A 72089-nucleotide genomic window follows, 5' to 3' on the forward strand; every position below is an offset into this window, starting at 1 on the left:
GGTATCCTGTGCTGGAAGAATGCTAATGGTATTGGGTTTAAAAAATTTTGTCGAAATACTAAATTGCACGCACTCACCAAAGTGATAGCCTCCATGAAAGGATTGACCTGCGTTTCTTGTTCAAAAGTAATCATGAAAGATTTACAAGCCATTCGACGTGCGTTGACGTCCTGGACACACTACATAACCAATTCTTCTTGGAAAATAAACGTATCGTTCTGGTGTTCGTTCTATCACGTCATGAATTTCTCTTCGTTTATCCATATGCATTTCATCTCAACCATAATAATGTATGTCCGGTAATTTTCCGACATACGCTTGATTTGCAGCAGTATTAAAAAACTGTGGAAAATATCATTTGGTCGCTGGTGAATGAAATGCCTTGGATAATTCACTTAAAGCCATTGGCATGAAATTTTAGGAGTCAATAAACGATAATTATTCAGTTTCATGCTTCAAATTTTTACTCCGATCAAGATCAAAGTAGGTTCAATTCATGTTCTTCTACTAAAGATTTAACAATAAAATTAGCATCATACCCCTTAGAGTTATGTGCCGAAGATACAATAAGTTTGATGTTGGGTCTTGGTTGACCTAAATGCGCATGAAAGGCATTGATCTGAAAATCTTGAAAAATATGTTCCCGCTGTCCACAAACTTCACAAGCATGATGTATATCTTCGTTTTGAGCACAGTTGTAACATACTTGTTGCGCTACCAGAAAATTAGGCTTATGAATGAACATGTCTTCCTCAAAAAAAGTACCCTGTGGGACTTCAATATTATAGGAGACAATCATAGCCTTCTTTTCATGTAACACTGATGGAACTCCAGGTTTCAATTGAGTTGTATCGGGCTCTATGTAACATTCGTGAGGAGACGAAACGTGTTTATGACACACATTACAAAAATAATCTGTGCAAGGGTGTTCTCTTTCCCCCGTACGGACAAACGAATAAATTCCTTAGGCATTTGGCACACTTTTTCACCGTCTTGCATACTGGTTGGCCCTTATGATATGGTACAGTCAGGTGATTTGTATAACATATTTCACCATAAAATTCACGATTACATTCTAGTCATTGTTTCTCCGTATTTGTGTTACTGCATGGCGGTTCCTGCAAATATTTCTCACACGTGTCCGAGTCATTCTTGACGTATGCAGTACGATGTTCATATTTTTATGGCATGCAACACAATAGTACTTAGTAGAAAAAAACGGACGTTAATGACCTGATGATGTCATAATGAAAATTGATGAACATTAAATTGATAGGAATTTTGTCTTCGTCATTAGGTCCTTCACACAAAATATCTTCTCCGGAAAAGCTGGTGTATACTGTAAGTTTATAATTGGTCAAGTAGCGTTGCAATTGTCACAATTCTTCCAAAGATTTCCCATGATCTAAAGTCACTGAGGATCGAGACAAAAGTTATGTACGTCTGGGATGACAACATACTTGAACTGTTTGCGATATTGATCGTAAACAATTTTATTTGTATCCTTATGTTTTTTCTGTCCAATAGCAATCACAATTGCATAATCCAAGCCATTTTTGTAGGTGTTTTTCACTCGTTGAATGCCTTTCTTGCACATTAATAACTCGTCGTTTGATAAAAAAACCTTAACGCATTAATCCAACTCCACGGGCACATCCATATGATGAAAATGTACAATGACGGTTCGTTGATGAGAAAACTATCGAAGGAAGCCCATAAAGTTTCAAATGTCAGATTAGTTGTACGCCGAAAAGATAAATAAAACGCCTTGTTCTTCTCATCATGAGATAAAATACATAATTCAACCATTGATGATTCGTCGACATTTTCCAATAAGTAATCCAACATATGTTGAAAGGAGGTCTGATCCTACTCAACAAAATCGATGTCACTGGTCGGTGTATTGATTTGAATTTCCAGCATTCGTCCTTCGAGATTAAAACGCCGATAACGTCTATTGATTTATCGCAAAACAGTAAAGCCAAAGGTAGCCGTATTCAAACAGGAAAAGGTAAAGTAAAACAAAAAGGAATAGGCAAAGAAAACAAATATCTAAAACGAGAGAGAAAAAGGCAAGAATTAAAATTCAATTCCCAAATCAGAGAAAGCTTACATGTTTAACGGTATCAAAATGACTACACGATCAATACTAAAAGAATTATCATATATTACATAGTTCTGCTCTTAAAGAATTGTATTGTAGCCATACTGGAAATAATACCCGGGATCAACATCAACATGTAACTGACCTAAGTTTCTGTAGTCATTAAAGGAATGAATGAAATTGTTTTCTAACTGTACTGAGAGAATTTTTGTAGTAAGCATTTTTGTCCTCACACTGAACTTTGCAACGTGTAACAACATGAAACGGAGACAAAATCTCATGCTCTTGCTTAAGCGGTTAGACAAGGAATACTCGAATTCGATTCACGGCTAGAGATCAGAACCCAGTTTAAGCTGTAGGTCCACGTCTCGCTGTTAAAAGGCACGCTGTAGGGAAACAAATTCGTGCGTGTTTTTTGAAAAGCTAAAATTTTGTAATTTTAAAATTACGTTAATGGTAACTTTCAGAAACTGAGCTTCCTCATAGCTAAGTGGTGAGCTTTACGCACCTCTGGCTCGGGTTCAACAACCAGTATGCGATCAGATTCAACATTAAGCTGTGTTCCTAGCCTCACAGCTGAAGGGACGCTAAACCAAAATCAACAAATCATATCATTTGTCCTGCTTACTTCTAATGTGTGGGATTCCTGATTCGATACCTGGTCAAATAAGTGAAAGGTATCCCACTAATTCTTCTATTTGCTCTCCCATAGACTAAATATCTCATGCTAAAATAAAACAGTGCGTTAGTGAAAACAATGTTATCCTCGTGCGTAGTACATTTCAAAAGTACTCCATTGATATTAAATAACGCGGTTGTTAAAATTGTCTCAGAATAAAATCTTAATGAACGTACCTCAAATTCAAGGAACGCAGTTAAGTCACGCTAACACAAGAGGTACACCTGCTCAATTTCAAGATCTTCGTAAAAGTAGGACTTGAAAAATGAAAAATGGATTTTTTTTTAGGTCAGAATCGTGTCCAACTATAAAGTGACGTCACTCTCAGCCTACCAAAAACAAGGAAATTAATAAATGACATCACAGAGAGCCAATGATAACACAGCATTCATCATGTATCATGAGCCGAAACGTGGTGTAAGAAACTGATTGGTTGTAACATTATTCACGTTTCTCCTGACACATAAATAGTTACGATATATTTTATTTAATCATCTAGTATCGCATTCTGATCATGACATCATACCGTTGACAAAAAATATGCCCTGGATGATTTATTACGAAATTGAAATTAACACATCTAAGTGATTCATTTTCCTTTAACTTCATTGTAAAATGTAACAGTCATCGATATGTTACCAAACTGTCTTTGACGTAAATGTAAAGTTGAGATTTAAAAGCTCTTCGTCGCACTAACAGCTGAGCAAAAATGCTGATGTAGTACTCTTCGTAAAAGCAGATTCTGCAATTTCACAATAACAAACTTCTGTGCGTAACAACAAGCAGAAATGTGTAATGTAACATAACTTGTTTAAGTCTGCTCAACTTCTTTTCATACACGAAACTGCTCGCACCAAAAATTAAAACTTCTCAATGGGGCACGGCGGCTCAGTAATAGAGTTCTTATCTCTAATGTGTGAGGTCTCTGCTTCAATCCACAACCAAGTAAGTTTATGTGGTTTTCTCATTTCACCATTTCTTATTATTTTCGCTTAGTTTCGATGGGACGTTAAATTCAAAATTTCCTAATCTAGCACCAAGAATCGAACTCGGGACGATTTCAATGTCTATAACGTAGTAATCAACACATGTAAGGTATCCATGTTCACCCCTGAAGCGGAACAAAATGGATCACAAAGTACTTTTAAAATTTAAGGGAATAATTTTACGTATGCCTCCATATAATTATATAACGTAATAATTCCCCAAAATCAATCATTAATACTCATCAAAGGGAACGGACTATCCATACAACCTGTAAGGTAAAAATAAATATAACAATCTTCAAAATTTTATACCCATGAAAGGAAGCAAAATAAACCCCTCAGTGGACTACCCCAGAAAGGTGGGGCATATGAACACAAAAAGGCATTGGCTAACATCACGTGACAACATGAAGTGATCCTAAAGGCAATGCTAAGGTGGGCGCAGGGACGTATCAAAGGGAACAAAAATAAAATAGGCTATATACACACTGTATAAGGTAAGAAAGGAATAACATTCTTCAAAAATGTACCCATAAAAAGAGAAAATAAACCCATAGGTGGGACTACCCCATAAAGACGGAGCGTAGAACTATGTAAACTAGAGGGGCCGGGAGCGCAGAATTTCAGCGGGCGTCACACTATAAGGAGCGCAAAAGTTAAAGTCAAACACTGCAAGGTGGTCTATATATACACCGGTATTCCATCAAAACGTAACAATCTACAAAATGTTATGCCGTAAAAGGGACCAAATCAACCTCTCGCTGGAACTACTTCATAAAGGCCTGGCCTAACACCACGTAACCCAAAAAGGCGTGGCCTAAGAGCACGTAACCAAAAGAGGCGTGGCCTAATATCACGTGACTCTACGACGGCATACCATATAATCCCGAGGTGGGCGCCGGGTGACTGGGGCACAAAATTTTGGCGGGCGCAGGACGCCACGCTCCAGGGGGCGCGAAAAATTGTTCTCATGTTTACTACTAAATACTACTAACATAAAAGAGAATAATGGGGAATTGTTCTCGTTCCCTTTTTATCAACCCCTATATAGCATAGCATAGAATACATAACACTGTAAATACAGAGACCGCGAACGCATATTTTAGCAGCAATCCTAGTTAGCATAGCAAAGACTATAAACACATCTATGGCGTACCGCAAGCCATATATAACATAGTAGATATTACACAAGAAAGAAAACATAACATTAGACTATGAACACATTTTCCAACCCTATTTAACCTAGCAGAGATTTGACGAGGTATAGTAAATACTTTTTATGACACATTTTTAGGAGTGTACTAGTTCTTTTTTATGACCACTTTTTAACCCCTTTTTTAACATAGCAGAAATTACACAGACTACAGACACCTATTTTCGCAATCCATTATGCAAAACAGTATTGCTTACTTTTGACCACTATTTAACATAGCACAGATTACAACCTCTTCTTAATATAGCAGAAAGTATGAACCAATAGCAGAAGCGCACTACTTCCCTTTTATCAACTCCTATGTCAAGTACTACAAGACATAAAAGTACTGAACATCCATGCCAAAGGTAAAATATTTAAACCCGAATAACTCATAAAGGGAGCTACATATTAAGGTGGGGTTTCCACAGTTAACAATAGGTCTTCATCTGCTACATGTTCCGAAAGTATTGACCATCGAGGTCAAAGATCAGCTATTTAAACTCGAATAACTCGCAAACGGAGTGACATATTGAGTGTCGTTTCTAAATTTAGTAACACGTCATCAACTACTACATGTTTCAAAAGTACTGAACATCGACGACAAAGGTTAAATATTTAAACCCGTATTACTCGTAAGCAGAGCCACACATTGAGGTGTCGTTTCCACATTTAGTAATGGATCATCAACTACTACATATCCCAAAAGTACTGACCATCGAGATGAAAAATCAAATATTTAAGCCCGAATAACTCGTAAACGGAGCAGCGTATTGATTTCCCGTTTCATCATTTAGTAACACGTCATCAACTCTTACATGTCTCAAAAGTACTGACCATCGAGGTCGAATGCCAAATATTTAAACCCAATTACTCGTAAGCGGAGCGACATATTTAGGTCATGTTTCCAAATTTAGTAATGGGTCATCTACTACTACATGTCCCAAAAGTACTGAACATCCAGGTCCAATGCGAAATATTTAAACACGAAGAACTTGCAAACGGATATACATATTGAGATGGTGTTTCCACATTTGGTAACAGATCATCAAGTCCAGCTTTATCAAACGTACTGCCCATCGAGGTCAAAGGTCAAATATTTAAACCCTAATACCTTGTAAACGGAGTAACTGTGTATTTTATACCATTTTGTACTATTAAAAACTGAAGGGACAAATTTGACTGACTTATTTAATATTTTTGCCAATGAAAAATGCCATTTCAATTTGCTGAGTATTTTATACCATTTTGTAATATTTAAACAAACAAAGGAATATATTTGTAGTAAACAGAAAAGGCGGAAAAGTGCAATTTTAAGAAGCTCACAACGCAAGTGAATTTTGTAGCATTCCAATAAACGAAAGAATAAATTTTGGTATTCTACATTTTATACCCATTAAAAAGTTCATTTTAAATAGCTGAGTGTTTCATACGATTTTGTACTACTTAAATAAACAAAATAAATTTGTACTAACCAGGAAAAGCGGAAAAGAACTCTTTTAACTTTTTCAGAAGTTCTATACCACTTTGTACTATTTAAACAAGCGAAGGTGATAACTTTTCAGTGACTTATTCAATTTTGCAGAAGAAAAGCAAAGAAGGTTCATTTTGAAAAATCTATTTCCTTTTGTACTAACGAGAAAAAAGCGAAGAAGGACCAGTTAAATTGGTTTGGAATTTTATACCTTTTGTAATATTTAAACAAACAGAGGAATAAATTTCTGTGACCTATTTAATTTTGTACCAAACAGAAAAAGAAAAGAAATACCATTTATCTAATTAATAATTTTTGTACTACACAAATAAACAAAGGAATAAATCTCTAGTAACCAGGAAAAGCGAAGAAAGATCATTTTAAGTAGCTCAGCATGTTATACCTTTTTCTGTTATTAAAAAACCGAAGCAAAAAAAATTGAGTGGCTTATTTACTTTCGTATCAACGAGGAAAAAACGAAGGATCATTTTAACTAGCTCAGTATTTTATAGCTTTTAGACTACTTAAACAAACGAAGGGATAAATTTGAAACAACCAGGAGAAAAAGCAAAGAAATGTAATTTTACTAACTGAGAATTTTATATTTTTTGTACTACGCAAATAAAGGAAGGAATAAAATTGAGTGGTCTATTCTGTGTACCAATCATAAGAAAAAACAAAGAAGGTCCATTTTAAATATATCAGTATCTTCGTTCCTTTTGTACTACTAAAATAAAACGAGTGAATAAATTTGGATGTTCCACTTTTTGTACCAACCAGAAAAAACGAATGCCCATTTTAACTTGCTGTGCATTTTCTACCATTTTGTACTATTCAAATAAATAAAGGAATAGCTTTGAGTGACCTATTCATTTTTGTACCAATCAGAAATATAATTTTAACTAGCTGAGTATGTTATATCATTTTGTACTACTCAAATAAACGGAAACATAAATTTGAATGACCTATTCAAATTTGTACCAACAAGAAAGGCCATTTTTACTACCTCAGAATTTCTATACCTTTTGTTCTATTCAAATAAACGAAGGTGTAAGTTTGTACTACTCAGAAAAAGCGAAGAAGTTTCATTTTAACAAACTCCGAATTTTATATCATTCTGTAGTACTCAAATAAACGAAGGAATAAATTTTTGTGACGTATTCAGTTTTGTAGAAACCAGAAAAGGAAAGAATTAATATTATGTACTACTCAAAGAAACGAAGGAATAAATTTGGTAGGCCCATTTAGTTCAGTACCAACCATTAAAAAGCAAAGAAGGATCTTTTTAACTAACACAGCATTTTATACCTTTTTGTGCCATTCAAATAATCGAGGGAATAAAATTGAGAGGTCTATTTTATTTTTGTACCAACCAGAAGGAAATAGATTCTTCCAAAAGGAAATAGTACAAAAGGAAATAGATTTTTGAGGTCCATTTTAGCTAGCTCAACATTTTACACCTTTCTGGGGGATTCAAATAAACAAGGAACATATTTGAGTGGTCTATTTTTGTGGTGATACATATTGTAATATTTTGTATATTGTTTTGTCACCCAGAAAAGGGCTACTATAAACTAGCATTGCCATAAAATTTCAGTTGCGCTCCCTTCACGTACAAAACTGCACAATATAAGAAGTTTTGCCTAATGAAATTACACTAAAAGATAATGTTAATAGCCGTTTGCCTTCCACACTAGTAAGGAGCCATGTGTTATATTTTAAAAAAACTTGCGCTCAATAAACTCTACCATATAACCATTACTATACTATCAATATAAATAATAGGTAATTCATCCGTAAGGTCCCTTTTGTATTTAAGGTCCATTAATATTAAGAAGCGTAAATATCTGCAGCAACAGAAAGAATAATAATTTTGAGTGTTGAATAAACTGTTAGCAGCTAATAATTCAGCACGTTTTATGGATGGTGTGCAACATGGAACTTTGAAAACTATTCTTTTCCTTTGTTAGCTGATTTTTACTTTGATATGATCTTTTCTTCGTCTCGTTTTGCTTCTGCCTTTTCCTCTACATCACTGTGATCCAAAATGGCCAAGCATGCTGTTTCTTCTTTTTCTTTGTACGTCTTCATCTCTTAACAACGGTAATTACTATGGTGTCTCTTGTACAAAATTAAGTTAAAATTGAATCTATGACTCTACTCTATTCTAATTGAATATTTTTCGTTTGTATCCAACAACGTTGGATAAATCTCACGTTAAAATATTTAGCTGGTGACAAGGAAACTATAGACTTTAGCGTCTCCCTTAGTAGTTTTTCAATCTATACTAAATTTAAGACGTAATTCGCTAAACTCACATCCATTAAGTACATAACTATGAGCCTTACTTAGTGATGGGAGAGGAAATTAAAATTTATTTAGCAATGCTACTATAAAATAGCCCTTTTTCTGGGTGACACAACAATATACAAAATAGTAAAAAATCTTGCAGCACAAAAAATAGTCCACTCAAATCTGTTCCTTCGTTTAGTTGAATCTCCATTAAATGATATAATTTGAAATGATAATTTGAAATTTTCCTATCTCTCTTAGCTGAGGGAAAGATATTATTTATTATTATAGTACACAATATAAAAGATATAAATATGTCCGTAAATAACCGCAATGAAATGTATTCGTTTCTTCTATTTTTTACCTATTCTAAATTTTGACTTCGTTTTACGCCGCTCTGAGAAATTAAAGTGGAAGTTTTTCACTTCAAATCACATTACCAGTACTCGAAAAGTGAAATAAATAGCTTTATTCTTACATTCCAAAAAAGTGCAAGAATTCCCTAGGCATGATATCCAATCCTAGTATTTGTAAGATATTTTGAATTTGGGTCTATTCCTCGCAAACGTTCTGCGTCTAACCATAAGTTGTTCAATTTTAAATCACGACATTTTTAAAGTCAAGTAAAATGACTTAATATTTTATCGAATCTTACAGCAAGAATTGACGTAGATATGGGTCAGAAACTATTTCTTACATTTTATTGTTTGAGACGTGTTCGCAAACTGTGGGGATTGCTAATACCACTATCAATTTTAATGGGGTGAATGTTTCTAAGATTATTATATATTTCTTATACACGAGTTGAAGAAATTACACTCTGTATTGACTTCGATTCCTCAAAAGAGTATGATTATCAATAACTCTTAAAAGCTATGTTCAAAGGTTATTTGCAATAAGAACGACTTGAAACACGTTCTAGTAAAAATCGTTATTGTAAGACCACACACAAACTTGTATTTTATCGTCTGTCAGCCGAAATAGCAATTGTTTCCGGAAAAAATGCGTACAAAATATTCTGAGTCTACAAAACCTGATGAGAATAAATAAGGAAGAAGAATAAAATCGTTTGGAACCCATTCCTAGCATTAAAAGTTTTGTTGGTAAACAGGATTATAGCTATTATTGTTTGGATGCGTATAATGGTTTGTCATATAAACACAACGGTGAAATAAACTACACATGTTTTGTACGAAGACAAAACCCCACTACAAATTAATAGGTTTATGCACATCGCCTATGACGTAGAAACTATGCTAAAGGCACCGAATGTGCGCGGTGAGAGGGAACACGAAGTAGTTTTGGTCTCTTGCAAGCATATCTGTCACGCATGTATAAGTGAAGGTATCGATGAGCGCTGTAAAACGTGGTGACAGCAATGAAAATCTTTTAACCCTTTATGACGGATTTTATTAATCATGTTTTAGTAGAGCGTCCCGTTTCTAGGCTTATAGTATGCATAGCTCACAACTCTAGTCACTACGATGGTCTCTTCGACCTTAGAAATGTAATAGAAGAGCAGCATATTATTCCTAATGTCCTTATTCAGGGTCAGAAAATTTTTAATATTAATCTTGGAAATCGTGTATTTTAGAGATTCTTTCCTTTTCCCCGGTTGCAAACTATCCAATCTACCCAAGAATTTAGGCCTTAGTGAAAATTTAAAGAAGGGAGATTTTCCATATTTATTTAACACAGAAGGAAATCAAAATTATGTTGGTCCTTATCACCCACTTGAATTCTATGACCGCAAGGGCGAAGCACTGAAAGAAGGCGAGAGTTAGAAGCCTGGCACAAACAACGTGCGCTAAGTGGCGAGGAGTTTAACCTTGAAAAGGAAATTCTCTCTTATCGTAAGAATGACGTTAGAAATCTAGCAGAAGCGATCAGCAAATTTAGCGATATTATTGAGGAGAAAACGAATGGCTTGCAATGTTTTATTATGTCCTCCACCATTGCAAATCTTGCGATGTGCACATATCCTAATTTGTACTTACGTTAAAATACTATGAATGTAGACGTAATTCCAGCATTTGGTTTCCATCATACGACCTAGTACTAAAGCTATGCAATGGCTTATGCATATGGAAGAACCATTAGGGATAGAAATCCAACATGCTAGGAGAGGTGGGGAAAAGTGTATTGGTAGGTAAACTGTTGATGGATGGCACGAAAGACTCAAGGCTGCCTTTGACTTCATCGGATCTTATTGGCACAGTTGCCGGCGCTGTTACCATTTTAACTTACGTGAATTGCTTGTTTCAAATGAAGCAGGAAACCACTAGTTTTCCTACTTATTGCAAAAGCGAATAAGGCAAGCAAAAACTATATTGAAGAATACTATGCCCGTGAAGGCATACAGATGAATTATGATAATATTAGGATGAAACTGGGATTGAGGCAATGTGCAAAAGTTTGCCTCAACTTATTGTATGGTAAATGGAAGCAGCGCACTCATATGTCACATAGTGTAATCGTTAGTGATAAAGTCACGTTTCTTAGGCTTTAACAACGGCACGGTATGAAATTCAAAGTGTGGTCCCAATTAATGATGATCATTTTATTGTCACTTACAGAAACATTGAAACTGAAAACGCGCCTTTAGATTTTCCCAATGTAATTCTGTCTGTGTTACTTCATGCGCTAGACTAGAAATGTATAAACTGCTGACGGCTGTAGGGCCAGACAGACCAATTTTCTGTGACACCCACAGTATCATGTATATGCAGAAAAAAGATGAGGAACCTTTGTTACCGCTTGCAAACTGTTTGGGTGATCTAACAGATTAAATTCCAGAAGTTTGGGAGTTTACAGCTTTTTTGGGTTTAGGCGCCAAAAATTACAGTTATAGGCTAATTAATGCCCAAAGGACTGTTCGGCAAATACTCAAAATTAGAGGGCTAACACTAAAGGATAGGGCCTCTCAGAAAATTAATTTTGAGAGTTTCTATAAATTAGTGTTTGGACAATTAGAGTCCACAGTAATAGAAAACCCAAATAGTATCGCGCGTAGACCAGGGTTCGGTATTTTTAGCTGTACACATACAAAGACACACCGTGAGATCAAAAAAGACGTAAACGTATTGACGAACATGACGTGACTGATGATGAACTCATACGGAAACGTGCTAGTGTGCCTTACTTACATAGGACAACGAACAAGTGAATGTGAGCTGTATGACTGTCTCTTGTCTAAGAATTTTTTTCTTGTGGATTCTTATAAGAACACTTATGGTGTGAAAATATTAAAATTTAATTTATTTTTAATTTATATCTCTTATTAACTAGTTTGTTTCTTATAGAAACTGTGTAATTTTCGATTGTGAAAATATTAAAATTCTTGTAGAAGCTTATTTTATTTATTGAATCGGTTTCTCAGAAACATCGAAAGTTTTAATATTCTTATATTTCCAGTGAATTTTAATCGTTATCTTTCTTACAGAAGCTCTGAACAATCTTTGATTGTGAAAATATTTAAAATTATTATAGAAACTCTTTGTGTGAACGTACTAAAATTCCTATGGAAGCTCGGTGTTAATTATTTATTGGATCATTTTCTTGGAATTTTCTGTTAGACTTTATTCATAACAAGCTCGGTGTTAAATGTATGAGTGTGTGTATATAAAGCAAAAGCTCTATTGTATGCATTCACCTGAGTCCAAGATGTTAAAGTTTCAACATCCCTCTACCATTTTTTAATCGCAGGTCCCTCAAGAGCAGGGAAGACATGTTTTGTAAATCGATTACTTAATGAACGTGATCAAACGTTTAGTATAAAATGTAATGATAAGGTATTTTTTATGGTGCACTAATACGAAACGTAGGTGTATATGGAAAAATACGTTCTGTGAAGGGAATGCCCGACATGGATAATTTTGAAATTAAAGAAAATTCATTATTAATGCACGATGATTTAATGTCAGAAACTAAGGTGATGTTGCTTATATATTTACAAAGTATGAATATCATAAAAAGTATGAATATCATAAAAAATTTACTGTAATATTTATTATTCAAAATTTATTTCCAAAAGAAAAACACGCACGTGATATTAGTTTAAATTCACATTATAATATAGTATTTAAAATCCTCGTGATAAATTACAAGTACAATATTTAGCTAGTCAAATAGTGCCCCGATATAGTAAGGGAATCGTGAATGTGTTCGAAGGAGTAACACGTGAGCCTCACGTTTATTTATTATTTGACTTAACACAAAAGCAAACGATGCATTGCGAATACGTACAAATATTTTTCCTAATGAAATCATGCATGTGTACGCTATCGTAAAAGACATGCATACATAAATTTTTGTTTAGTTTGAGTGAATAAGATGTTGCAGGTGAAAAAAATGCAAGAGTACAAAACGAAACCAAACTTTAACAAAATGCTTCAGAGAAAATGCAAGAGTACAAAACGAAACCAAACTTTAACAAAATGCTTCAGAGGATTTAATAAGAAAAATTTCTCAAGTAGCTGAAGACACAATAAAAGGAAACATGAATTTAAATTCTCGTCAGAATGAACGTTTACATAGACAAAGAAGATCTTACATGCTTTAGACTTAAGATCTTACGGTATTAGAAAAGAAAAAGAAGTTGTTAGTACAAAAAGATGGCTCGCTTCTTCCATTAATCTTGGGACAACTTCTTGCAGCAGTAGGAGGTAGTGTTTTTAGTCGATAACAATATCAGAAATACGTAAAATGATTTTAGTTCCTGAAAATGCTATACATGAGATTTGATCCAATCTTAAATCTATGGATTCACATCAATCACGTTTAGATGATGAAATGAATAATTTTAAACATCATGGTCTTAGTGTACAACAAGAGTGGAAATTATATCAACAAGCTTTGCATCGTTATTTGCAGCATACTTCAATTTCACATAAACCTATTTCATTACCAGTTGTTCAGAAGGAAAAAGAAGAAGAAGAAAAAGAAAAAATCAACTTTTCAACATAATAACTATACTTCTATACTACCATTTTTATCAAACATTTTAAAACCAGTACCGAAAACATTACGTAGGAAAACAGATCTATTATTAAAATAGTTGACAAGTTCAGATAAACCAAGTGAACTTTGTGGTGGACAAACACCGTGTGCGTTGGTTTCCTCGGGATTATCCCGTTTCCTCCCACTTTCTTCATTCCACCATTTTTATTACTCATCATCACCGTTGCTTTAGCCTCACCGGCATTACCATGGGACGTAAAAACTCAGAGATTTCATTTCATTTTTTTGATTTCAAGTTAAGAAAAAATTCAGTCTGAGAAATCTGATATAGTACGTATCCAAGGGAAAATACTACCCGGTTTAAATATTATAGACTTAGAAATGATGTTGCTCGTACAAGAAAATATTCAAGAAATCCTATAGGTATTCGCGAATTTAAAAATTTATTAGATCATCTTAATTTTCCTAACGAATTTATTGGCACACCCATTAGCACACCAGCATCAAAAGTGGATATTAGTAGTAGTGGTAGTATTAATAGACAACGCAATCGTAAAGTAAGAAAATCGTCTAGTCCTGCAGCAGTAGCTAATTTATTAAAACATTGAAAAAATATTGTTTGTAAAAATAACAAAATTATCAAAAATATATTATGGTTATTCAAATCCTGATACTTTATCAAGTATACAGATATTACAACGCAAAAGAAAATTGTCTAAAAAGAAAATTAAGAAATGGTTAGCTACTCAGCATTCTTATACATTAAATGCCCCAGCTCGTAAAGTTTTTGAACCTAAAAGTATTACATTAGTGCATCAAATGAAACATTACAAATGAAACCAGACATACAAAACATTGCAAATTATAATAATAATTATAAATATATATGTTATGTTGTATTCATATTTTTTCATATTGTGTTCCCTTTAAAACAACGAATGGTCCTGAAGTGGCAAAAACGATAACAAAAAATGTTTAAAACTTCAAGTTTCCCGTGTTTAAGGTACACACAGATTTCGGTGGTGAATTTTATAATGGCCATGTAAAATAATTGTTTAAAAATATGAAATTAATCATTATAGTGTTCATTCCGTAGTTAAATGTGCTTTAGCAGAGCGATTTATTAGAACATTAAAAGAAAAATTATCGTTACTTTACTGCAAAGAATACTTATAGATATATTAACGTATTAGATCAAATTGTAAATAATTGTAATAATTTATATCATACATATATTAAAATGGTACCTGCACAAGTAAGTGATCCTAACGTTAATCAGACATGGGAGACATTATACGGAAATACAGTAAATAAAAAGAATATAACTTGTAAATTTAGACCGGGTGATTATGTCTGTGTTACTAACTATAGACATGTATTAGAAAAAATATATTTACCTAAATGATCACAAGAAATATATATTGTTGATAAATGTATTAAATCATATCCAGTCACTTATAAATTAAAAGATTGTAATGGCCAAGAAATTATAGCAATTTACGCACAAGAATTTAAAAAAAAGTAATTATAAATTCCGAGAAAACTTATCTAATTGAAAAAGTAATAAAACAAAAATGCTTGGATCTGCGTAGAATGGTTGGGATATCCATCAAATATGAATTCGTGGATTATATCACATTCTATTCATTCTGCAAGATGAATTCAAATTTATACACGACTTTTACGTTACTCTTCCTTCAAATGCAAGTAGTAAACTTTTCCATAATAATACTACACCTTCATTTTGAGTTAGATTAGCATAACCTATTGATTTTAGTGATGAGGAACTGGGTGTTGCATTAACAGAAATTAATATTCTGTGGATTTTTTATGTTGGTGAAAATGAAGAAATTAGTTGAACGTCAGTATGTTCGAATAACACCAGAATGTTCTTCTTCTATTGAATCTATTCTTCAGTTGATTCCTGAAAATGTTCGTGTACTACAATATTTAAAAAATTAAAAATAAATTGTTATTAAACAGTCTTTAAAATTAGAGGATCAATGTATTTTGTATTACACCGGGATTACAGCATGTTTTGGGATTTATTAACGAAAATACACTTGATATTAAAAATGTTGTATTCACAAAAGTTAGAAATGTTGATTTAATATTAACACGAGTAGCATGTTGTCCTAACTACGAGCGCAATTTACCTTCCCCCAATATTTTTAACCAGCGCAGAAGGAACCAATTAATTATATAAAGTTACACGGTGCAAAGTATTCCAATAACTACAATGCTAAAGTGAGATTGAATAGGCTTTTATGACATTTAAAATCATAAAAACTTACATCTAAAAATTTACATCTAAAACTACAACTAAATTATTCTACGCATTTACAAATATAATCATATCCATAATTTTCACATCTACTACATCTTCCAAAGCTACAGAAGTCACTTGTACATTCTTTTTTAGTTCGCGTTGCAATTGATTTACATGTTGTGCAATAATATCGAAAATAGTCTAATTTTATTATGTTTTGTTTAGGCATTTATTATATAAATGAATTGTTTATATATATTTCATTTTTCTTCTAACTTATAATGTCCCCATGGTAGGGTATTGATCCCATCCTTTAAAACACATCTCTTATCATCCACACAACTTAAAGCTAACTTATTCACTTCTATACTGTACAAATCATGTTTATAACTTCTAATTAAATTCATCTTTTTATAATATTCTCTTTGGCTAATCAAACAGTCTTTATATTCGTTAAATGTAAGTTCTTTATACACAACACTCTTCGTAACACCTTTAGCTTTTTTACAACACTTTTCTGTATCGAACTTACCTTTAAAGTCTTTATCTGTTAAAGCTATTTGAGGTGCTTTTATACTGTACATCTTACTTCTGAAACCCACATACTCTTCTATGATTGTACCTTTAATCTCATCCTTCATCTTACCAAGTATTTTCTTATTAACCTGTGGTATGTTATATCTGTTATCTTTAGGGTAATCACTCGTGTCGAAGTAGTCAATGTAATTTTTCATGTCCTCGTACACATCTTCTGTTTGGATATGGTATATATAACTATCGGTATCTGTATAACATACTTCTATTTTGTCTTGATACTTAGGTTTCATCACATTATAATGGAAATCGTACATTAAATATTTTGACAAATCTAGAATTGACATACCAACATAAATCGGTTTGTTAAATTGCACTTTAATCTTGTTCATGTGAACTGCTACTAAATTTTCCGTAAAAACTGTAGTACTTTTATAATTTGGTTTTGCTACTAGCTTCTCGTATTTTTTCTCATCACTTAGAAGTTTATAATTAACTCTCTTTCTAATATTCTCCATAGTCTTCCCAAATACTGAATTATTCATGAGCTTATAAAAGTCATTTTTCAAAATCATTTGTTGCTTTCGTTCTCATTTGTGTGTTTAAATCAATATATTTATTTAACCAATCTGATTGTTTGAACTCTATTACTCGACGTATCTTGTTAAGTTTTAATCCAAGTGAAAGACATTGTTTTAGGTTTCGATAGTGAATTACATATTTTTCTTTGTCATATAGGGTTGTTAATAGCTTCGATTGTTTTGAACCAGGCGGGCATATATTTTGAGGAGCTAATGGGTAGTCTTTGTGATAGTCATGTAATTCTTTAGGATATTCAAGATCAACTTCTAATATATAACCAGTATCAGAATCATCAGGTATATTGGTGAAATCTATTTCTTCAGTCTCATCTTCACTTAACCATCTAAATCCCTTATACGGTAGATATTGACTCATCGCCCACCCATACAAGTTATTGGCATTTAGATACATTAAGTAAGAATCTTCTTTATTCTTATCATAATCTTCCATATACTTATTGTTTGCTTTTACATATTCTTTTGAGCATTGACTAATCCCACCTCTTATACCTTTCTCTACCATTAATACCATATCATAATCCCACAACAATTCTAATTTTATATTTGTCATCTTTAACATTGCATCCCAAGCTAAACCTGGTGCCGTCATATACCAAGCAGGATCCAGATCATAAGCTTCAAGACATGTTTCTCTAAAGTTCTCAAACATATCTGCTTCAATAATACATCTGTTTTCAAATATAAGTCATGGTATTGTCCGAGATTCTTAATGTCAAATGTTTTCCATACTTTCTTTGCATGTTCATAATCTTCATCACTTATATGTGTGTTCATAAGCTTGTTGAAGAATGCTTCCTTTAGCGGTAATTTTCTTTCTCTAAACCTATCCCAATTGTTAATATAATCATATGGGTAAACACCTTTTCTTATTACAAGTCGAAACTGTTCTTGATTAGGATAAAAGTGTTGGGTATGTATCATTTGTTCGCGTTTCAAGTTCTATGACAATTTGTCTAAACTAGAAGCCATAAATCTAAATGAATCTACAAATTTCAATTTAATAGTTCCAACCTTTTTACTGAATGATATGTATCTTTCCTCGTTATTGGATATTAGATCTATTTCTTCTTTATTACATCCAAGCTCTTTTATAAACAAGTGTGAGTCATATCCTGTCAAGTTATGTATGATCACTGGTACAAATTTTGGACTTTAACTTTTAAATTGCAGTTATTACATAGAGGTCCTACAAATTTTCCTGTTATATGATCGTGGTGCTTAACTTTATAATTTTCTTTAGTATACTCCTGCTTACAGTAATAACAACATTTAGATTCATTGAACTCTTTTCTCTGACTTTTTGTTAATGGTAATTCGTTATTTTGTTTGTATATGTTCGATATGTGTTTAGCTTCTTTTGTTAACAGTCTTATAAATTTCTTAGCAGCGTTCTTACCTCTATACAAAACAGGATTAGTTTTACTTCCATCGCTCTTTACTACATAATAACAAAATCCAGATGGCTTATGTTGTTGATATTTTTTCGTATATGGCTCGTTATCTGGATAACATTCTTTACAACCCATAACTTTTTGTAACAAACATTCAAAATCAGCATAAATCACAAATGGCATTTTCATTGTGTATTGGTAGTTTTTAAATTCAACACATTTACCTTCTTCAGGCATTATTATTTTTACTGGCTCATTTAACGAACAATCTTGCTCATGTTTATTTAAAGCGTTTTGGGAGTAAAAGTATAACAAGCATCTATCACATAAATATTTTCGAGCTCTCCATTTAGTTAACTGTGCACATACTAGTCTGCTTAAATCCTTAATCCAACAATAGTGTGTTTTAACTTGATCTTCATTTTGTTCTTTTATATATAATAAATTGATATGATTTTCTTTCTTGTTTTGTGTATGATATAGTATAAAAATTGAATAGTCTTTATCATATGCATAGACATTTATAGAAATATTAAGTAATTTTTCAGCTTTTGAGATGTCACTCAGTTTTACAGGGTAATTGATGCCTTTTTATTTTTTTCTAAGTCTATAACAACATGCTTATACTTCGGTGGTCGTTGTGGATCTTTTTCAACAGGATATAATGCAGAAGCGATTGAATATAAGAAACATTTTTCATCTTCGTTCTTTACATTTATGACTGCTTGTTTATTTTTAATTTTATCAGGCAGATCTAAGTATGTTGGTCCTCTATGTGATGTATATTTGGCGATTGCTAGTTGTAAAAAGTTAATGTTTATAAGAGCCCAACCGGAACCTCTAGCTTGGAACTCATCCATTCTTGTTCTTAATCTTTGTTTCATCTTAGTTATTTCTTCTTTTAAATTACTTGATTGATATATTTCTTGGTTTTCAGTGTTAAAATAGAAGTTTTGAGTTTCTTCAACTTTTTTATATGTGCAACTTATATAAAGATTAGCTTTTAATGAACTATGTTTACTTAAGCTAATTTGTAATCTGTTTAATATAGCTTTAGATGTTGCAGTAATATATTGTTCAAGTGGATCTTGTGGTTTGTAATCTGTTGTAAATTCCCATGTTTCTAATCTTGATTTCATTGTCGTTTCTTTGAGTTTTACATCAAATGGTACTGATTCAACTTTGATTTTCGGTTCTTCAATTACTTCTTCTTTAAATGGGAATATATCTCTAATCGGTCTTCTGCTTTGTTCATCATCATATTGTTTAAGAAGGTTTATTAGTTCTGCTTTTCTTAATCGGGAATATCTTTTGATCCCCTTCTCCTTACATTGCCGTCTTAACTCTATTACGGTAAATCTATTGTAATTATTCATCTTATTTATTATATAGAAAAATCTTACTATGCTCAATTTTTATCTTCGCCGGATTATTTCAGTTCATTTTCATACTATTTTTACTCTCATATATCCTAATACAACACTTAACATTGTACACTCCTGCCATTGTCTACATATTACGCGTTGTATTAGAACAGGACTTTCATGGGAATAACCCATCAAAGTCACATATACATATATTAAAATTAAATCATTTTTGTAAACTTACTCATCATCATCATCATCATCATAATCATCACTACCATATTTATATTCATCATCACTACTCAAATCAGATGTTTTTTGCTGTTATTAATAATTCTTTTTCCTTTAACAGTATTTGCTTCTCTAGTAGTGCTGCTAAGAGTTTAAGATTTTCATGAATTAATTTAAGTTCATCATGTAATAAATCAAATTCTTTCTCCATATTTATTATATACAAACCAACAAAAATGATATAAATTTAAAAATCTAAGAATAAAAACAAACATGACTAGTGCTAAGGAAATATTATCTTACAAACCTATATTTGATTGTGTATGTAAATATTTAGATATTGGTGGTTATAATGATGAAGACAAAATAAACTTTAGCATCTCAATAGGTATGTTAGATCATATGTTCAAGAAAGCCACTAAAGAAAACAACTCATTTCTTATACAAAACATTCTCTATGCAAACGTTATGAATTTGTCTGATGAAATATTAGATTCACTGACTGATGAACAATGGTTATCTATAGGTTATGATGATTATGAGGGGGAATATAACTATGATCACATTACAGAAGATTTCATACGCAAATATCTGCAGAAAGTTAATTTCAGCGAAATATGTTTATGGAAAAAGTTATCACAAGAGTTTATAAGAGAATTTGCATATAGAGTTGATTGGAGAGAAGTATCGTATAATCAAAACCTATCTGAAGAATTTATTAATGAGTTTATAGACAAAGTTGATTTTGATGCTATATCTTATGGAAGCAAACTCTCTGAAGCCTTTATACGAGAACATGCAGATAAAGTTTCTTGGGGGCGCTTATCTGGAACTCAACAATTATCAGAAAACCTTATAAGAGATTACGCTGTCAAAGTAGATTGGGAAATAATTTCAATATTTCAAAATTTAAAAGAAGGATTTATTGCAGAGTTCAAAGACAGAGTTCATTGGCATAACATTTCAATTTATCAACACCTCTCTGTAGAGTTTATATATTTATTTAGACGTTACGTAGATTGGAGAATTATAATAAGAAAATACCGTAATAATCGTGATTTAGGTGGTATATTGAATTTAGCATTCGATGTTACAGCAGATGGTTTGTTTAATGTTTAACTAATTACCTTTTATGACTATTATATCATAAAAGTCGTAACCTTAATTTTTAGATATTAACCTTAATTATGTTTTATGATTATTATATCATAAAAGTTGTAACTTTAATTATTTAATATAAACCTTAATTATCAGATAATAACCTATAATATAAACAATCAATTTCTTTAATCAATTCTTCTTCTGATAGTGGAGTCCAAAACTCATTACCCTTACCTTTACGAATATCTAGTTCTTGCTGCATTAGATTGAATAGCTTAATACTGTTAGGATCTCTAAACTTTTCATATATTATTACATGATTCGGATATTTTTCTTCTGCTTCATTAAGAGGCTTATATAGGCTTCTCTTCTGACAACGAATAGCATAATAAGGGAAAGGATCATTAGGTTTGTTCTTCTTGTATATGATTAGACAATTATCTTTTGAATTATCGTTTGTATATGGTGCTGCGATTTCTTTTAAGCCCTTGTTTTGAATCTTTAATCTCTCCATTGTTTGTTCTATCTCTTCTACTCTTGATTGCAACTCTTCTTGGTTTTCCTGAATCTGCTTGAAATTAGAAACTAAATAGTCTTCGACAATATCGTAACATTTATCATAGAAGTCCTGTGAAATCCAAAAAGCAATAGCAAGAAATACTTTTTTATAGACATATGTTCCAGTTATCAATAGATCTTTCTTGTTTGTGCCTCTTGGTTCTATATAATACGTTGAGTTTTGCTGGCCTATATTAAGACTAGCTATTTTTTTGGAATAATACTCTATTATGTTTTTCGATCCTTTATTTTGATACCAATGTTTAAACTCTTTACCACCACTCTGACACAGCTTAGTAGCATTAACGTATCCTGTACTCTTATCTATAATCAACTTGAAATCACCAAAAATACCATACCAGTAATCATCTTTAATTTGTTCGTAGAAAATATCATTTAAACTAAGTGAACTATCCATAGTACTCATATTTATTATATAGAAAATGTTGATTTTTAACTTCATTTTCATTACCACCTAGTTTTAACTGTGTAAGATGAGTTTGTGAAGTGGCCGGAATCCTGGGAACTTTGAATTTTGTCAAACCAGCCTTTTATGGTTATTATTCCATAAAAGACAATTATATATTTACATTACAACATTACTCTTATCTATCCAACTATTATGCGAATCATCAAACCCTAGCCATTTAACGTATACTTTATCACCTTTCTTTCTCAACACTTTCTCCACCAAGTATTCATCTTTATGTTTCGTCTTTAATAGTTCTGGTTCGTAAAATCTACCCTGCACATCCTCTTCTTCTAAATCTTTAATTCTATATGTAGGCGGATTAGATGGAATAACTTCGCTAGTAACAAATACTTCTGTTGACCAATTAGGTGTATATCCTTTCTCAAATAACCCTTTCGATTTACTTATACGAACATGATCACCTAATTTGTATTTGATTATATTCTTTTTTATACACTTTCTCCAATATTGTTCGCTCATTCTTCTTATAAACTTCTATAGGCTTTAAACCAATTGTTCTATGAATTTCATGGTTATACTCTTTAACTAGTGTAGGTAATATCTCTATCCATTTATAATTCCCTTGTGTTGTGAACCTTTTCCACATGTTTTGTTTAAGTGTTCTATTGAATCTTTCAACAACAGAAGCTTTCTTACCACTATAGGTTGAGTAATGATTAATCTTATTTTCATCCATCAACTTCTTAAACTCTTTATTGTAAAACTCTTTACCTTGATCAGTTTGTAAATTACTAGGTTTTCTCGTTCTTAATGTGGATTCGAATGCTTCTGTAACATACTTCCCACTTTTATCTTTAACAGGAACAGCAAACTCATATTTCGAGAACACATCTATAATCGTTAGCAAATACTTATAACCTTTATTTAATTTGGAAACACCTTTTAATACTCCACTATCCATTTCAACAAGATCAGCTTGCCAAAGATCATCGATACCTTTTATAACTACACTTAATCTGTCAAAGTTTTTTCTAGATGGTTTGTGAATTTCTTCTATAATGTCTTCTCTAACACCTTTACCTTCTTCCAGTCAATCGAGCTTTTTAACGAATTGAGTTTTAGTAACACCACATACAGAACAAATACCTTTCTTTAGATATATTCCATTCTTTGTTTGTTCTATTCTAATGGTATCTTTCTCCGTATCTGTCAATTTCTTACACTTAACACAATACATCATCATTATTTATTGTATCGAAAATCAACGAAAATTATACGTCTTTAGGAAAGTTCTCTTTCTATGTACATTACAACGAACAATAATTGCCCTTCTTCCATAGCAGAATTTTTAGTTGGCTTAATCGTAATTATATCGTTCTTCTTAAAACCAAAAGGTATATTTTCAATCAAAGTATCGTCTGAATATATGTCTAAAAAGTATTTATCCAAACTTAATTCCATGTGCATTATTTTCCCACTATAGAGAAATGTGTAACCATTAGAAAGATTCAATATTTTAAAGATTGGCTCCTTAACATTCTTAGTTCTCAATCGACATAAAAAGGGTATAGTTTCTTTCTGCATAATCAATTTAGTAGTATCCATCCTAACCTTTTGAAAATCTTCTTTCTTGACGTATGTGTCTTGTAACGTTTCTAATGCATCTTCAAATCGTTTTCTATCGTTCTCTAATTGAGCTTCTATTGTCCTAAGTTGACTTACGCTTACAACATCATTTAAATTCTCCAACAATTTTAACTTTTCTTCACTAATATCAACATTATCTTTTCTATCTTTAACATTACCAAATATATCCATACTCGTTTATTATACAGAAAATGTCCATCCTAATTTTTCAAAACATTTCTTTAACATCTCTATTTGTTTAGATGAGTGTTTAAAATCAATATCAACATGACCATTGTGCTTTTTCAACAGATGGTACAAAACACATTTCAAGTTAATAAACAATACTCTTTTTGGATACAATTCTTTAAAGGTTTTGTATAAGTTTTCGAAGTCGTCTATAAGCGTTTCTTCCATATGTCGTAAGTTTAATGGTTTTTGATCGGTAAGGTGATGGTGTATTAAATAGACATCATCATAATATTATGTGTATTTGTTTTTCTTTAGTACTTCTAGAACATCTTTTGTTGATATTAAATGTTTTGATATATCTCTAAATTCATCATTTAACACCTTGATCACATCTTCAGGAATAATTCTATCCTGTAAAGTTTGCAAACGAGATAACTGTAACTTAAATCTTTTTACAGTATCATACCATGGTTTTCTGATACAAGCAGCTTTCGTTTCTTCACAAGTACTGTAAACCCAACCACTCTACAGAAAAATCATCACAAATGTACCTACTCATACTTTTTGTTAATGACGTACTACCACAATTACTGCATTTTAATGGTCTAGAGCTATAATTTGACAACAACTCCTTTAAGGTAATTATTGGACGTAACTTTTCCAACTCTTCTTCCGTGTACAAAAATTTAGGTATTAACATTCTCCAAGAATCAATAACATCATATACGTTGTTTTTATATTTTAAGTCTATCTCACTAACTTGTTCAAAATACTGATAAAAATTATAACTAACTAGTGGATCTAGTTCATCCTCATGCTTCTCAAAATAATCTAAAAATCTATTGTGTATAGCTTCCATATTTATCTTAAACAAAACTTTTATGGATACAAACCATAAAAGCACTTAATCATTTTTAATCATATACATAACATCACTAAAAGAATACCTTTGATTTAGAAGATTTAAAACCTTAACACAAAGATGACCACATATAACTGAATTAAAGTCTTGTATTCGTTCGTCATTGTAGAATAAGTTTTCGGTACCAAGATATTGTACTAGTTGTTTAGGAGTAACTCCACCATAAGAATCGAACACGTACTTTATGTTGTTATCTTTCCAATAGCATATCCAATGAGTACCAATGTTTTCTGATTTATCAAGGTTAACTACACCACACTCATGTACATAAGGTTTTTGTGGAAGTTCATCACTCATAAATACACCTCTAAATCGTTTTATCTTTAATTCTTTAACCAACCTCTCTATATCGAAGTTGGTCAATGGTTTTAGTTTTTTGACTTCTTTGGTTTACCTGCTCCCTGCTTTTCTTCCATAGCCATATTGTGTCTCTTTTGTTCTTCAAGTTCTTGCTTATTCTTCTTAGCATCCAGTACAGTTTTAGTAATCGCTGCCGCACCACCTGCTAATGAGCCAACTGCTCCTAAAGCTGCTAAAATGGCTGGAATTGTAAAGATAAAACCACCCATATGCTCTTTCTTAATCTTTTTCATTTGTGCAGTAGTTAAAGTTAAATTCATTCCTTTACCTTCTTTAATTTTCTTAGATTTATCGTTAAGTTGTTTCTTTGTTAATACATGATCGATATTTAAATCCTTTAGTTCGTTATAAGGAACACTAAACATACAACCTTTAATAGAACACATCTTCCTATTTATTTAAGAGAAAATCTTAGTTTGTAAAAGTACATATGTTGTAGCTCCACCAAAATCAATTAAGAAATCATTCTCATCTGTTATCCTTATCTCAAAATTATCAATCTTGTCTTTGGATATAGGAAAAAATAATGGATAAGTAGGTTCATAAATGATGCTATGTTTAAACTCGGCATCTGTTTTAAATGATGCTATAATTCCTGTTTCTCTATGTGTGTATTCTGTATCTTTAACAAACATGCCATCTGCTATATTACAGTGAACATTTATAGTATCAAACGGATGAAACTTTGGCAACTTACTTCCAATATGTGTTTTGTTCTTTTCTAAAACTTCAAAAACATCTAACCCGAGGACAGTGCCTATACTCCCAATTGTAACATCATTACTATCAGTTTCAATTTTAACTCTATTTCTTAAATGATCTTCTGATAATGTTATGTTGATGGATTGAAATTTTAAATATTCATTAAGACTGTTTAAGCTGTATTGCCCTTCTGGTATAAAAACTTGTCTATCACCATATGAGAAACTGTTTTTTTCTGTTGTTATGTTTGGAGTTAGATATGTACTGTAAAACCCAACTAGTCCTATACTTAAATAGTTGCTCCTGTTGTTTAATTCGTAATGGAGTTTCTTCTTTAAAACAGAAGTATCACTCGTTAACTTAAATACCTTAGCCATTTATTATATAATAAATGAATGAGTTTGACTTACCTAGAGATATTCCAAGAGAGAAAGTAATCAAGTTAATAGAAGATGTCATTCAAAAGTTAGAATACAGTTTAAAGAAGAAAAAGAGAAAACTACGAATTGTTAAATATGCATACTACACTTTGATCACGTTATCAGTTATACTTTCTGCAACAACTGGGTTTATTAATTTGTTTATACCTGTAACAATTTACTCGATATTAACAACGTCTCTTGCAACTGAAAGTGCTATAATAACAGGTTTGTCTTCTAAGTTAAGCATAAGCAAAAGAAAAGACGAATATAAAACCATTGTCACGTGTATTAACTCATTTAAAGAACAGCTAGAGATGATAATAACACTAAATGGTGAAATGGATAGCGAATATATAAAAGATACGTTGCTTAAGATCAGAGAACAACTTAAAGATATAAGATCATAAGAGACGTTTTCTCTATAATAAATGAGTAAGAAAACTATTAATTGGGATGTACAAGAGATGATAAAAGAAACAACAGTTAAGAAAATAAATGGAGAGCTCATACCTGATGATATTCGATGCCTTATCGTGGGTCCGTCTGGGTGTGGTAAGACGTTTTTGCTATTTAACTTCTTATTACAGCCAGGTTGGTTAAACAATAATTACTTCTACATATATTCTAAAAGCGTGAATCTGCCAAGGTTTGAGCAGTTAAAAGATCGATTTGAAAAAGCAGAACTAAAGTTCAATAAACAAATAGCAACGTTCTTAAGCGGTAATGATTCTATTCTACCTATTGATGAATGTGAAAAATACTCTGTCGTTGTGTTTGACGATTACATTTTAGAGAATCAAGATACTGTTAGAAATTACTTTACAAGACATTTAGACATTTAGACTGTTTCTATCTTGCACAAAGATATTCAAAAGTACCTAAACAGCTTATAAGAGATAACGTTAACTTCCTGTGCATATTCAGACAAGATGATACTAATCTTAAACATGTGTATAATGAGTTTGTTGGGGGAGATATGTCTTATGATAAATTTAAAGAGATATGTTCAAAATGTTGGCAAGAAGATTACGGTTTTATAGTAATTGATATGACAAGGAAGGTAAACAATGGTAAGTATAGGAACAAGATAAAACACTTCTTAAACGTTTGATGTTTATTCACGTTTTACGTTTTTAACGTTTGACGTTTATTGACGTTTATTAACGTTTGTTCGTTTTCTATATAATAAATGGATGAGAAAGAAATTAATAAGAATATTAAGTTGAAGGAGTTCTTGATAAAGGGCTTAAAATCTTGGAAGAAAGAAAGAGCAGGTATATACGATAAATTTAAAACACAAGAGCAACCTGTAATTGATGCTATTCAAAACTTGGGGAGTGAGATCAAAGAAGTAGCAGAACAAAATAAAAATCTAATAACTGAACTTGTTCCAGTTGTACATAAGACGGCTTCAATAGATCCTAGTCTACTAGAAACACCTAAAAAGATAACTTATGATAGTTCTCCAAGTAGCAGTGATACACCTATAACGGGAGAAATAAAACAAATGAGAAAACAAACTAAAGACAAAGTGGAAGGAGTAGAACCTTTAACAACAGCACAATCATTTGGTAAGATTGCAACGAAATATTATAGTAAAAGAAATGATATTGTGTTTGGAATAAGAACTGTAGAAGAAGATGGAAAAATAATAAATAAGATAGGAAATTTGGAAGTTAAAGTGAATGGTGATGATTTGATAATTAATGGTAAAACTTATAAAGAACAGAAGGTCTATGGGAATTGTTAACGACGAATACTAATAAAACCATTGAAGATTGTGATGATGATGATTTTGAACAGTACAAGGGAATAATAATAGAATCAGATGCTGCCTTCCAAAAATATAATCGAGATAAAAAGTAGCATCTAGTAGAGGTTCAAAGTACATTAATATTATCAAGCCTATTTGGGATAATTATATTAAACCATCTTTACCTCCAACTCCTAAAAGGACTGGTGAAGGAATTAAACAATATACAGAGATACCTAAAGAATATATATGGATGGATGATGTACGAAAGTTAATTGATCGGTTAATAGTTATAGATGGTGAAGAAAAGGCTGGTATAATAACTTATAATGAGAAAGTAGGTATAGTGAGTATGATTAATAATAAGCATTCACAGTTTATTCCTAATGATCCAAAAGGTATAGGTTATTTGATTAAGATCTTAAATACATTACCACCACGATTCTGGAATGATGAGAAGCTTGGAAAAGGATTAGTAAATGATTTGATTAATAAACTACCATTTGAATTACATATCCCAGGATTTTCGTATTGTGGTCCGGGAACTAAGCTACAAGAAAGATTAGAAAGAGGTGATAAAGGTATTAACCTATTAGATGAGGCTTGTAAAGAACACGATATATACTACAGAGACAATAAAGATACAGAGTAAAGACATATTGCAGATAAGGAACTAGAAACTAAAGAGTGGAAAAGAGCATTTAGTAGTGATGCGTCAATTGATGAACGATTAGCTGCTTTTGGGGTTGGTACTGCTATGAATGCTAAGGTTAATTTGGGATGGGGATTATAAGTTTTTAATTGTTATTATGCATGAATCTTTTATGGGTATATCCCATAAAAACGTTGTTCTAAGATTTTCTTTATAATAAATGGATAGTGTTGAGAGTTACGAGTTACGGAGCTTTAAAGCTAACACAAGAACATTTAATAATTTAAATGAAGTTAACAAAGATATTGAGTTCGAGTTCGATGTGGGGGATGGGTTCGTACATCCACACAAAGCAGATTGTCATATGACTTTTGAAGTTGTTGGTGCATCAGTTGGAGGAACATTTGGTGCAAATGATACTATAAAACTTGTAGATAACATCTTACCATTCTCCTTTTCTCAAATTGAGGTTAGAAAGCATGGTGTTGTTATAGATAAGATTGAGCTACCAGGAATAACATCTACAGCTATTGGAACATTAAAGATTTCCAAGGCAGAAGTTGAATGTCTAAAACAAGCAGGATTTGAAACAGATGATAAACTTGGTCTAAGAAAGGACTTTAGTGTTTTGTACCCATTAAGATTAATTCCAGGCTTCTTAAGTGATTATAAAGAGGTTATGTGGAAAGGTGGATTGAGAATAACATTTACAAAAGCTAACTACAATAACGATGTCTTCTACAAATGGACTGGATCAGGAGCAGGTGCAGCAGCTCCTCATGATGGAAGAATAACAATAAAAAGCATGGAGATAAGAATGCCTATTGTTGAATACGAATCTAATTATGAAAACAAGTTAAAGTTGAATATTCTTAAAGAACCTAAAATCATGTTTTCATTCCATACTTATCAATGTGTTCAGAAGACTGTTGTAGGTTCTTTCTTAGAGTTTGATGTTACTACTCAATTTAATTCAAGACAATTTGGTATGCCTGATTTCGTAGTTGTAATGTTCCAAACTGATAGAAGTGGTAAACAAACAGAAGATGCAAGTAAGTTTGATCATTGTAAGTTAAAGAATATCTATCTTAAGAATGGGAGGAATGAGGTATTTCCAAAAGAATCAAGAAACTTAGATATCGCTAACAAGGATTATTTTAAGATGTACGAAGACTATACTGCATTTAAGAGAATAACATGTGGTAACACCGAAATGTACTACGACCCTAAAGAGTTTATAGATAACAGACCAATGTATGTGATTAATTGTAGTAAGAGGAAGAATGTATCGGTAAATGAGGGAACAAACATAAAGATTGTAGTAGACTTTGCAGAAGCTGTGGCTGCTAATACTATATGTTATGCGATTTTAATTGGACAAAAGAACTTCACATATGACCCTAAGAATGAGAAAGTAGTAGAAGAGTTTTAGATAGTTAAATGTATTTTTGTGTTATTTATGAGAATTTTCCATAAACGAAATTGACAAAAATGATTAAAATAATTTGGTGAAGATAAAAATTGAAGAGTGTTCATTGATTTTCTATATAATAAATACGATGTCGAGTCATATTAAGCTTTTAAATAAACTTGGAACTCTTGAACAAAAACAAGTTATTTTATTAAGAGAATTAGAAGTAAATACAGAATATATGATTGTGAAAATGGAAAAGATTAAAACTAAGTTTGGAAAGAGCATTTTAGTTGAGTGTGAGGAGTTTAAGGTCTTCCTTCCACCTAGATTTACAAAACACTTAACAGATAAAATGATTGATGAGATCGTTAAAGATGGAATAAAAATCAAATACACTGGTTTAAAAGATAATTATCCAACTATTGAGTTCTGTATGTAAATTTTATGTAAATTTTCTGTATGTAAATGAGAATCGGTTTTATGAATTTCTCATAAAACGAGCATTTTCCTTATAATAAATAAGCATGGCTAGTTATTTGAATAAAAAATGACGTTAAAGCATTGAGATTCCTTCGCATAGATGAGTTAGAAAAAGGTAAAGCGTACGAGATAACATTATGGAAATTGATTCAAACACAGCGTTTTGGTCAAAGAGTTTTAGTACATTTAGATGAAAAATATAAAACGTTATTACCACAAAGATATAATGACGAAACTGAGCAAGTATTGAAAGATCTGGAAAAGTATAAGCTGTTTGTTAAGTATGAGGGTTTGAAAGATTTAGATAATGGTTATAAAATACATCAGTTTTGCTTTAGAAATGAATCCAAAAAATAACAAAATAAAACTTGTAATTTTAAGTATGTTTTAAGTGTATATGTGTTATTATGGTTTCATTATCAATATCCGAACTTGTAATTTTAAGTATGTTTTAAGTGTATAAGTGTTTTATAGTATCAAGACTATAAAAAGCTAAGACCTTTGGATATACAGAACATAATATCATTTAAATTTTAAAAGTATATGTATAAATAAGGGATTTTTTTGAGTATTTTGTAATTATATCCTTAGAGTTATGCAATTTATAAGACATTCAATACATAGCCAATTTAATTCTCTATTGAATGTTGTTAGAATTTTGAAAATCGGTTAATATTTGATGGTTATAGCAAATTCGAAATTTCGGAAATTTTTTACAGGTTTATTTTTGAGTTTTCGGGAAAATATTATTCTTTAAAAAAGTCTTAGAATTTTATTGTGATTATGGTAGTATTTTTTATTTTTTCGATTTGATGAAAATTAGTAGATATTGAAAAAGGGAAACATATCCTGAGGGTTATGCAACCTTTATGCATTTTATAAAATTGGCTATGTCATTAGTATTCATTTGCCGTTTGAATTTTTGAAATCGGTTAATTAGGAGCTGAGCTATTGAATTTTAACGTTATTTGGGGGTGTAACTATCAGTGTTGCCATCTCATTTTTAACAATTATCATATTTATTAGTAATGGGGTGATTTCATCCCGATATGTTTTAAAGCGATATCTTGAAAAATTAAAATCCTGGAACATTCCGAAAAAAAATATTGAGTTGGCAACACTGACTTTTTTCCTTTTTGAACATTGAAGTTTTAGCTAAATTTGCTAGCTAGGTGAGCATATTCAAACAGGTACTCACTTATTCAATAGATGGTGTTGCATGCGGTATGTTTCAGTTATAAAAGCTAGAGATTTGCGGACAGATTTTATATCAAGGATTTTCTTCAAAGTGATGACCTTGAATCGAAAAAAGCGGCCTGACAAGAAGCCGTGACAGTCAGGACAGACAGCCTGGACGGACAGTTTTGGTGTTGTTATTATTATATACTCAGTTTTAAGAGAGAAGAAAACGATATATATGTATCTGCAAGTTGTATTTCTAAAAAGAAAACATGTTAACTGGTATTATGCAAGTCACGTATGCAGTAAAAAAGCAATTCAACTCACACATATATGTAAGTGGGAGCTGGTTGCTTTGTATGTGTATGTGTATGTCTTCATTCGTAGCATATGGAGAGAGAAAAGAAATCGTCTTTATGTTTCAGTTCATAACTTCAAAAGTATTTAACGTAGAAAGATGGGGTAAAAACATTTTAAAGAGCAAAGAATAAGCTTTCTAATGCACTATGTACTGAATAATAGTTTATAGTGATTAGTTTTAGATGTAATTTTTTATGATTTTAAATGTCATAAAAGCATATTCAATCTCACTTTAGCATTGTAGTTATGGGAATACTTTGCGCCATGTAACTTTGTATAATTAGTTGGTTCCTTCTGCGTTGGTTAAAAAATATTGGGGGAAGGTAACTTGCGCTCGTAGTTAGGTCAACATGCTACTAACACGTGGAAAATTTCCATATAATCTAGATTACAATATTCCCAATACAATTAATGTATGCTTTGATATTGTAAAACAATAAAAGTATAGGCCCGATAGTTCGAAAATTTATTGTATGTAATATACAACACGATCATGTAGTTTTTTTTGTTTCACACACCGCATTATGTTAAAGTTGAAAAGAAATATTTCGGTACAATAGAAGTAAATTTAAAAGATGAATATAATTTAAAATTACCATTTCCTTTTGGGACTTCAAATTTGACGCTTCACTTTAAACTAAAATGATTTGTGAAAGTATTTATAATAGTTTTTACATTACATTAGTTTCAAACGGTAGTAAAAATGTGTATCAAGAAATAGTCCAACACATTTTACTAATCAATTAAATATTATATACGATTATCAGAATCCGATTTATATGTGAGGTAGAATCAGTTACATTGTCAGCTCTATTAGCTTTACAATTAGGTTTTTCTGAAAATTCAGACCTTGTAAAGAAACGTCGTGGATTCAAAAAAGCACACGTAGATATCGGATATCTCTATAAATTTTTTATACAGATGTTATACAATATCAATTTTTAGGTGATACAAAAACACATTTATTACGTATAGCAACAATCTCTGATAATAAATACGAAAAAGTACGATCACCTTTGAAGATATTCACTATATGCCAATTGTAAAATTTCGTTTTAACACAATTGGAATACTATAAAAATATCACGCAGGGCGAAATTTGCAATTTCCATCTGGAGCACTGACAGTAACATTACATTTTAAACGCTTTCCTGCATCTGCTAAATAATAATAATAAAGATGTGATGAATACATGATTCTTATTACCGAGGTCATGGAATACCATGGACATGGTATAGGAAATTTCTTTAAAGGATTATTTCGTTTTGTTTTACCATCTCTTATACAATGAGCAAAGCTGTAGTACGTCAGGCATTACAAACTGGTATACGTGTTGCGGGTGATGTATTGGAAAATAGTCCGTTTAAAGAATCTGTTCGTACACGTGTAAAATAAGCTCTCGACAGTATAAAGACAAAAGCCATTACGGTAATAAAGTTGCACAGTTGTTAGCTGGTAGCCGTAAGAGACGGTCACGCAAAAGGAAGGCTTCGGCAATTGTAAAGTTTGGACCACCAACAAAACATAAACGTATAAACGATATCTTCTTATAGTTTCGCTCCTAAATTCAGATAGTTCTGAATGTTGCACCAATGAATTTGATTTATTTTCTATACCTTTGACACAACCAGCTATTGTAGCAACAGCCAATGCAGAATATCGCCCTATCTTTGCATTATACTCAGAAGGCCCTATTTGATTTATTATTCCTGAAGAAACAGGGGATTTTATTCATCTTGCATATCTATCTTTATGTACGTTCTAAAATTACAAAAGCTGATGGAACAAAATTAACTTAAGATTATAGTGTTGCACCAGTAAATAATTTCCTATATTGATTTTCTTCTCAAATTGACATTTCGTTAAATGATAGATTAATAAGTTCTTCATCAGGGTCTTATCCTTATTGTGTATAGATTGAAACATTATTAAATTATTTTTATGATGGTTCTCAAACACATTTAGAATGTGCCATGTGGCATAAAGACACTGCAGAATAATTTAACAAATTAGATAATACAAATGCTGGTTATGAAAAACTTGATAATAACATGGAAATAGTAAATCTTTAGAAATGTATGGCCGTCTTCATACTGACATTGTAAGTTTAGATCGTATGCTTCCCAATAAAGTAAGTTTACCTGTAAAATTATATCACTGTAAAGATAACTTTTGCTTAATATCTCCTGAAAATACAAATTATAAAGTTGCAATTGATTAAGTTATTCTTCATGTACTTTGCTTTGATGTAGCTGCAGATTTAACTATTCAATTAAATTCGCGAATTGTTTCAGAAACGGCCAAGTTACCTCTCACAACCGTATAGACAAGAACGTATACTATTCCTACACGCGTTAAGTCTACAACCTTGCTAGTCTCTTCCTGGGTTATGTTCCTAAAGGCCTGGTAATTGGTTTTGATCTCCAACACAGCCTTTAATGGGAAATCACATCTCAATCCCTATTAGTTTCGAAACTTAAACGTTAACAAACTGCAATGTCGGCTCAAAAACATTTCCTCCCAATCCCCTCACTCCTGATATTAATAATGATTTATACTTTCTAAGTTACTATACTCTGATATCTGATACTGGTATATATTACCAAAATTCTTCACATACTGTTACTCTTGATAAATATACAAATGCATAAAATCTGTATGCTTTTATTTTGTCTCCAACAGGACGTTTAGATGATAATACATGGGATGTAGTTCGTGATTCCTCTATAACTTCAAAAGTGTCTTTTTCAAAAACTTTAACTGAACCTGTTACAGGTATCGTGTATGCAAAATTTGATTCCTTATCAGAAATAGACAAAGATAGAAATATTTATTCTGATAACACCTTCTAATTTATTCACTTGAGTATAATGAGGGTTGTTGTGCACTTCTCTGCTTTCCACGATAATGAATAAGATTTTATTGTGTAGAAGCTAGCAATTGTATATTCTGACGTTCCCTTTCATCAAAATTGGATATTTAAACCAACATATCCATTAAATAAGCTATCTGAGCCAATCATAAGTAGAAACACGTATCTAAGTGAGAATGTTTATGGCATTACCAGGCATGAAGGCGATGTAGGGTATTCTCATCATAAGGAAACACTTCAATCATATTGTTCAAATACTACAGGTATTTACACTTAAGGAACAACCAGAAAGTTTTTTCTTCAAGAAATTATTTAAAGAAATGTTACAAATTAAGAAGAAATAGACTGTCCAAAATATACTGCATTAAGTTTTTCCGTTCACAAGTGTGCATATAATAAACATTGTTTTGGACAATATAGGTGCAGTGTTCATGACGCATTACTGTATAGTGAATAAGGAAAAGTGTATGATTACGTTTTACATGCGAATAACAGTGATAATTACATACCTATTAGTGCAATTAGGAAAAATAATCATCATGTAGAGTAGGGCAACCCAAAATATTGATTGATGCAAATTTAATGAAGATCGCTGCTCTTGCATGTCCTAAGCACACTTTCAGTACGATTTCTAAAAAAATCACACTTCTACTGGTCGCAACTGGAATTTGATTCAGTAATTTTATTATTTTGTAATTTTCCAATTTCTCGCTATATGGCACCACAAAGGTCAGTGTATTTTTGTAAAACAAAAAGTTTTGCGTGTAGTTGCAGAATTTCCTTCTTACATATTTTAATTATAGTTTATACATATTTTCATTTTTCTCTTGTTTTGCTTAAAATAAATGTTTGTTCGATGCAATTAACGCAGTTTTATCCTAAAACTTGCAACAAGTTTTTACCAAAAAAGAAGAGAGGAAGGACCAGGAAGAGCGGTTTAGGAAAAAGCATTTGCAAAGCCTAACTACGACTAAAACTGCTGCCTGTCAGATAAACTTTATGGAAGAAAATGAAGCAAGTGGTGTGGGTTTGGAAGATGAATCACCTTATGAAGCAAACACATCCTACACTGAAGACACAGATTCCGAAAAACGGTCAGCACAAAATAGGCATCAGTACCCAAACTTAAGCCAAATGATGGAAAGAACTGGCGTTAGTAACCGAGATGCTTGCAAATTAATTAATGCATGCCTGAAAGACCTGAAACTGGATAAACCGGAAAATATACTATAACCAATAAAATTGCGGACACAGCGAATTTATTGGAGAGACAAGCGAGCAGAATCTCGTTCGTTTGACGGGCGCAGGCTAATTTGTGTTTGTTTTGATGGGCGCATAGATGAAACCAGATTATTTGGACTAGGTGGAGGAAAGTAAAAAAACAGGGATCACTGCGTTATTACTGCATATCCTAGTGAGCAATACGTGGATCATATTGCTCCACAATGTGGCAAAGCAGAAGATATTTCAAATGAAATATTCTCTGTTATACGTGACACGGATTCGACAGCTACTTTGCGTGCTGTGGTATGTGATGGAACAAATACAAACACCGGCGAACATTCTGGAATTATACGTCGACTGGAAACAGCTTTAAATCCAATTTTACAGTGGCTCATTTGTATATTGCATCTAAATGAACTTGCACTAAGAAAACTTTTTAAAAATATTTATGGCAAAAGAACTGGTCCAAAAGAATTTTGGGGGATATAGGAAAGATGCTAAGTTTTGATCCACGGGATGTTCCAATAGTTGATTTCCAGCCCGTCACTGGAAATGTCAAGTAATGTTGTGTGAATATCACAAAAGATTTTAGCGCTGATCAAAAGTATTTGCTGAAAGCTTGCATCGCAGTACAAAAGGGAAAACACAACGCTGATGCTGCTGTTATAAAATTTTTACAAACTCGTTCTCCAGGTGCCTTTAATCACGACAGGTGGTTGACGCTCGCCAATCGAACCCTTCGTTTTTTCATGAGCACAAGAAATCCATCCAAAAACCTATTGCAGCTTGTAACCTACATCGTTAGAGTGTATGCTCCAAGTTTGTTCGAGATAAAAACCCGCTCCAACTGCACTGATGGATTACGTAACATCTATTTTATTTTGGAGGAAGTTAGAAATTTACCCGATAGTGAGATGAAGGAAGCTGCAATGAGATCTCTAAAATTAAATTGTTATTTTGCCCACACTGAAAATATTCTTCTTGCAGCTCTTGCAGATCCAGACATTGAAGTAAGAAAAGATGCAGTAAACAAGATTGTTGGTGCAAGAACGACCAATCAAGCTGGAGTGAGAAAATGTTGTAAATCAAATATTATGATTCATCTCGAAGCAGAAAACTACTACTATAAGATGATTGATTGGGATGCTTCCGTCACGACGCCATCTCCCCTTGTTTTAAACTCAATGTCAGATGAAGAATTGCTAACAAAGATTGAAATAGAGCCACTGGAATTTAAAGGAATTCAATGGGATTCACAAGCAGTTGATCGAGTCGTAAAAGAGTTTTCCAGGGTTTCCACAAAAGTTTTTGGTCATAAAGCCACACATAGAATGATTGCTTCATCCGAGGAATCAAGAAGGAAATTTGGAAATTTGGATACTAAGCATGCGTTTCTGAAAGCAGATAATTAAGTAATAATTCTTTAAAAAATTAATGCATGTTTAAGAACAATAAACCTACTGAACAGAAAAAAAACTACTTTTTATCATATGCCAATAACGGCTTCATTGTTAACTCAAAGTTGGGACCCTTAAATCAAAAGATAAAAATCTGAAATTTTACATACGAAATTATATTTACCTGTATTAACTTTAGAACTAGAGACAAAAGCTTCTGTTTACATTTCTTGAAGTTCGTCCGGCACTAATATATAGTGACGAATTGTTAACAGTGTTACTAGCTGATAAAGTGACTGGTGCAAGTCACACTTGAAACATTACCACTTTTCGAATACATTTTTCAATCCGGAATGTCCGATTTCCATCTGTGTTTCTTAATAAGACGTCCCGTAATTCCAGGTAATAGCCTATATCGTTAATAATCCCAAATATGTTTCGTAAGAATTTTCTCTTTTTAATATTCCTATAATGTGTGTATTTGCATACAAGTAAAGCACATCTTCTTCAACATTACAGCTTGATATAATACTCCAAGCTCGGCTTCCCAATGATTTTGTGGGTACACTCATACAACCGTGAGCATAATCGTGGTAGTATCCTTCTCTACATCTACATCTATTAACGTATTGTTGAAATCCCTTTTTCAATAGCCTTCTTTATACATTCTCGGTCCACTTTTTGACTATTACAACAACAATCTAAACTCCAAAATCTGTATGCTCCTGATAATATAGGAGAGAATAACGGTGGGGTTTGGGAAATTGATAACACTTGTAGTTCTATTGAGTCAATATCAAATTCTTCATCTGAAGATGTTTCGAATATTTCTGATTCAACATCAGATGATGATAATGCTTGAATATTAGTGTTAGAATGATCCTTTTTCTCATTTGTTGCATGACGTATCTTTATATTTTTTCTTATAACCTGTATTTAAAGTATTTTCATACCCACAAGATAATCACGTGTTCACCTTACGCGGCGACCAAACTTGTTTTCTATTAGTTGTCCGCTTTCTCTGATGTCTACCCACCGCGAAGCCAACTTGATTGCTAATGCGTCTGCAACATTCTGTGATGTCACGTAACAGTAAGGTCAACACCATGGGTCAGCAGCTTTCACTTCCGCATATCCCTCCCGGTTCCAAAAGTGCACGATAAACTCAGTCTGTAGACTTCACCCAGGAAGGACATGCAAAAACCATGCTCTATATATTCACACAGTTTTCGACTAATAATTACAAGGAATAAAAAATACGATGCGTCAAAATAAAACCAAGTCCCGCATGAATAAATAACATTCCCTCCCATTCGTAAGAACGAGTGTTATTATAAATAATACGAAAGAACAAATAACATTGGGTCACAGCATATGTGTTCTACGTTATGTCGGTGACTTTCGCATCACAGTAAAAGACAAATCATTTAAAAAACGAGTTTCTAAGGGAATTTTATTTTTAACAAGTTCACGATAAAAGTGTTCGGGGAAATCAAAATAATTAATATAATTACAATCAAATTGAACAGCATATAATTATGAGAGAATAAAGTTTCCTCTACATGATCAGGGGTTTTCAGGGACCACTGTTTATAATGGTTATGGGCTTTAGGGAACATAGGAATCATATTTTAACAATTTAATTTTATTACATAACAATCAAATTTTTAACGAGTTTCCAAAGCAAACTATCTAACTAAAAAGCTGGGTTCGAGATTAATTTTATTTTAATATAGCTGTTCTAATGGACTTGTTATCAAATTTTTAATGCAATCACAACATATAATTTTATTGGATCACAATCGAAGATTGTTTAGAGCTTCATATCGAAGCGAAATAAAAAAAAATATTAGGTAAGCAGAGTATGCAATGCATAGTTTAAGAACAAGCATTTTTAGTACGCTCACTCAGTTTTCGAATATGGGTTCAAATTGCGAAATTATTAAAAATCATGCGATACAGGTCATTAAACCTTTCCACAAAAATACTCAGGCCTACTTTACAAATGTACTACTTACTCAAGCCGCTGTAGCGGACAACCACTTAACCGCTTAACTTACAACCACGAATTATTACGTTATTTTTGTTTTGCCCTAAAATTATGAACACGAATATATTCGTGCAAAGAAAAAAGATCTAAATATTAATTTAAACAACGAATCCTTACGTTCGCCATACGCAGCTGAGTGTATGGGTGTTCGCTAGATGTCGGTAAGATTCATTTAACTATTTTTGGCTAATATTTTGCATTGAAGGCTAATGCTTATTGACGAAATGACTAAATTGAAATAGCATATTAACATTGTACCGAGAATTCATTTGTTTGTTATTTCTCTTTGAAATAATGGTATTTTTTGCAAAACAGAATACAATAATTCGTGCTAGATTGATTGGAATATTGACTTATATTGAGCTCATTTTTCCCCACTGAAGTTTTGTCAAGATGGACAGTGAAAGTGACTTCGATTTAGAAGTTAGCGGTTCCGACTAACTCAAATGTATAGAGATTTTCTAATATCTGTTATTTTATTGTTATTAGCCTGCGACATTCTATTCAAAAATATTCTAAATAAATAAAAACGTATTAGAATATATATTTGTTTCCCTTTTGCTGAATATGGTAGTGTAATTTTGTAATGTTTATTGTGGAACGTACATATTCGGGATTTTAATATTTTTTGCAAGAAAATTTAAATCTCAATTTTGATCAGCTTGAAGTTCAAGTAAATTCAACAAACTGCATAAAATATTTTAAAAGATTCGTTGCAGCTTCTTGTACACAAAAAAATTTTCAAAAATTAAGACTAACAACAAGATCCATTTGCTTTTACTACGAACGAATATATTCATGGTTTTAAAATAGGTGATTTTCAAGTGCCTAATTCGGGCCTAAATTTTGGACAGTTTTAGTAATGTTTGCTTCCACATAGCTCTACCTTCAACGTAAAATAGAAATAACAAATAAAAAAAATATATAAAATTTGGAACGACTTTTGCGAAAAAAATTATAAGTTAAGCGGTTAACCTAACACATTTTCTATACATTAGCAAACTAATTAAAAGTATAGTTAACGCTGACTGTGGGCATCATTTGACGACCCTCCGAAATCGTAACTACTTAAGCACCAACGTAGCACAAACGTTTGGTATTAGAAAAATCAATCTTATCTCAATTAGAGAAAAAGTGGAGGCAACTTCCCGCTATTGAATTTCATTATAACGGCGTTATTTGAACAGTACTAAGACCCAAATTTGGACAGTAACCAGCACTGATGTAGCACAAACGTTTGGCGTTAGAAAATCTATTCTATCTCAATTATGGAAAGAAGCGTTGCCAACTTCACGCTAATTAATTTCGTTATAACTACGTTATTTGAAGAGGATTAACGCTCAAATGTGTGTGCTAACCAGCATTAACGTAGCACAAAACTTTGGCGTTAGAAAATCCATTCTATCTCAATTAAGGAAAAAGGGGGTCCAATTACGCTAATTAATTTCGTTATAACTGCGTTATTTGATTAGAATTAACGCTCAAATTTGGGCACTAATCAGTACTAACGTAGCAAAAACGTTAAGCATTAGAAAATCAATTTCATCTTATTTAGGGAAACAAACGGGGCCAACTTGGTCAAGTTGCCCCAAAGTTTAAATTGTTCATAACTTTCTTATTTTGATTGCACAAAGTCTGAAATTTGGGTATTAACCAGCATTAACGTAGCACTCGAATATCATTATTTATTTTTCTTCGTCCAATAGTGGTGGGGCCAACTTGGTACTAATCATAATTAGTGATTATGTTGCTGGGAAACTAGACTACATAGTTTTATGAGGAACTACCCCTATCACAACATACGAATAAAGGAGGGATACGCGCATTAAGTTTAATACTACAAGATATAGTAACGTCAGACACTAAAGAAATGTTTCTTGAAAATTTTGTATGTATCCCAGTGTTCTTTTGGTGTAACGTGCCTCTTTAGTGAGGTCGTAACATTTCTTGCACGAGGCCACTTCGTGTTTAAAATTGATGGATCCTTGGTGCTTGTTTAACACTAACACATCGGTATTATGGCGATTTATTTTGTATTTATAAATTCAACCAACCAGCACGTCATACAAATTCCCGGGAAGAAATTTATTTCCATTTCTTTACTTTATCCTCCATATTATAAGAACCATGTGTCTAATTATTTATTTTCATTATTTATATTCTACTTCTGGGTTTTACATAAATTGTAGATAAAAATGATAAAATTCTTTGACAGTACTTTATGTAACTAATAATATGATATTTCAAGTTATATTTATTTCCATTTCTTTACTTTATCCTCCATATTATAAGAACCATGTGTCTAATTACTTTATTTTCATTATTTATATTTTACTTCTGGGTTTTACATAAATTGTAGATTAAAATGATAAAATTCTTTGACAGTACTTTATGTAACTAATAATATGATATTTCAAGTTATATTTATTTCCATTTCTTTACTTTATCCTCCATATTATAAGAACCATGTGTCTAATTACTTTATTTTCATTATTTATATTTTACTTCTGGGTTTTACATAAATTGTAGATTAAAATGATAAAATTCTTTGACAGTACTTTATGTAACTAATAATATGATATTTCAAGTTATATTTCCATTTGCACTAGAAAGTAGCAAAGTACAAATTTACAAATGATGAGAAGGAGCCAGTTTGTAAAGTAATGTTGAAATTAGGTATAAATAGAGAGGAAGTGCTTTCAATTCACCCCGAACCACCGTTAGTAATAGACGTCGGTCTGTGTCCTGTCTCTGAATCGAATTTCTGAAAATGTCCTCGGACTTCTCTTACGTGTGAATTAAGGCATGCAATTTCGAGAAACAGATAGGAAGAAAGGTCGTGTGTGGCAAAGTTACGTGCTCAGTTATAAAACTAGATCAGTGTCTTGCAAATATAGTGAACATAAATATATACGCGCACATGTGTCTTCTAAGACATGGTGGGATATGTGTCTTCTAACCGTTACCCAACCTAGTTTGTTTATAACGTTTAAATTTTAGTATGTTTATAACATCAATTGTTGAGTCAAGTTTAGAAAATCCACTTTAGCAATATTTAGCACACCATAAAAGATGAAAAGTGGCCAACGTCTTGTTTTCCTGCTGCCATTCATGTCTCCACAGATGTGGTCAAAAGTGTCTACTGCCTCTTTTGTTTGGTTACATGTCACTAGTATTTCAGGTTTGTGTGATGTCTTATCTACGGATGGTCCGTCGTGCATGGTTGACAAGAGCAAGACTAAGTTATTTGACTTAGGTTTAAAGGATACTGCTGTGAATCCTTGCGTGAATAAGAACATAGAACTATTCACTTCTCTGTTACGGAAATGCACATCAACAAACACCGGTGGCAATTCGCGCTTATTGCTTCTTATGGTTCCGACAGCAATTATGCCATACTCAGTAAGAAACTCTTGGAAAAGAGGCACGCTCGTAAACCAATTATCTATTCTTATGTTTCGGTTGATATTTTTGACTCATTCGACAAGAGATTTTACAAAATATCTGGCAGCTTCTTCTCCAGGAGGTTTGGTTCCCTTACCTAAATAGGGTATAGCCATGACCATGTATTTAGTTGAATTACCACAAAGCATGATAGTTTTAATTCCACACTTATTTGGTTTGTTACTTATATAGCCTCAAAATGGGAATCTACCACGAAACCCTAGTAACTGCTCATCTACAGTGCAATATGAGCTTGGCTTGTAAGTCGATTCGCAATTAGACCCAAAAATATCCCACACTTTGTTAATGGGAGCAAGTTTACTTTCAGGCCTCCTTTGTTCTCTTGTTGCTTTGTCATCGAATCTGAGACAATTTATTAAGAAATCAAAACTTTCACTCGACAACGTACCCCGTCATCTATCACCACAATAATCAATGTTAAATAAAGGTCTTGATGGCAAATTATTGTCCTTGAGCACTGCAGACAGTATGAGAAATCCTATTAAAGCTTTAATTTCGTCCTTAGAGGTATTTTAATGGTAGCATTAGTAACTCGGTACTTCTTTCTTTTTATTTCAATTTCATTTGTTCTTGTCACTATCTCATTAATTATATCTTCTCTGAAAAACAAATTAAAACACTCCTTAGGGTCGGGATTTAGTTTCTTCGTAGGTCCACGACAAATATGAACTATATTTTTACTTGAAATTTTCCCATCGGATTTGGTGTGAGAAGTTTCCCATCGAAAGCCACTTTTACCTATTAATTCCTCTTCCTCAGGGCAAAGAACCGTTGAATGACTTACTCCATAAAATTGTGTTGAACTTGAACAATATGTACAAAGGAAAATTTCGTCTGCAGATATCTGTACAAACGACGTAGGAACGACTGCGACTATTTGTGATTGAATTGGACACGGTGGGGGGCTACCACTAAGACATCCATCATTTTGTTTTCGCTCTTGCGGCGCCCCTAATTGTGTACAAACGAAAATTTGGTCTACACATTTCTGTACAAACGATTGCAACAATTTGTGATTGAATTGGACATGGTGGGAGACTAGCACCTGGACAGGCCCCACTTTATATTCGTTCTCTCGGCGCTCCTAATTGTGTACAACAGAAAATTTCGCCTGCACATTTCTGTACAAAAGATGTACAAACGATTGCAACAATTTGTGATTGAATGTGACATCATGGGGCTACCATTTAGACAGCCCCCACTTTGTTTTCGTTCTGGCGGCGCCCCTAATTGTGGATAACAGAAAATTTCGCGTGCACATTTCTGTACAAACGATGTACAAATGATTGCTATAATTTGTACTTGAATTAGACATGATGGTGACCACTTAATCAGTCACACTTTGTTTTCGTTCTGGCGATGCCTCTAATTTTGTACAAACGAAAATTTCGCCTGCACATTTCTGTACAAACTATGTACAAACGATTGAAACAATTTCCGATTTGAGTCTTGAATGGTGGGGGGCGCTGTCTAAATGGACGTGGAAAGCAGTTCGTGCACCTTTCATTCTACCTATTTCTCGAAATTCCATACCTTAATTCACGTGTAAAAGAAGTCCGAGTACTTTTTCAGAAATTGAAGTCAGAGTGAGGAGACAGACCGACGTCTATTACTAATAGTGGATCAGGGTTTATTAATAGTACTTCAACTCTATTTCTACATAATTCAAAATTACTTTACAAAATGTTTCCTTTTCATCATTTGTAAATTAGTACTTTGCTAATTTTGCCTGTTCTTTAGCATTGGCGGCCAGATTTGCACCTGCTTTTTTTGCGATATTCTATTTCGATGCGTTTGTTTCATGGTTTCATACGTTAAGCTACGTTACCAACATTAAATTCAGACAGCGTTGCAGAGCGAGCGTCAGCGAATGAATGTTGGTTTGAACCCCGCATGGCACGTTGTTTTCTATCTTCGTTACCAACAATTCATTTTCTTTTCTCACATAAATCACTCCCACTTACTTTTCCATTTTGTATAAATTCCCTACTGCCCTAAAAACATGTGTTCGATACTTTCTTGACTAGGCAATAATTACCCCCCCCAGTAGAGTATTACGTAGGGTGTTAACAATAAGCCACCTTTGGTGTACCGACAACTAGTATTTAATAAAATATGTTAGGGAGGAATAAATTGCCTAGGCAATAATTACCCCCCTGCTGAGTAATTTGCAGTGTGTTATTATTATCCCGCCTTTGATGTACCGACAACAGTATTTAATGAAATCTGAGAGTGGGTATAAATTGCCTAGGCAATATTTACCCCCTGTTGAGTATTATGCACTGTGTTATTATCTACCTTTGATGTACCGACAACTAGTATTTAATGAAATATGGTAGGGAGGTATAAATTGCCTAGGCAATAATTACCCCCCTGTAGAGTATTATGTGCTGTGTCAACAATAAGCCACCTTTGATGTACCGACAACTAGTATTTAATAAAATATGATAGGGAGGTATAAATTGCCTAGGCAATAATTACCCCCCTGTAGAGCATTATGTAGTGTGCTAACAATAAGCCACCTTTGATGTACTGACAACTAGTATTTAATGAAATATGGGAGGGAGGTATAAATTGCCTAGGCAATAATTACCCCCTTAAAAGTATTATGTAGTGTGTTAACAATAAGCCACCTTTGATGTGCCAACAATGTGTATTTAATGAAATATGGTAGGGAGGTATACATTTCCTAGGCAAACAATTACCCCCCTCTAGAGTACTATGCAGTGTGTCAACAATAAGCCACCTTTGATGTACCGACAATGTGTATTTAATGAAATACGGTAGGGAGGTATAAATAGCCTAGGCAATAATTATCCCCCTGTTGAGTATTCTGAACTCCGTTATTATTAAGCTACCGAACAAGTATTTAATGAAATACGGGAGGGGGGTATAAATTGTCTAGGCAATAATTACCCCCCTGTTGAGTATTATGTAGTGTGTTATTACTAAGCTACCTTTGATGTGCCGACAACTTGTATTTAATGAAATATTGTAGGAGGTATAAATTGCCTAGGCAATAATTACCCCCTGCTGAGTATTATGCAGTGTGTTATTATTAAGCCGCCTTTGATGTACCGACAACTAGTATTTAATGAAATATGGGAGAGGGGTATAAATTGCCTAGGCAATAATTACCCCCCTGTAGAGTATTATGTAGTGTGTTAACAATAAGCCACCTTTGATGTACCGGCAATGTGAATTTAATGAAATATGGCAGGGAGGTATAAATTACCTAGGCAATAACTATCCCGAAGTTTAGTATTATCAATTCTGTTATTACTAAGCTACAGTAGTAGTGGTCCCCGTATGGCTCGCCGAGTCAGCAAAAATTTTCTCGATTCTGATTGGCTGAGAGAGGTCACGTGACGTTAGGCCCCGCCCACGCGGGAAATTCAAATTTTCAGGTCACGTGGTATGACGTCATGAGTCACCCTGCGGGGAAATCCCTCATTCCCTTTTATGACATGGATTTTTGAAATTTGTTCCCTTTTACGGGTAAGATGAGTGTTTATGATTGGTTGACAGCTGTCACGTGATTTTGGACCCTGCGATATTTGAAATTCGTTCCCTTTTACGGGTAAGATGAATCCTTTGGTACCACGATGCTGATTGGCTGATAGAGGTTACGTGATCTTAGGCTCAGGGATTTTTTAAAATTCGTTCCCTTTTATGGGTAAGATGAGTGGTTTGGTACCTTGAATTTGATTGGTTAATAGCGGTCACATGATCTTACAGCCTGGGATTTTGAAATTTGGGTATCTTCTTTGATGAGTACTTTGGTACTACGATACTGATTGGCTGATAGAGGTTACATGATCTTAGACCCGCTACACGGTGAACAGGTCACATGGTATGACGTCATGTTTTACCCTTGCGGGGAAATCCATCACTAATTCGTTTCCTTTTACGGGTAAGATAAGTGCTTTGGTACCTTGATTCTGATTGGATGATAGAGATCACATGATTTTAGGTCCTAGGATTTTTGAAATTAGGGTGTCCTTTCTGATGTATACTTTGGTATCTCGATTCTGATTGGTTGATAGAGGTCACATGATTTTAGACCCGCCACACGGTGAACAGAATACGTGGGAAAACCCCTCACTCATTTGTTTCCTTTTACAGGTAAGATGAATGTTTTGGTACATCAATTTTGATTGGTTGATAGAAGTCACATGATCTTAGCCCCCCTCCCCCACAGCCCATGAGTGAAATATAGAGCGATATGTCGGTGATCACCCTAGCCCTGGATTTTAGAATTTAGTTCCCTTTTTATGGTTATGCGTGAAGTTCCCATGAAGGGTTCAACCTCCTCCTTAAATAACCCTTTTTTGGTATCATGATATTGTACTGAAGTTTACATTAAATATTACCGTTCTCTTTGACAGATAAGATGATTACCAGCTTTTTTACCTTGATGGAGATCCTGTCCTTGAATTAGTAGCCTGTCTCTGGAAGTAACAATGGTGAAAGAGGGGTCCATCGTTGTCGCTTGTAGATTTCTTATAACGCATTGTTGTGAGTTTAAGCGATTTTTTTAAACGCTCAGTAAGCGCTTCATTAATGGAAACAGTGTTGCCAGATTTGTCTTACCTAAACTGCTCCGGTTCTTTTCGAAACGGTTCCGCAGAGTGCAAGAAATTTTAAACTAAAATTTTTTCGAACTAAAAAATTTGTAACTAAAAAATTTTAAACAAAAATTTTCAAACAAAAAATTTGCGAACTAAAAATTTTGAAACAAAAATTTCAAAAAAATTTCGAACTAAAAAAATTTAAACTAAAAACTTTTGAACTAAATTTTCAAATAAAAACATTTTCGAACAAAAAATGTAAATTTTCGAACCCCAAAAAAATTTCGAACTAAAAATTAAAAATTTTTCGAAAAATATTTTAAACTAAAAACTTTCGAACTAAAATTTTCGAACCCAAAAAATTTTCGAACTAAAAAATTTCAAAAAATTTCGAACTAAAAAGATTGAAGCAAAATTTTGTCGAACTAAAACATTTTTTAAAAACAAAAGTTTCGAACTAAAGATGTAAATCACATCTAAAAATTTTCAAATCAAACTTTTTATCGAACTAAACTTTTAAAATTTTCGAACTAGAAATTTAAACCAAGTTTAAGAAAAATCCTAAGAAATGTTTTTCCAGGAAGGGTGAACATGGATACCTTGGAATCGTTCCGAGTTTGATTCTTGGAAATGTTGAATTTAACGTCCCCGCGAAAACGATGAGAAATGATAGGACGAAACATGAACTTACTTGACTGAGGATTGAAGCAGGGACCTCATACAGTAGAGACAAGCGCTAAGCGACCGTACACGTGTGTTGATTACTATGCAATGGTCCCGAGTTTGATTCTTGGTGTTAGTTTCAGGAAACGTTAACGTCCCCTTGAAACGTAGGGGGAAAACATGAACTTACTTCGTTGTGGAATGAAGCAGGAACCTCATTCGTTAGAGACAAGCACTGAGCCGCCGTACTCCATTCAGTGCGAACAATTTTACCTATGAAAAGAAACATGGACATGTTATGTTACATTAAACATTTTTCTGCTCGTTGTTACGCATACGAATTGTTGTGAACTTGCAGAATCTGCTTTTACGAAGAGTATAATGTCAGTTCGTTTATTGAATATCTCTAAGAGGTGTAAAGGAGGAACGATTTCGGGTCTGGTTAATAACATTAATTTATATCGTTTTTGTTCGCAGATTAAATAAAAATGATGAAAAAAAAGCTTCTTCGTGCATTGGCTTATAATCATATGTTTAGAAGCAAACGTCAGCTATATTGTGTTACATGTGCTTACGTATTCGTTGTCAGTATCATTGCATATTGAACATATACAGTATTTAATTGCCAATGGTTTACTTTGAAAGGATATATTTATTTTGAGATGAATAAAAGGGATGGGATGATGTGATTTTGGACCTAATTAGTATCTTTTCGTTTCCGTTCGTGGATTAAATAAAAAGATGACTCTTTGCTTAAATCTGATTAGTTCATTGTTCGAGTGATTTTTTTTAAATGGTTAGCATTTGTTGATCAGTAAGCGCTTCATTGATGGAACCGATGTTGCCAGATTTTGAAAATCTAAACTGCTCCGATTCTTTTTCGAAACGGTTCCGCTGAGTGCAACAATTTTCAAAACTAAAAATTTTGAAAACTAAAAATTTTCAAACTAAAAAAAATTAAACTTTTCAAAAAAATTTTGGAACTAAAAAATTTCAAACGAAAAAATTTCAAAAATTTTGAAACAAAAATTTCAAATAAAATTTTGAAACAAATTTTGAAAAATCTAAAATTTTTAAAACTAAAAAATAAAATCAAACTTTCTGGAACGAAATTTTTTTAAACTTAAAATTTTCGAACTCGAACCGAATTTGAAAACTAAAAAACTTTTCGAACCAAGTTTTCAAACAATTTTTTTTCGAACTCAGAAAGTTTCAAACTTAAAACTTGCAAATCAAAATTTCAAACTAAAAAGTTTTCGATCTAAAATTTTGAACTAAAAAAAAAATTCGAACTCAACGTTCTCGCTAAAAATTTTTCGAACTCAGAAAGTTTTAAAATCAAAATTTGAAACTCAAGTTTCGAATTGAACATATTTTCGAACTACAATTATCAAACTCAAACTTTTCGAAAATCTTAACAGAGATTGAAAGTGATCACTCGTTTCGCGAGCCATAACTTTTAGTAATGTAACATAGTTTACGGTTTAAGATTTATATTGTCTTGAGAACGATTGAGTTCGTTTATGTAATGAACCCGTTGGCCAGCCATAGCCTGATTTCACATCGTAGCTCATGAAAGCAATCTTGTTGTAGTTGTGTAGCCATGACCATTTTTTTCTGGACATAGCCTGTACGATCACCAGGAATGAAATACTACTTAGTTTAGCGACCATTAAGACGTGAAATAAGATGAAATCTGAACCATCAAATGTTGACATCCTGCGATAGAACAAACGAAAATGTGTTTCCTTACCTGGAGTCGAACCCCGGATCGATTAGAACTTCAAGAAAAGAACATATTTCGTTTAGCACAGCGATCATATCTTATGAGCTGGGAACTCGGACCTCAAAATCGACGTCTGCTTAGTTGTTAAAAGCAATGAACCAATTTTTCATTTACATTGCCAAACACTTTAAAATATTAAGTCAGCTTCTGTCATATTGAAATTGCATTAAAAAAAAAATCACATGCGAAGGCGAAGATGACGAAAGAGAGGAGTGGCTTCTTGCACAAGTTTCGTAACGAAATGAATTTCATTACTTCAGTATCATAGTTTCTTTGTCATAGATGAAGAATGCAGAATTTGCAGTTTTTCTTTATAACATCATTCAGCTCTGTCATATTGCATTCTCTCTCTCTCTTTAAATTGTGTTACTGTTGCTTAGTTACTAAGATATCAGTCCTGTGTTTGTAACATTGAACTTGTCATTTACTGCAATAGTGATTACCGTGTTACCTAGTGATGCTATAATGTTGCATTGAATCCAATTTTCTGGTGCAAGAGGTTTTCAGTTCGATTCCTTTAGAGTGCTTCCCGTCGTTCTTATAGGATTATTAGTTACTTATGAAAGATCGTGCCAGTAGTGAATGATGCTACATTGAATTCAATTTACTATGGTGGAAGAGCTTCCCTAATAAGATTGTAAATGAAGAAAAAAAAACTGTTACGGCTTTCCTTGTGTAAAAGAAATGAACGATTTATCGTTTTGATCTCATATTGTTTTGTACCATGGTGCTGTAATACGAGTGATTTATATTAAATAACATTCACAAGAAGATCGATTCCGGCTGGAAAACAATTTCATAAAAGTGAACAAGTGCATCTAATGCGAAAAGGATTCTAGTTTGATCCTGCTGACGTTCACTATTTTAAGTGAAGTTTTTATACGATAAAAGTATTGCACGAACAGCCTGCAATCAAGTACGTTCACTTAGATATCATGTTTTTTGGTTTCCTTAAAGCTTTTGGATATGAAAGATGAATGTGGAAAGCAGAGGAAAGACGGCATTGGAAATTTTAAACAGGAAATTTATTTAGAACACAAATTCGGACTTTGAAATAGTAATAATACCCCACCGCTTTTGAAAAGTTTGGCTATCGCGTTTTCGATGTGGACTTTCTAAATCGAACTCTTGTTAGAATGTTCAAGTTTTGTATATTTTTTCTTATCAGGTGTTTCCAGTTTTGGGAACCAGACTTCATAATAAAATTTTATTATCAAATCTTGTTTTGAGTTTTTATTCATTCTTTTTTATGTTTGTATTAATATTTAATTGTCCCTATACAGTCAATGATTTAGAGAAATGTTAGGCAATTAGAGATATTTGCAAACATAATTAGAGAAGTACTAGTAATAAGTACAATTAATCAGAAAGTTAAAATTTTGGGTAATTAGAAAAGTGTGTTCTACAGATAATGAATTTTTCCTCTGATGTGATTCTATAATGGGAAAATATGCTAAATTTGTAATGTAAGATTAACAGCCGTGTGCACCAACGAAGTTTAAACGAGCGTTCACTTAAACGTGTTCAACATTAACCTTTTGTCACTCGCGCTGTTGGAAAAAAGCAAACAGGTGAGTAAACACTAATGATTTTTACGAATGGGGTCGCATTAGCGGAGTCACCCTCACTTCTATTTCTCAAGTGGCTCCTTCCCCTCTTTCACCCTAAAGCTCGCTGACGTGCTGCAATTGTAGTAGCTTCCAGTACAGGTTGAGGAAATAGTTTCGTTTGCGTTTGCTTTTCTCAAACGCGCGATTAGTTCCGTGATAACACTAGTAACCATATATTTTTATGGAGTTTGAAATTTTCCAACGTTCGATCGTTAATGTGATAATTATTGTTTATGAGTGAAGTTTTGTTTTTCTAAGCAACGTCTCGCTTCTTGAATAGAAGTGAGATAGAGAAGTGGCTTGACAATATTAATGATGAGTCTGATGTTAACTATCGAAAATTAGTGGCTGCTGAAAGTGATGCGGATTGAAGTAATGAAAAAGTGAATGAAGATGATATTGATCATGATAGTGAAGCAGATAAGAACAGTGTAGATGCAGATTCAGATGCAAACGATATGGATGTGAATTACAGTTACAGTGAAAATATTCTTTCATTGGGAAAGACAGGAAAACAAAATGTAAATAGTAACTGGCAGCATCAGCAAAGACAAAGTGTAAAAACATTGTGAAAAAGATGCTAGAACCGAAGTTTACCGCTAAGGGTATCACTGAGTAAACAGTTTTTTTTTTTCGAAATTTATCGATATAGCCGTGGTTGATGAAATTGTAAAATGTACTAACAATTATTTGGATAAATTACGAACAAGTTTCGGCGAAGAACGCACTGCAACTGTACAGCAACTTCAAGAGCAAAATTAATGACTTTATTTCGACGTCTTTATTTGATTGCCAAAAGAAAGAAGCACGTGATGATGTACGATCACTGTGGACATGTGACGGAACAGGAATTCCAATCGTAAGAGCAGCAATGAGTTACACGAGCATTTTACTGCTGCTTAGGGCATTAGATTCGATGATTTCGAAAGCCGATCTCAGAGAAGAGATATTGACAAGCTATAGATATACCACATTGACTTGACACCTAGTTTTCTGTTCCAAGCGTTGCTGTCGGCTGAAGGAATCCACTCCCTTTCGCCAAGGCTCTCTCGTTTAGCAACAGTTGAACCCTTATTGGCTCAACGCCTGGATGTGTCGATGGTTTGAACTTTAGTTCGCATTTTTGCCACGGATCAAGACATTTTGACAGCACTATAGCAACAATTCCAAATATCCTAAGTATTTACTCAACAATTGCATTACTTCAAATAAGTTTACTAAATATACTGTTTGTATCTCAAAATGTGAATGTTGGAAAAAAGCAAACGCGTGAGTAGTTATGTTACTAAATTTGGCGCGAGTGACAAAAGGTTATACTATACTATCAAGTTTAAACGTGGTTCCCGGACTTTCGTTGCACCATTGAAAATCGAAGTTCAGTAAACCTCGTTTAAGTAAACATCGGTCAATTTGTAAAATCGGCTCTGATTGGTTGTCATCTTTTGTCTCTAACCTTCGTTTAACAAAGTAACAAATGAGGAAAGCATACCGCGTGCCGGGGTTCTCGACTCTCGAGATTGTGTGCATATCCACTGAATACATAATCAAAGAATGGACTAATAAATTATACCTGTAATAAAATAAGCGAGTAATACTTGATGTTCCAATATTGATAGTAGATTTTAGATTAGATTGTAGCGTGTAGTTTTACTATATGGATCCATAGTACATGTAGTAGTACTAGTAGTAGTAGGAAAGGGTTATATGTACCGCAGGGGTTTGTTAGGTTTTGTTCTCGGTGCAGTTTTACTATACGGATACATAGATTGCGAAATGTATAGAAAAATATGGGCAAGCCTTTAAGTTTCAACATTTTATGTCGAGAACAGAACCCAACTAACCCTGCGGGTCTTCTGACTCGTTCCTACTACTACTTATGCTATGGATACGTACAGTGGCTCAATAAAGAAGTCGGACATATACATACTTACACATTCCAAGAGTATTCTACAGAGAACAAAATATATATTTTAATTACTGTATATTATTTACTTATCAAAAATAGAAACATCAATGACAAAACTCAATTTCATGACTATAAAATATACAAAAAATGAAAACATGGCGTAAACCATGCCAAAAAGGAACTGGGACACTTAATTTGTAGCAAACGTTTAGAATGTTGTTAAATATTGTTCATATTTTGTAGTCAATCCTTTATTTTTCACGATCGCTTTCAATCTTTCTGGCATAAATTTTACAAGTTTTTTGCAGAAGGAAGGATCACCTTTTGCCCATTCAATCTGAGTTGCTGATACCAAGTCTTCCTTTGTTCGAATAGTATGATATTTTAACTGGTTTTCCAAATAAACCCATAAGTGTTCAATAACATTAATATCAGAAGATTGCGGAGGTGTTTCGAGCACATGCTGACAATTATACAGGAACCACGAACGCACATTGAGTGCTTTGTGCTTGGGATCGTTATCCTGGTAGTACTGGAAGTTCTCTATTATTCCCAAAGTTTCAGCACTTTGTACCAAATTTTGCTTCAGAATGTTTAAATACTTTCTTTGGTCCATAATACCATCGATTACACAAAGTTTACATGGACCAGCAAAGGACATACAGCCCCAAACCATTACCGAAACCCTCTATGCTTCACAGTGGATTGTAGATCACTCGCTCTGAGTTCTCCATTAGATTTTCGCCAGATGTAACATTGCTGATCTGAGCGGAACAAATTAATTTTGCTTTCGTCCGCGAATAACACAGTGCTTCTAAACGAAAAATGTTTATTTTTATAAGCTTTTGCAAAACTAAGTCTTTTGTCTATTGCACTTGCTCACGAACGGTATTTTACAGGCCACTCTTCCATGTAAATTGCTTCTCTTAAAAAAAATCTTATCTTTTCGGGATGCAAACGTTTATTAAGATGTTCTGATACTTCTTTGGACACTTTAGGACACTTGTTTTGGAGTTTTTATTAACCTATAGTACAATCCATTGCTCGTCTGACTTTGAAAACACTCTAGATCTACCACTTTTTGGTGTATTTTCCATTGATTTTATTGATTTAAAACGTCTAATAATATCATGAACTGTGGAGAGTGACCTATATACTATTTTCACAGCGTGACGAACTGATTTTCCCTCTTTCTAATGTTTTTGAAAAAGCTTTCTTACTGCTAAAGATGTTTGCCCACGTTGACTTCAAATTTTAACTTTTAAACTCACAGTTTCATTCACGTAAAAACAGTGTGGCTTGAACTCACTTCATTTGGATACCTAAAACTGTCAAGTAGACAAACCCTTGCAAATTCCCCTATTAAGCCCAAAATAAAAGAAAGTGGTGCTACCTGTCTGAGTTCTTTTTTGACATGGATTTTAGCTGTATTTTCATTTTTTTGCATTTTTTGTAGTCATGAAATTGAGTTTTGTCATTGATGTTTCTATTTTCCATAAGTAAATAATATAGAGTACTTAAAATATACTTTTTGTTCTTTGAAGCATACTGTTAGAATGTCTATTCTCTCTTGAATATGGGAATATTTGTATGTCCGACTTCTTTATTGAGCCACTGTATAGTAAAACTGCACGTTGTTCTCGACATAAAATGAACAAATTAAAGACGTCTGCAATTTTTTCCATATACTTTACAATCTGTGGATCCGTAGCCTCTATAGTAAAACTGCATCATAAAGATTACACTAAACTTGTAACAAAGAACAAATATAATGTGGATCTATATGGACCAGTGATGAATTCATGAATTGACCGGGGGGAACTTCTCCGCGAGAACCATGAAATTCCCTCGTGACCATATATCCTATCATCCTCAATGTGGATCACTAGTACATCTCATCCCCAGTATATTAAAATTCGCCACCACTAGAAAATTAAAAAATGAAAAAAAAAAAACTAGAATCCACTGATGGGGAAAATTGATTCAACAGTTATTCATATTTCATCGTGAAAACGTTATTCTAATGCCATTTACATCCTTTTCCCTGTTGGCGTTTGCCTACAATTCCTAGTTAGCGTAGGTAAAGTTGAGGAGCGCTACCATTTATTCTTTCCATTTATGATCTAACGACTTCTGCATTTTTAGTTTCTCACCTGTCCGCCAGCTACGTACACATTTATAATATGCTTGCAAACTTATATGTTATAAATACAATAAGTGCAAAAACCACGCACGAATTTGTGCTAAATGGCCAAAACAACCTAAGTTTGTATCTATTCCGATTCGAAGCAGGGAACAGTTTGAGGGATCGCTCGTGATTTTGTCCCCGAAAGCAGGCACATTAGCGATGGTGGTGTGTGCATAAGGAAAGACCACTCTGGAAAATATCACCCTCCTGTTTTGCGGTGCAATTTCTCAAAATTCATTCGTTACACATGTAAGTAATCTGTGATTATAGAAACAGCGTTAAAATGTAGTGTTCATAATTGTGCAATTATAATGCAAAACTAGTTTGTAGTGATCACCTACTACAGATTGGTATGTATTTTTTGTACTAATTTGTTCATCACTCGAGCAGACGCTTCTAGCAAATTTTGAAGCTTGTTTACATTTTCAGGTTAGATTAGAGCTTTCTTTTAGCAGAGCATGCACTAAATGAAGAGCTCCATTACTACTTGGGAATTGACTAGGTTGGCTCTGTAACGTAAGTGTGGGCGTATAGGCTAAAAACTACTGTGTATAAAACACAAACCAAGTTATGCTAGGTGGCCACTAAAAAGCACGAATGCTATAGGAGCACAGTAGGGAGGCCCGAGCGATTGCGTCCATAGGGAGCAGACGCGTCAGTGACGGGGTATACACATAAACGAGGACAGTGGAAGAGCATACTTACAAATACAATAATTTCTTTATCACTAATAATTAACATCAATATGATGTGATAGATGGCAATTACTTCATTCCTTCATGAAAAATATTTCACGTCGTTTTTTACCTATAAATTTTCTATTTGGTAGAACTGTCTGCTGGAGTGAACCCTTAATTTGCTTACACGTATACCTACTATCGCAAATTTGCCTGTTCACTATGTACGCACCTCGAATATAGCCCAGCAGCTTCACCTTGGCGTAAACCGTAATAGGTTCGAAAATAGCTTGTAATGAGTAGCTTGCGAAGTTCGGTGCGTGGTTTTGAGACGTGTTGCTTTCACTATAATAGCTAAGTTTCTATGTGTGTTATACAATCGTACGCAATTGCTTGATAACACCCTAGGAATAACTGGATAATGAGTTTTACGAGGAATAACGATAAGTTTTACGCTGTTTGCATGGAATGTTGACAAGAAAATACTGTATTTATAGACATAACTTGTATGCCCTCCTTTACTGGAAAATTGTTTAGAAAATACATTGACGAAAATGCTGAGCTGGTTTTGTCAATAAATAAATAAATAAATAAAAATAAAATAAATAAACAAAAACGCACAGTAGTTGATTTCTAGTGGGTTCTCTATTGTAAAGCTTCTCTATTGTAAAGACATTATTGAATGTAAACAGACTAACTTGGATCAACGAAGTTTAAACCCCCAGATTCGGCCGTTCAAGCTAAAACCAAGTTCATCCACCATTTGACCGAGACTTATCCTTGAACGTTGTTCGTGCAACAGACATTTTCACTGAACTTGGCTATGATCCTCGTTCAACAGTTGAACTTCGTTGGTGCACACGGCCGTAAGAGTAGCCATTAGTTTCAGACTTAGCTAAAGAAACCGTAGAACGGAACGGTAAAGGATAACGAGAAGTGATTCTTCCAAATGATCCTGTCTATACACAACACATAATGACTGTGTAGACGCTCTGCCAAAATGGGCTATTTCCAAATTCTGTATTGCTGCCAGTTTCAGTACCGGATTCATCATTTATTGTTGTAGAACGAAGACGATGACAGGAAAGAAGAAGCGGATTGCTGCCAAGAATTCAGCGTCTCAAAACAATATATCGCTACCATCCTGGATATTACTAGCACTACTGGTTTCAAAATTGATCTCCGTAGAAAAAACAATGTTAAAGCTATCAGGAAGCGACTTTTTCCATGGGATGAAGCATCGCAAGCATAGGTTACACCTTCTGTGTTGAAATCTTGATCAAACCAAACATTTTTATACTAGCCACTTCCAATTTGATCTTCTATCGTCATAGTATGGAAGCATCGCAAGGAGACAACTTTCAAAAAACAACTATTATAAATTATACCATATTAAATTGAGCTTCGAACATAAAATGACTTTACAACACTCTACTAAAAGAAGTACTCAAATTTAATATTAATTTAGGTTTCAATAATTATTTCTATTTGACAATCGCGGTAAGAGTTATGGAGGTGCGTTTTTACAATCAGCTGAGCGTTCCACATTTTCCACTAAGCCCTATTCAAAGCGGAGGAATTTAGATTAAACATTTGTGGTGTTAATATTTGTCATCGTAGGATGGAAACTGTAACGGACATTAACAAACGGTTTGTGCAACTGATTGAGGGTCTGCAACTGATTGACATATCACAACCAACAGTACGTTACGAAATCAAAAGTTCTTGAAATTATCTAAACTGGTAATTTCAATACTGATTTCTGTAGAGTAGAGACGATTAGAGATATCGAGATACGGTTTCGTACAATCGATTCAGCCTCTCAAGGGTTGGTCCATCTCCTCCGTCCCCCGTCTGTTCAAACTGTGAGCGTTTCAAATTAGCCATTTCTGATTTCAACATTTATCCCTACATAACTGAGAAGGTAACAGACGGCGAAGTGCGGCTTTCTGAAAACATTTCGATTTTTAAATTATGACCGACCTTTGTGGGTTTATCGTAAATAAAACTATATTATCTCTCTCTCTCTTGTTTCACTTGCTCCAAACTTTGGTTTCATGGCTTCCAGCGCCCACAAAAGGTTGTCATAAACCATACAAGCAATCCTCGTCTCCACCGACCGCTGGAATGATATCGGGGGAGAGAAGAGTGCTTGCCGTAAAGATAGATGAACAAAACAAATTAACGTAAATAATCTATAAATTGTTACAACGCCCTGTAAAGCTATAAGCAATTACGGCTAACAATTAAACGTGAGATTGAAATTGCGAGTACTATGTATTGTAATTAAACAAAAAAATATACAATAAGTAAACTACAAACGAATTATATATTTAACAACCTGAGCGCTCAAAAGCAATTACTTTACTTTTATTTTCTTAAAATCATTTACTTTGATCAGGTGGCTTTTTCGATTTGTAAGAATGATTCTTTCTCAATTCTACTTACAGTTTGCGCTGGCGGCATGGAATGAGAGTAGTGAATAATTTATATAACACTCGCGTTTCACTATGCACTGCACAAGGAGGGTGGGGATTAAGTTAGCCGCAATTTCCTCTTCTGCGCTATCCTCTTCACAGAAATCTGGTTCTCAAATCCAATCCAACAGTTCATATATCACACGAAAGAAAGCGTCCAACTATCATACTGCTCACAATAGGACCATCGTTTGGAAGTGCTTCTTCGTTGACTGCATCGAAGTACGTTTAAAACTAGCTTGCTAGCCCTTTAACTTTTCGGCTACAACTCATAAAATCACAAATGAATTTAAATTCAAGGCTCATTCTATAATTACACAACAACAACACTTGGTTCCTTTCGCTTCAACTTCTTAGGAACAACAACGGGCACAAAGCTCTGGAAACTTAAAGTCAGGTCGATGGGCTGGGTGCGAGCCCATGTAAAAGCCTATTCTACGTGCGGGACGCACGACAGGTACGAAGGCACCCCTGCCTAACCGAGTCTCTTCAATAGACTGACTTGCTTTTTTCGTCAACCTCTTGTGTTGCTTCTCGAAAGGGAAAATCCCGGTTTTAACTTGAAACGCAACCAACTGATGCAATGGCTAAATTTAGCGATGAGACTTCTCGCTGGAATGTTCTGTGGAGCGATTCTTCTTTCTTTTTAACCATAAAAGGACTGCTGGGCGATTCGATCGAAGTTGGTTGCTCACACACACATTCAAACATATATGTATATGCTTGAGAAGAGAGAGAGTTCTTGGAAAATTTCCATACGAGGTCTGTTTATTAATTTTGAATTTCACACTGCATAGATTGTCTTTCTTCTCTTGATTAACACAATTAATGAGCGCCAAAAAACCCGTAACAACCTATGGCGCCCGCAGGGCTCCGAGCAAATTAATACAATTTGCGATGAGAATCCTGGCCGTCGAAGGGTTAATGGTCCATGTTGAAATGTCACTGGAAAAATCGCTGTATTGTGGAACACCCTGTATATAAATCTACTGTCACTAAGGACTCACTGTGAAAATTCGGTATATTGGGACTGTACTGTATATAACGGATCATACTTCACTTGGTAACTATGAGGTTGTTCACCCTGTATGACGATAAGCCACCTTTATTAAAGCCACCTATCATGTTTATAAAGCCACCTTTAAGTTCTGATTAAGCCACTTTTATGCCACCATTAATAAATTGTTTATTATTATTTCATTTATTTATATTTTCAGTTTTTAGTTCCTTTTATTTATTTATTTATTTATTTATTTATTTTTCAAATATTGGTTTCTCACCATAATAAAAAATATTTTAATTCACTTTTCAATTATCTTTTGCAAAACACATGATATACTTAAACATGTTAAACCAAATAAATGTACAAATGAACATTAATATAGAAAATACTTTACTACTAAACAATAGTAAAATGTGTATACCGATTTCGGAAATGTAGCCTAACAACGGAGTGAACGATAATATCGGAATTCCTAGTATAGGTATTTTGTGTAGTGTGGTGTGTGTATATATGCACCTTTTTACAACAAACTTAATCAATATTTAAATTTTCTTATTCATAGTTTTTATAACATTCAATTATCAAACATAAAAATCTAACATAACATCAAAATGATTATATCAACTAATATATATTCATAAACGCAAAATATTATTAATCCAAAAGAGTTTTCAAAACAGAAATTTGTAAAATAAGTATACCATAATTCACATACTAATTATTCAAAATACTATATTTCAGCTTATTAAACATCAAAATACTAAAAATAATTTAAAGTCAAATATACTATTAAGTTTTAATAATCATATTGCTCAAACAACAAACAAGAGATTCATTGATTTGTTTCAAATAAATTTAGAATCACATGTCAACTCATTTTTTTTTTTAAATTATCAGCATTGCTCACAGCAAACGTAAACTTTTATTTTACTTGTTTATCAATTGCAGCAAGTATGCGGGCATCAATACTAGTGCACGGAACTTGTATAACATTGGCGAACATATGACCTTTGGCTGATACAATTATGATCTAATCTCATCTTCAACAAACATCTCATTGGCAAAGGCAAACTACAACTCAAGTCTACGGGCATTAATCACAAACGCATATCACATAACAAGAGGGATATATAATCCACCTCTAAACGCATGAAACACTTAGAAAAGACATTCCCCACTCGTCTAGGAACTAGCTAGGTATTCGGGAAATAATAAGGAGTACCCATCTCCGAACGTGAGTCGCCCTTTAATGGCCTTTGACATCACGTCAAAATACGCGTACATAATAGCAATAAATTCATACAAGGATGCCGCTCTATACAGCCTTTGGCATTTCAAAAATATAGCCCTAATTCACTCGTAATGCTCAATTGCCATTCGGTTAAAAAAAACGTATACAACTCAAAAATCCTTCACATACAATGATTTTGTTCGCTCGATGACCATTATCAATATCAACGTGCCAAATAGATTTAAACCTGATTGCCTCGACATACTATAAGTAATGGAATCTATCACTTACTATTAAATTGTACAATGAACCAATTTCTTTCCATTATTTATTTATTTATTTTTCAAATTTTTAACTCTCAAAATTCTTGAATTCAATCTAAATTTCGCTATAGTTGTGTGAGTTTATTGACAAGTGCTGATTCGAAACGATTTTCTCTCCTTTCAAACTTTTGATAATGAAAATAATCAGATAAACAATAAAGTAATTCGTTAATCATGATCACTCTATTCAAATGAACTATGTAGCGAAAGCTCCAACTAACACTTTTTTCATATTGACATAAATAAAGACTCTAACAAAGTGAATGAAACAAAACTTTTCCACCTGTATGAATTATTTAAGACAAAACGAAACTAAATTAGGTATTCTGTCCTTTGTGTGAGTCGTTGAGCAATAGAAAAAACTATGAACTTTTTTTTAAATGTTTTCCACATTAAGATTACTTATTCATTTCTAAATATCTGTTTTTCAGAATAATGATTCGAATATGCGAACATAATATATAATCGTAATACGATGTATGAACGAAATTCAAATTCTAATTACATTTTCTCACTGAATATGCAAAATGTATTCATAAAACTAGTAAAATTCAAAACTAAACAAAATTTGCCTATATGCTAACATTTTTACGGATTATATCATAGTATGCAAAATAGTTAAAATATCAATCTATATATTTGCATTATGTAACATAACTAATAAACTTTAAAACATTTTAATATATATATAAGTTAAACGGCGGTTAGGCCTTTCGAAGCGCCATCCTGCGTGCCATTGATTGACAAAGCAGGTTGTAAGTCATGAATTAAACAAAAATATAGGTTAATGAGTTGATCCCGAAGATCAATGAGCGCTGACTTACTATTTTCTTACAGCTCGAAGTATGCGGGATCGCCAACCTTCCCGACGATTTGGATAAAATCGCTTCTGCACGAAATCCTAATCCCTCCCCGCTAGATGCTTTACGCATCGTAGCTATGTCAATCGGGTAAAATTTTCCAACCCCAATTGGGCTGGAAAAGGCCCCGAGTTCGATCCCCGGCATCTCCACCAGTATCTAGACCTGCAGAAGGTATTGAGAAAAAAAAGAAAAGGACAAGAAGAATACCCTGGGGGAGGGGAAGTTCGATACTACAGCCCTGCACCTCAATATCATCAACCATTTAATAACTATTACTTATTTTAGGCCCGCTCATACCTACAAAAATTAGTAGGTTTACAATTGCATTCACTAAAAGAGCGCTAGCCGATTCTAAATATACTGCCTTCTGGCAAAATGCAGGTATCACTCTGGGTTATATCGTCACATCCGGGATTAAGTCACAATCGAGAATGAATCATTATATTTGACCATATCACTTACGATCAGAATGTCATATTCGTTATTCAATTAAGTTTCCTTTTAACATTTCCTCAATTTCTAAAATACACTCATTTCAAAATTTAAAACAATATTCATCAAATTTTATCTAAAATCAGACCAATAACATTAATGAATTCAAAACTAATGATAAATTTAATTATCAAATTTCCATAATGTTTATAACTTGTTCATTAAACATTAATACAGTTTAGCATCTGCTGTTACGTAATAAAGTTGATGTATTCTCATAACATAAATTTAATTCTGAAAAAACATTGCTTGATATCCCAACTTAACATCTTAAGTTTACTTATTTATTTTAACTTGGTTATAACAATTTATCAACAACAATTTTGTGATGGACGTTTAATGGCAACTAACTGGATTACGGGCACTTACAAAACTGGGCTAAAATAATTCATATTGCGGTTGTCTTTAAAAAGACAGTTTACACGAGAGGGACAAATTCACCTCAAAGCATGGGCGTTTCTAGAAATATTTCCTGAGCATTCACAACATCGAACATAAAAGGGATATACATATCAACCTTGTGGACCATTGTCATCTAGTAATATAAACACACAAAATATAGGCTTCTTGCCTCCTCCAGCACCCTTAGCTGGGAACTTAACAACGACAACGAGGGCAAAATCAACCTCGAAAAACACAGATGCGGCCTTTCATTGCACTTTGCATCGTGTACACTTCGCAATATACATAATTCATGGTCCTGAATGTAAGCGTCTGCCTCTCTTTAGGCCTCATACGCAATGATCGCCCTCTATGCGAATAATATCGCTAAAATCCTGAAACGCAACATCGGTATCGCTCTTCAATTAGCCTTTGACACCGGCATTAACCCGCAACATAAGAACTGCTTATTAGCCTAATCCATTCTTGCCCAATTATAGTTCTTAAATTATAACTGGCCTGTTGCCTTGTATATCTCAGTTACTAACTGCCACTATACGTCTCTCTTTTTTTTTCAAACCGAACAAAACTGATTTCGAAAACATTTCACTAAACTGAAACAAGTTTCTAATGCAAACCTAAACAAGTAACAAGAATACTTCAACATTAAATTCTTTACGATGCAAAATATTATTCACTTTTAATAAAATTTTTCACTTTTAAATATACCAAATATCAAATACCTAAACAATCAAAAGTCGAAATAGAATTTTGAAGTGTGTGTGTATAATTGCCAAATCACACACTAGCTGAGGCCCAATCGGACGCTACCCCGATTTCGTCACTGTAATTTTGAAAGAGAATAGTGACGCCTCTAAGGGTTGAATCATATTTTTCAGCCTTTTGCCTCTTCTTAACTTGAAGAACAGTTTTTGTAATTGAATTGAATTAAATTCAAAACTTCATTAGTGTCGTAACAAATACCTACTGGCTTTACGTAACGAACATCATATATGAATGGATTCGTAAGCAAATGTATTAAATTCAACATTATTTTCAATTATTTACAAAATCATACTAAGTATTATTTAATTTTCAATATTCCGACGCCTAACCAGTCTTTTATTACAAAACTCATTATACTTTTGCACATGCTTCATGACAAAGTCAGATGAAAAGATTCATTAACTGAAAAACACACACTTTTTTTTTTCAAAATCCAAATTTCATAATTAATTGTAACATTCATTAGTATTTCTCTAATTGAATTTTAAGTATCTCTAATTACCTAACATTTCTCTAAATGCATGATGGTATGGGGACAGCTAAATGTTCATATAATCATACAAGGTAAATGAATAAAAACTCAAAGAAAATAAAATAGTAAAATTTTATTAATGACATTTGATTCCCAAGACTGGAGGCACCTGAAAGAAATAAGACATACAAAACATAAACATCCTAACAAAATTTGATACAGAAGTTCCATATCCGAAACGGGATAATCAAAGTTTTCAAAAGTGGTGGGGCATTATTAAAGTTTCAAAGTCCGAAGTCGCGATCTAAAATGATTACCTATTTAAAATTTCCAATGCTGTCCTTCCTCTGCTTTTCACATTCCTCTTTCATCTCCCCAAAACCGTAAAGAAAGAGTAAAACATGATATTTAAGTAAACGTACCTGATTATAAATGGATACTGAAGGTTCCACTGGCCGGGCGCGTCGGTGACAGTGTGCACACACTTGAAACTGAAAAGCAAATTCCTAACTTTCGAAATTCGGTGGGAAATAATTAAACTAAAGGAGTAATAATCTTTACTTTCACTCTGTAAAAACGCTTAAAAGTCATATTCGGTATTTGGTTTTTTTTGTCTCTTCCGGGATTTAGTTCAAATTCGGGCAAAGTTCACGCTTTGGTTACGCTAAAACTTTCATTTTCCACCGATGCCGATTACACTTGTATGCCTTTAATTTCATACGCTTACGAGTACTTTTCCAATTGTTTTTTCTGATTCGCGGACCTTTTTCCCTTTCTACAACGCATTTATCAAACTTCCACGCAATGACGCGTCTTCGTTTACGACGCTTAAATTTACGGTGCATCACGATGTCTTGCACAAATTGCTGTTCGCGCTTGCGTTTCTTGAAATTTCTCTGCGTCGATATTTTCAGAATTTGCACGTTTGGTCCAAAATAATCTCGCCTACATTTTAACTTTGATTGATATCTAGTTTGTCTGCGATTGCATTTACTTTGTTTCGGATTACACTTACTAGCGCGCTTTTCATTTATTCGCAACTCACTACCCAACATACGTTTGACATTTGTTCCCTTGCATTGCGCGTACATTCTAAGATTAGGTTGACGAATATTAGAGTTGCCAAGAGCGATCAGCTGTTTCGCCTTCCGACTACTTGCACAATCGAGTTTTTCCTTTTTACACATTCGCGGTGGTGGGACACTAATTTTAAAATTTGCATGCGCGAAAGAATCAAATTTACTACACTCATGACACACTTGTCTAGCGCTACTTTTACGTCTATGAACCTTGATCTTGCTAGCTATGCGTCGTGACATCCTTTTATTTCGAGCTACTATGCTGTGGAAAATTGGCTGACCATTTCGAACTGTCTTATCTTTTCTTTGTGTCTTATTCTTACGTTTTAACTTCTTCACTAGTGCATACTTGTTTCTCGGCCTACGTTCTTGTCTAGTTACAGGTAATAATCCTGGCCAATTAATCACACAAGAGCTACTGACTACGTAAAGCATGATTCTCTTTGCGGGCTTACATCTTAAACTCTTTACTTGAAGTCGTTGACCTATACCACTGTGTTCAAAGCCGATACGGACAGAATCAAATTGCAATATAAAGACGTAACTAATACTAAACGACATGTACGGTACTACAGACAAATACGTAGTTGTAAAATCGCGCAAAACGATTTGCTCGCGATACAAATGTAACAGCATTAAATTCTCAATCTCGCACAGAAATAATAACTCAACTCTCAAGCCTTCCCTGGCTTCTCCGAGAGGAGGGGTTCGCGCTACCACTGCGCTACCATTCATTTCATACAATTCATCGGCATCCCTCGCCGGCACTGCAACTACATTTAAAACCTGTCTGTCTACGGATACTCGCATCAAGCCGTGTTTAATTACTGTCTCTGTATTGCCTATTTCTTTTCTCTGAACGCTAACATCAACATCCTCTTGGTTTGCTCTACATGTATTTACCATCAACTTTCCTTCAAGCATTTTACACGACACATTGAGTTCTTGTTCGAACTTACAAAACAATTCATCCGCCACTGCGCAAAGTTGTTTACCAAAATCATAGTCGATAGTCTTACTAACGTTGTTTTTCCTTACCACTATTTCCGGTGAAAACAAACAAATATCTTCAAATACAACATGATTATCAAGTAACTCAAAATTCTCCTCCGTAACCTGGGCTTGTACATACTCAAGGGTTTTTTTCGATTTCTAATGCGCCTTGCACTTCGTATGCTACACTTGGAAAGGCGCTAACACTAGCCTGATGTACTATTAAAGGTGGTAATTCGCAACTAACACATTCAGAACGGATGTTATTGACGCAAATTTTCTTCGTTTCATAACTAATCAATGGTGTTACTATTTCAAACGCTTCCTGATTAATATCAACTATGCTTACTTCTTGAAAGTCTACTTTGATCTCACTAACACTGGACTGATGTAAAAGTAATGGTGGTGGTTCAATAACTACACGTGTAGAAATCTGACATCGTTCTATACATTCATTTTCTACAATGGTGACGTTAGCTCGTAACTGCTCTACATAATTTTCCACTAGACTATTTTTGCTTTCTAAACATTCAAATTCAATTGGTCTAATTTCGCAGCTATCCGACTGTTTGACTCTCAACGGTGGTAACTGAATTTCAACAGGGTGCAAAACATTGTGTATTTCCTGACATAGATTGTCTACTGTAACTACGCGTGCATACTGCGGTTCAACTTTCGACGATGATTTTAATTCCCAACATCTTTCAAAATCGGTATATTCAAAATCATGAAACGCGTGTTTATTCCAGGTTTTCAATTTGCTTAAAGCTATGTAACGAGTAGGTGATGCTGACCTGCACAACAGCTGCTTGCCTGACTCTACTTCGGATGTATCAGCTGATTTCTTATTCTTAGCTTTGTGTTTCCTACGTTTGCCGGGCTCACTTTCGAATTCTCTTACAATTTGTTCGTGCACATATTGATCATATCTTGAGTCTCCTGTTTTCTGATACTGTTCTAAAATAGATTGCAACTCTTGCATTATACGTCTACCTATGACTATAATTCGTCGTCTATCATCTATGCGCACTTCTGCCGTAATGTCAAATGTAAATGGCCGCCTTTCTACGGTGAAAGTAACCTTTTTCGGAATATTCGAATGTTTATTTCTGTCTGGTGAACCAAAACATTCGAATTGATTAACTCTACGCCAAGTGATATAATTGGTTTCTTCATTCTTATCTAAATATATGTCGAAAAAATTTCCGTCTATGGTTACGTTAATGGACCTCATGATTTTTTTTTTAACACGAACTCGAAACTAAACTGGAATATTCTAAGTGTTTAACATTAATTTCCACTTTCTAAGTATTGTTTTCTAAGTTTGGTCTAATCTGTGCTAACTGGTCCTTTGACCATGTTTGAAGTTGTTCTAAAATACTAAAATCCATGTTTACTAAAGTAACAAGTATTCAACTAACAATATAAAACATGCAAAAATAAACACTTGAGTTCACCGACAAAATGTAAACAAACACCTTTCTGAAACTATTTCATCATTTCAATTACACAAAATTGTTATTTTGTTTTAAAATTGCATTTTGCAAAGTGTTTCGATAGACAGTTAACATAAACAAACAAATTATTCATTCATTACTCTCTAAGGTGCATATATGAATACAACTGTGTGTGTATGTTCAGCTACGATCAGCTGTTTTGTGCTTTCGTACTGTGAAAAGTTAGCGGAAGAAAAGTTCGCGAATTGACAAAACGTTTTAATCTCGCACGAAACAAATTATGCTACTAATATTTCTGTGGTAATTGAATTTACTTTCTGTTTTCAAACACTACCTTTTATTTTCTTTCCTCTTGCTCTTTTCTTTTCACGAGTTAAAACAATCTACGCCTGATTCTGCACCAAGTTGGCTGCTTGCAACTACGTGATTCAAATGTTTACTATTTTCAATTTTAATAAATGAACGCTGAAATAATTAAATGCAGTTCTATCCGAAGATTGAAGTATGTCCTGTTTACGGTTTCGCCATTTATGGATATGACCGACCTTTGTGGGTTTATCGTAAATAAAACTATATTATCTCTCTCTCTCTTGTTTCACTTGCTCCAAACTTTGGTTTCATGGCTTCCAGCGCCCACAAAAGGTTGTCATAAACCATACAAGCAATCCTCGTCTCCACCGACCGCTGGAATGATATCGGGGGAGAGAAGAGTGCTTGCCGTAAAGATAGATGAACAAAACAAATTAACGTAAATAATCTATAAATTGTTACAACGCCCTGTAAAGCTATAAGCAATTACGGCTAACAATTAAACGTGAGATTGAAATTGCGAGTACTATGTATTGTAATTAAACAAAAAAATATACAATAAGTAAACTACAAACGAATTATATATTTAACAACCTGAGCGCTCAAAAGCAATTACTTTACTTTTATTTTCTTAAAATCATTTACTTTGATCAGGTGGCTTTTTCGATTTGTAAGAATGATTCTTTCTCAATTCTACTTACAGTTTGCGCTGGCGGCATGGAATGAGAGTAGTGAATAATTTATATAACACTCGCGTTTCACTATGCACTGCACAAGGAGGGTGGGGATTAAGTTAGCCGCAATTTCCTCTTCTGCGCTATCCTCTTCACAGAAATCTGGTTCTCAAATCCAATCCAACAGTTCATATATCACACGAAAGAAAGCGTCCAACTATCATACTGCTCACAATAGGACCATCGTTTGGAAGTGCTTCTTCGTTGACTGCATCGAAGTACGTTTAAAACTAGCTTGCTAGCCCTTTAACTTTTCGGCTACAACTCATAAAATCACAAATGAATTTAAATTCAAGGCTCATTCTATAATTACACAACAACAACACTTGGTTCCTTTCGCTTCAACTTCTTAGGAACAACAACGGGCACAAAGCTCTGGAAACTTAAAGTCAGGTCGATGGGCTGGGTGCGAGCCCATGTAAAAGCCTACTCTACGTGCGGGACGCACGACAGGTACGAAGGCACCCCTGCCTAACCGAGTCTCTTCAATAGACTGACTTGCTTTTTTCGTCAACCTCTTGTGTTGCTTCTCGAAAGGGAAAATCCCGGTTTTAACTTGAAACGCAACCAACTGATGCAATGGCTAAATTTAGCGATGAGACTTCTTGCTGGAATGTTCTGTGGAGCGATTCTTCTTTCTTTTTAACCATAAAAGGACTGCTGGGCGATTCGATCGAAGTTGGTTGCTCACACACACATTCAAACATATATGTATATGCTTGAGAAGAGAGAGAGTTCTTGGAAAATTTCCATACGAGGTCTGTTTATTAATTTTGAATTTCACACTGCATAGATTGTCTTTCTTTTCTTGATTAACACAATTAATGAGCGCCAAAAAACCCGTAACAAAATTGTACATATCGATTACCACAGAGCTCTCCCAAAACCGAACGTTTTTCAAATTTACTGTTACATCCGATTCGATATAGTTTGAAACTTTCGTTGCCATAGAACAAGCAGATAAGCAGAATCAGTTTTCTGCAAGCGATTGAGCGTCTGAATAGAATATATAATGACCATTCATGACACTGTCAAATACGGAGATAGTTCAAATTTACTATTACATCCAATTTCAATACTTATTTTGTTCTCCGTTTCGTCCAGCATGCTGGATTTCTATACCCAATTGGTGTTCCATATATTTTAGCCATTTCATAGCTTTTTCATTAGTTTCAGTTTTATAATGGAACCCGAAAGGTGGTATAACATAAATACTTTCTTCTGGAAGATATGATGTACGACATGTTTGCATGGCTGAACTTGCAATCGTAGACGAAATAAAAAACATTGTAAACCATCCGTTTTCTCTTCTACAATATTACTAAATTTAATAACAGCTTCTGTAAGTATTCTCACATCATTTTCACAATACTCAGCATTTCCTTTTGTCAATTAGATTGCTCACCCAATTGCACCCGTTCTTGGTGCCATCCCTCTAACCGCTTTCTTTCTTCAGCAGATCGCGATTCAGGATCATAGTACTCTATTCCCGGATATGGTCCTACATAATTTTAATTTTCTACTGTATTAAACAATTATGGGGAATCTCCCTTCTTTAAATTTTCTGAAAGGCCTAACGTCTTAGGTAATTTGGATAATTTTCCACCAACCAACAAATAACTATCTCTAAAAATGATCTTATTACGAATAGAAATACTAAAAAATTATTTGACCCGGAATTAAGGTTTTTGGAATAATATGCTGGGACTCAATGAGAGATCTCAAACAGAAAATGTTATCAAAATGGCTACCAATGTGGCTGATGACACATACGATACTAAATAGGGGTCTATCTAATAAAATATGTGCAATAAATTCATCAACGGTTTTAAAAGAAAACGAGCGGTTACCGTTTTCATCACCGCATGTACTGCAGGCTTCATCAATGCCTTTGTTCATACAATTATGGTAAACATGTCTAAGGTACACCAAGCAAACAACATGTTCCTGTCCCCACGCTCATTTTCCGGTTTGACCATGGTTTCTACGTCATAGACAATATAAATAAACCTCTTGATATGAGTAGGTTTTAGTTTCTTCACATAACATGAGTGACCTTCCTGTACATGTTCATGTCACGTAGTGCAAAAGTATTCACCACATGTATGATCGGATTTACGTCTTCTTAAATCATAGTGTGCATTACAGTTGATGCCAACTTTAACATATTCACACACATTCTTGCCAATTTTATTACATTTTGAGTGATTGTCAAAACATTTACCCCTAGTAAAATATCTATTGCATGCATTGCATTTCATTTTATACATCGTAATACCTACTTTGTGCATATGTTCACAAGATGAACACATTAACTCACACTTATGTAAATGATTAAAACCATTAAAACCCTTTAAACAATGTAAACAGTACTTCTCCTTTCTTAAAAATGATGTTATTGTTCGAATAGGGCGGAAATGTCCAATACTTCCCCTTTGATCGTAATAAATATAAATAGGTTTTGCACCCTGCAACTCTGGTCTTTGTACGTCTGTTTCTGGGTAACGTACTCTAAATTCACGTTTGCTTTCGGGAACTTTTTCATAAATAATAATTTGGTAATTTGGACTTAAATGTTTCTGAAATTAATCCACGTCACTAAAATCACCATTTTTTTCTTTTAGCGCTAACACCTGCACAGCTACAAAGCTTAATACCGTTACCTTTTAATGTCTTTCTAGTTGGATCTGTTAATTTACTCAAATTCTGACGTGTTTTAGTATTGCTTTGCTATACCCCAAGCAATACTTCGTATATATTTGCTATACCCCAAGCACAGCATTATCGTTTCCGGGAGCTCAACCAAATGTTGTACCAAAAATTTATTTAAAGGTAAATATTTGTTTAGT

The sequence above is a fragment of the Thermobia domestica genome, chromosome 7, assembly GCF_964235325.1.
Source record: "Thermobia domestica chromosome 7, izTheDome1.hap1.1, whole genome shotgun sequence".
NCBI classification, from domain to species: domain Eukaryota; kingdom Metazoa; phylum Arthropoda; class Insecta; order Zygentoma; family Lepismatidae; genus Thermobia; species Thermobia domestica.